The 72,089-nt window shown below is 43.1% G+C and overlaps 1 pseudogene; it reads right to left on the bottom strand.

Moving 5' to 3' along the window:
• Window positions 1-31,498: 31,498 nt before the first annotated feature.
• LOC133388630 (5-hydroxytryptamine receptor 4-like) lies at window positions 31,499-61,826 on the bottom strand (annotated as a pseudogene).
• Window positions 61,827-72,089: the final 10,263 nt, after the last annotated feature.

Here is a 72,089-nt window from a genome sequence, read left to right as displayed (position 1 = left end):
ACTCCTCCCCCCTCCTGTCCCTGCAGCCTGTGCTTGTGTTGCACCGAGTATCCAGCTAGGCAAAGCTGGGTCAGATCAACTCCTCTCAGCTCACCCACCCAGGTCTCAATAATGCACACCAAATCTGCACCTTCATCCACAATCAAATCATGGATGAGAGTGGTCTTATTGTGAACCAATCTGGCGTTAAACAACACACAGGCCAGTGGGCACAGCAGGTGAGCAACGAGGAACCCATCCATGAGAGGAATGGCAGCAAGGAACAAGGCGCAGATAGCCTTCACCTCGTCTTCTGTGGTAATTCACCACATCCCCATGGCTATATTCCCCTCTACCCGTGATCACTGAAATTGGAGTGGCATCACCCATGTTCCTCCATACTAAGACTCCTCCTAAACACCTAATATGGACCCAACACGAGCCCACCAACAAAACCTGTCGAAGCCAATTATTCCAGTAGGCCTCTGTGAGAATTGGGAACAGTCACACCCATTCAAACTTTTTCACACAGGGCCCATCTACTCCCCCTCCTGTTTCACACCCAGGGAAGGCCAGCCTTCTGCCAGTTACAGACTCTCACTCTGAAGGCATCTGGCGACTTTCTCCTATCGTTCAGTTCATTGCACAGGCTCTCACCCAATGGCAGCTGGGCTTTTATGCCTCCTGCCCCAGCCAGCAGCTGATGCAAGAGGCTACAAGATTGACTGCAGCCTCTCTCTGGAACCAGGGTCAGGCAGGGGGTCCCAGTCCTTGCAGCAGGGACTTCAGCTGTCTCGAGGGACAGCAACCCAAAGGAGCGAGCGGCAAGCACCCAGGTGCTCAGATACTCACCCCCAGGGCAGGTTTTCTTCAGTCCCCTAGAGCTGCAGTTATGGATCTATAACTGTTTATTCTGTAGTATTATTGCTCACTGTCCTATTTGCATTATTGTTCATTGTTCTTGTTTTATATATGACTTTTTAATACAAGTGTATTTTCATATTTGTAGGTCTTATTGCTGATTGGCTTTGATACATAGGGACCCTTTCTGCATACTGTACTGTATGCTTGCATAGGGAAACTTGTACTTCCTGCTCCTTTTCTGTAGCAGCTTCCCCTTTATGAAACCTACGCTATGGAATGCTCTCTCCAGGGAGACCTGCCAGGGGCCCACTTTGTCCTTGTTTCAACATCAGCCCAAGGTGTTTTTGTTTTCCCAGGCATTTGGGCAGCAATGAGTAGATGTTTTCATTCTATGTTTTTAATACATTTACGTCTTTTCATTATTGTATTTTATTCTTGTCATAAATCGCTTCATGGTTTGCTTGTGTTGTGGGAAGCAATACATGCATTCAATAAGGCTAAACCTAATCCCCAACAGTGAATTATTTTATGTATGAATTTATAAAGCATTTTTATCCTGCTTTGTAGCTGAAGAGGCTCCCAGAGCAGCTTACAAAAATCAACTGACCAACAGTCCCTGACCTCAGGATTACAATATAAAAGAAATGATACACATGGAAAATGGGAAGGAGGAAAAAAAGCAAGCTTTTGCACAGCACTTTGCAGATAAAGTCGCTCAGATTCGCTCCGACTTGGACGCTAAAATTGATACAGTCTCAGGGGATGTAACTTTGGCTCCTGCTTGTCCAATAATAACGGATTTCCTTTCAATTTGTACAGCCCGAGGATGTGGACAAGATCCTTGGAGAGGCGAGAGCCACCACATGTCTGCTGGATCCTTGCCCTTCCTGGCTCATCAAAAGTGCCAGAGGGGGACTGGCCAAGTGGGTGAGGGGAGTAGTTAATGCCTCTTTACAACAAGGCAGAATTCCATCGTGCCTAAAAGAGGCAGTTGTACGGCCTTTGTTGAAAAAGCCCTCCCTGGATCCCTCCATAATGGGAAATTATCGGCCAGTCTCCAACATTCCATTTTTGGGCAAGGTAATAGAGCGTGTGGTGGCCGCCCAGCTCCAGAGATTCTTGGATGAAACGGATTATCTGGATCCATTTCAGTCTGGTTTTAGGCCTGGTTACGGGACAGAGACAGCTTTGGTCGCCTTGGTGGATGACCTTCGCAGAGAGCTGGACAGGGGGAGTGTGTCCCTGTTAGTTCTACTGGACCTCTCAGCAGCTTTCAATACCATCGACCATGGTATCCTTCTGGACCACCTTGCTGGGATGGGACTTGGGGGCACCGTGTTACGATGGCTCCATTCCTTTCTGGAGGGACGAACTCAGAAGGTGGTGCTCGGGGACTCCTGTTCAACCCCTTGGCCATTGACCTATGGGGTCCCTCAGGGTTCAGTTTTGTCCCCCATGTTATTTAACATCTATATGAAACCGCTGGGAGAGGTTGTCCAGGGGTTTGGGGTTCGGTGCCATCAGTATGCGGATGACACCCAACTCTATTTCTCCTTTCCACCTAAAGCCAAGGATGCTGTCCTGGTCCTGAACCAGTGCCTGGCATCAGTGATGGACTGGATGAGGGCAAACAAATTGAAACTAAATCCAGACAAGACGGAGGTGCTCCTGGTCAGTTGAAGGGCAGATCAGGGAATAGGGATTCAGCCTGTGCTCGATGGGGTTACACTCCCCCTGAAGACACAGGTTCACAGTTTGGGTGTACTCCTGGACTCTGCTCTGAACTTGGAGGCCCAGGTCTTGGCCGTGGCCAGGAGTGCCTTTGCCCATTTAAGACTAGTGCGCCAGCTGCGCCCGTTCCTGGAAATGCCTGATTTGACTATGGTGATGCATGCCTTAGTTACATCCCATTTAGACTACTGTAATGCGCTCTACGTGGGGCTGCATTTGAAGACTGTTCGGAAACTTAAACTGGTACAAAGAGCTGCAGCCAGAGTATTAACAGGGGCTGGTTACAGGGAACATACAACTCCCTTGTTACAACAGCTCCACTGGCTGCCACTTTGTTTCCGGTCACAATTCAAAGTGCTGGTTTTGACATTTAAAGCCCTATACGGCCCAGGTCCAGGCTATCTGTCAGACCGTATCTCCCTATACGAGCCTGCCCAGGCCCTGAGATCTTCAGGAGAGGCCCTTCTCTCAGTCCCAACACCCTCACAAGTGCGATTGGTCGGGACGCAAGATAGGGCCTTCTCGGTGGCTGCTCCTAAGTTCTGGAACTCCCTTCCTAGGGAGGCACGAATGGCCCCCTTCTTGCCATCCTTCCATCGGCAAGTAAAGACTTTTTTATTCCGACAGGCTTTTGGGATAGAAGGTGTTTAGGATTGGGCTTTACAAGGCTTGTTTTAATGTTTGATATTATTATCTGTATTATTTTAAATTGTTTTTAGATTTTTAAGTGCCTTTTATGGTTTTTAGGTTGTGCATAGTTTAATTGCATTTTAATTGTATATTTTTCTATGTTTTTAACTACACATAGTTTTATTTGTAAGCCGCCCTGAGTTCCAGTTTGGAAAAAGGGCGGGGTAAAAATAAAGTTTCAATTCAATTCAATTCAAGCTCTGCCACCAGTTCTTAAAGTTACAGTTCTTATAATGATCAGCTGTGATGGAAACAGTTCAGTTTGTCTGACAGAATGGGTGCCACTAGGTGACAGTTGAGGGAGAGCCAACAGCAGCTGGTCTCAGCAGGTGCAATGAAATAGCCCAGCTTCTCTCCTCTCCTCTGTTCTGCAGCCTGATGGAATAGCTACCGCTAAGTAACATTTTAGGGCTCTTTAAAACAGAGGTGGCCAAACTTTTCAGGCCTGAGGTCCACATTATCACTTTCCAACCTCTGTGGGGAGCACATTCCGGTGATAGACATGGCCACTCGGTCCACTGCTGGTGTGCGCATACACTCACTGCAAACACTTCACATACACACAGGAGTACACATACACATGTGTACCCCCAGATCTGGTGAGCTGGTGGAGGGAAGTGATCTCAATTCCAATCATAGTGCTGGGGTGGGCAGAGAGGTTTCAACCCATACCAGCATCACAATCAGGATGAACATTATTACACACACACACCGCCCGGCTCACCAGATGAATCATCTAGAGAGGGTGTGGGGAGGGAGCAATCTCAGTTCCAGTGCTGGCGCTGGGGTGGGAGGAGAGGCTGAAAACCTTTCCATCCACCCCGTTATTGAGGCAACTATGTGGAAGCGCTCATCACTAAGAAAGTGACAAGAAGGGAGGGTCTCAGGTGTTTGGAGACCCCACAACCTGCTAAGCAACTAGGAAGAAAAGTGGGGAACAGCAGGAAAAATGATTTTTTAAAAAAAGAACAACTTAGGGTGGGGGCTTTGGGAGCCACCAAGAAACTTGGGGAGGCATGAGTTACTTACTCACACTTTGAAGGATATAACCAGCACTTTGAATTGTGCCAGGAAATGTATCAATCCAATCATGTCACACTGTATGGGTGAACTACTTTGCCTGCTGTCACAAAGCCATACTTAGGGATGCTACTACCTTGCAATCCAGACAGCAGACATAGCCTTTCAAATCTCCCATGAAAACTGGTGACAAAGGAACTGTTCCTCCTCCTCCTGCCTATTCCCTCTGCAGTCCTGTCATCTATCAGTTCCCTTACCTGCAGAGAAGCCACCTTTAGACATTTAAGTCAGCTTGTGCTAGTGCATCAAACATTCTGTGGCATCTGCTGGAGCTGCTGAAGAATCAAACTTAAAGCATCTATGTTGGCCTTAAAAGTGATTTTCAAAATTAACTCTGACTTGAGAACTATGACCCCCATGAAAACTTCCTGTACTTTTCCTGAGATTTCATTCAAAGCAAGGCAATGTTTTAGAAAATAAAGCATATTTTAAGTGTCACAACCTTCATTAAAATATACCTGTGGTTTCGTGTAGTTTGATCATCGCCTCATTTCATTTCATCCCATCTATTCTTTCCAATTGAAAACGTAACAAGTGGAAACTTTTGTGAAACAGCTAGGAAATAGCCTAGTTACCAAAGCACTGCTCTACTTTCTGAAAAGCACTGGGCACCACACTACCTGTTGTTACTTCTGCTGTGTACACTCCTCTGTCAGCTACCCACTTGGTGGGGGTTTTTTTTACAGAAAAGTTTCCTTCCAGATTGCATATATTCTTTCCTAGCACAGCCATACCTTTGTGGTTTTAAAAAGAAAGTCCCCCAAAGAACACTCTATGTCATGTTAGACATAAAGGTTTAAGTTTACGACACCCTACTTGTCAAATTCTGAGTTTGAATTGACCCTTTTGACTTGTTACTGTTTGATGTTCAGAAGTGATTCTCTGCCACTTTTCCTGTGTGGGGCAGTTAATTTTGAGAGTTAGACAGAGATCAATAGTCATAGCTTGAAATTGACAGCTTTGGAGGAAAAAATATGTTGTGTGGCAGTAACACAGACATGATAGTGCTTCAGTTAAGAAAATGGTGTACTCTTTCATTATTGTTTTTCAATGACAGTATCCAGAGTGTTATTTCATTCCCCGAGCGAGAGTCTGACAGTCTCTTGCAATATCTTATCTATCAGAGCGTTTTCATTCCTATCCTTTCATGCTTGACTTCTCGAGTGGAACTTTATTTACAAGGCCCGTGGAATTAGAAAGGATGGCTTATGCTATCAGCTCTGGTCACTAAGAAATAAGACCCATCACTTCAAAAACTCAACTGCTTCTCCAGGCACCAGAAGTTGAAAGCTTTGGGCCCAACTAGACATTTGATGGAGAGTGGAGACCCAGAACCCACGTCTGCAAAATGATAGGAGGACTCTGTTTGAAGTGGAGAAATGGCATTTGTGAATTTTTGTGTGGGTTTCCTTTAACTCTTCTCCCATCATTTTTAATCTACAACATGCACACACAAATAACCTTTGGCTGCTATAGGTTTCTGAATGTGTGTATGCAGCATTGCAGAAAAAAGTTGGGGGCAATGCAGGGGGAAAGCATCAGGGGACAGCTCCCACACACAATTTCTCCCCTTTAAACCATGCCCTCCCAGCAGTTTGGGAAAGAGCCAAGATTGCATTCCTGGGTTCCCACTGAAGATACAGCATGGCTCTTAGCTACCTCAGGGCCTACTCTCACCAATCTATTAATTGCCTATTATTTCATACTAGGTACTGCACCCAACATACACTATAGAAAGTGGAAGTGGGAAAGCTTAGGTCTAAAATCTATATGACCTCAATTTTCTACTCTTCTTGGGGAGTTTTGCCAAAGTTTTTGCAGGTTGCTCAACCTCTCTGCCTCCTCTATGGTCTACACTGCAGGATGGTACCTTTTGGAAACCGAACTGAAGTCAGTTTCAAGTAAACAATCTGAGAAGGCAGGGTGGGCAAAGATGAGAGAGTAAGATAGAAGACAGAAGTAAGGGTCAAGGATGAGAGAGAAAGAGAGAAGGAAGCGATTGAGTCTGAACTGCAATGCACACAGGAAGGTGTGCTGTGCTTTACTGCATAGGCTAGATCTGCTGCCATGGCAGGAGGCAGAAGTGTCTAGTTAATATTGACTTATTTCTGTGTTTTCTACCCTACTCATTAGAACACGTTCAGAGCAGTTGACAAAATTAGTGGCAGAGAGGCAGAGTAAGTCAGTGCCCAATCACAAAGAGGAAGGGGGGACAATGTCCTTGTAGACAAATTCATGTAGGATAGGTGTAGCAAAAGCATTAGCTTCCTGGAAGCAGCTGCTAGTGCTGGACTAGATGGAGCGCTGGTTCAATACAATTATCTTGGCTAGTGATATTGGGACCTTTGTGTTTTTTTAAGGGAGAAGATTATGCAGGACTGGTCTTCTCTGCAGATATGGGAATGCTATACTGACATTCAAGTGAGCTCAAGAATCTAACATGAGGAACAAACTCCAGCTTAGCTTGTAAAGGGTCCCTGGTTTGAGAGTTTGTGCCACCTGCTAATATGTACAATAGTGTTCTTGTTGTTTTTATTGTTTAGATTTCTTCCCTTCACCACATGGTCCCAAGGCAGTTACAACACAATTTTAAAAAATATATTAAAAAACAGTTTAAAACAAATTAAAGTCACTAGAATAGGGTGGGTCCTAAAATACCTCTCTCTCAAGTGTCAAAGGCCAGGGTAAAGAGGTATGTCTTCCACATATGATGAAAACTACATAATGAGGGTGCCAGGCACACCACTGTGAGGAAGGCATTCCACAGTGTAGATGCCCTCTCTAGGGCATCCCCAAACTTCTGAGGATGATGAAACTACCAAGAGGGCCCTCCCTCTGTCAGTTTTAACATCCAAGAGGGTCTGTAGGGAAGGAGGTGGTCTTTCAGATATTTGGATGGATCACATGAAGAAAAATCAAGCTAAGTTGGAGTACAAGCTTTTAATTCTGACATGCCTTTCCAGCTGGATGATTAGGTCTCTGCCATGGGCGTCTCCTTGGTATTGTTCTTTTTCTGCTGCTCTTTTCTGTGTTCTTTTAAACTGTGCTTTAGTTATTTTTATTGCATTTGTATATCACTTTGAGACTTGTGTGGAAAGTGAAATGATGATGATGATGATGATGTATGTGATCATGGAAACAGGCTCTGCAGATCACACTGACCTGTAGCTTGGTCACTGCCCTCTACCTCGTCCTTTGCTGCAGCCATTCTGTTTTCCAATCTATTCTCAAAGGCCAAATCAATATCAAGAGTAAAGATATCCATGCAGGACACTCTTTGATGTTACTTTACTACCTTTTTAAAAAAAGAAACTCCTGGCAGCAAAATCAAACCTTAATCTGTCACAAAAGTAGCTAGCTGGGTGACAAATGCTCATTGAATAAGCTGTGCTGTAGATTGACTTGCCACTTATGGGGATGTGCTCAGGAGATGTTGTAAAATTTGCTATTAATAGCACATTATTTTAGTAAGGAAAGTGACATACTGTTAACTGTAACAATTATAATGATATGGTGGTGATGGTTCACTTGCGTAATGTTCGTTTGCTGCCTGCAATGGTTTCTTTGAAAGTCTGATTATTCACTCAAAATCTCACGTATCGACATATACAGCCTATTTCTCGAGTACCTTTAAGGAGAGCTAGATTTAACACAGACTGTTTTCACACGAGACACAAACTGCAATTGCAAGCACAATTACAAAAGAGTAACTCAGTTTGCTCTATGTTCTTCATAGAGTAAACATGCTTTGAATTGCACTGAACAATGCATCTTTGAAGAATATAGGAAGCTGCCTTATACTGAGTTGGACCATTGGTCCATCGAGCTCCCAGCAGCAGATAGTGGGGTGGGGTTGCAGCACACACCTGACCTCCCAAAAGCTGAGTCAGTGCTGCTTACCGGGAGGAAGAGTGGGAGGGCCAAGGTGGCAGGGAGGTCAGCACTGCGTAAACACATTGGCAGACTCAATATGGCATTTGCAGCAAGTGAGCAGCTTGCTCTAACGAAAGCTGGAGGTCGACTGAGGCCTTACGACTCAGTCCATATTACTGCTCCTAAATTCCATTCCTCCTGTCTCAAGAAATGTGGCCTCTTAAAAGGACAGCAATGACTTTTTTAAATTCTACATTAGACTGGTGAAATGAAGATTTTTGTGTGAAAACACTGTGAGCTCAGTTCTGGTACCAAAAAACAAAATGTTGGGCTGAGTTGCAGTCAGAAGTGCCCTACTCCTTAATTCTATTTTGCACTTGGCTCCAGCTGGTGAGCTTTGAGGTTCTATGAAAAAACAAAGTAGGTACTACTGCAAGTTTGACATCTACCCACCCCGACCTAGAGTATGCCAACATTTTGACATGAGGTCTTCTGCACGTTTGATAGCTGTGTAGAAGAAGGACTCTAAAGAGGGATAGCTTGTCAGGTCTGCAGGTGTTTGAAAAAGCTGTATGTGCGAAAATGGCCTAATGCAACATAGTTTTGGGGGGCTGTGCCTTGGAAACTATGTTCCTTGCACAAAGAAAGTAAGCATCACAACGTGGGACCCAGAGGAGCATTTTTTTTAAAAAAAAAATCGAAATGATTGTTGGTGGGGATCTTGTGGGACTGCAGAAACCCTCTTGGGGGCAGATATGGCCCAACTGCCATGAGTTAGCTCATCCTGACTTACACCTAGGGCTTGTCCAAGATATTTTGCTGTCCCAGGAGACGGATGAGATGGTGCCCTCCCTGCTTTCCATGTAAAGAAGCCAACCAGATAGGCAGCTGAATCTTACTTCAATACAGGCAGCAAGATTGTATCATCCACTGCACCTGAGAGCAGCAGGCTTCTTTTGAGGGCACAGGGTAAACCATTTGGGACACACAACTGTGCTCTCCAGCTAAAGGGTTCAACCAGGAGACTCAGGCAAAATAGCTGGGGGGATGCGGCCACTGTTGACCCCCCATGTTGGTCACCTGAGATGGTCACCTCATTCTGCCTAATGTAGGGCTGACCTTGCCTACACCAACCTGAAGGCAGAACCATGTGTCTGTCTCTCTCTGTGTGTAGATCACTTCAAGATATATTTCCCTAACTACGACCTTAAGGAGTCTAGTAGCAACACACTCAGAGAATCCTGTGGGCCCTGGAGAATATTCTTATTTCAAAGCTGTATCATACCTAAACCTCAGAGAACAAAATACCTACATCTGTCACTCCCCTAACTAACTTGGATCAGAGTATTGATCAGCCCAGTATATGTTTCAAGGAGAGGATGAGGTGGACAGACTAATCCATTACTTGCAACCATTTTTCAGTGGAAAGCAATAGTGCTAATGATACAGATTTCCAATAGCTGATTTATATTATTTAGAAGCAAATAAAAGCTTATGGCATTGTACCCGCATCATTTAAAGGCAATGTGATTTGGGCCGACAGGCCCCAATTCAGATCATTTCAAGCATAGTTCAACTTATTTTTTTAAGAAAAATCTATCAAAAAATGTACCAGCAAAACCTGCAGTAAACATACCTACTAGGGATCAATCCAAGACCTGAATTAGCTAGTGACATTGCTAGTCAGTAAGCCAGTCCCTACAGTGATCTTTTTCCATCCAGTTTAGATGGCAAGCTTTAAATTTTGAGTTTACAGATGAATTTTCTCACTTCCATATCTTTCTTTGCCATTGCCCAAATCTTATTTGGAGGCCCATTTGTGTCTGTGTTGTTGTTTTAATGTTTCAATGTTGAGGCCAAAAGACAGAAGCAGAGGATTGGGGAGAGAGAAAATGGGGAGAATAAGGAGAGAAACCTAGGAAGGAGGGGAGAGAATGCTTACACAGAAATCTGCTTCTCAGAAAATATTTATTTAGCTAAAAGCCTAATTTTTTTACACAAAACATTTTGCCAAGATGCAGAGAAAAAACAGTCCTGTGTAAGTCCCATTGACTGCTATGGAACATAGCAGGATAACTATCTATACAATAGAGGTCAGGTTTTTTGGAGGGCTGGTGAAAGAACATGAAGAAGAGGACATGGAGACAGATGTATCTAGCTTCCATAATCAGAAATTATAAATTAATGTTCAAGGTAGGCAATAGCGGACATAAGAAAGCTGAACAAGTTTGTTTTTTCTTGGCTTGATGCATTTTTAAAAAATTCTTATTTTTATTAACACTTATACATCTTGCAAACAATTAAAAACAAACTTAAAATATAAAAGAATCCAAAATTAAGAAATCTTTGCATTAATAAGGAACACAAAACAATACAAGCACATTCAGTCATACAATTTCAGAATTGTACTCACAGAGTGCTTATCAATGGTTCCTTCTCAAACTGGGGGAACAAGCAGGATACCACAGGGCTCGGTCCTGGGCCCAGTGCTCTTCAACATTCTTAGTAACTTGGATAAGGAGGTGCAGGGAATGCTTATCAAATTTGCAGATGAGTACAGATTGGAGGGATAGCTAATATCCAAGTGATCTTGATCGGCTGGACCACTGGGTTGAAAACAACAGAATGACATTTGACAGGGATTAGTGCAAAGTTCTACACCTAGGAAAAAGAAACCAAATGCACTGTTCTAAGATGGGGGATACTTGGCTCAGCAATACTACATGCAAGAAGCCTGAGGGGAGATAGCACTCTTGTTGTCACACAGAGGAGGGCCAGGATCTCTTCTCGATCATCTCAGAGTGCAAGACACAGCATAATGCGCTCAAGTTACAGGAAGCCAAATTTTGGCTGAACATCAGGGAAAACTTCTTAACTATTAGAGGGGGATGACAATGGAACCAGTTACATAGGGAGGTGGTGGGCTCTCCAACACTGGAGACGTTCAAGAGGCAAGCTACCTGTCGGATATGTTGTTACTTGGATTACTGCATTGAGCAGGGGGTTAGACTCGATGGCTTTATAAGCCCCTTCCAACTGTATGATTCTATAATTCTCTGTTTCTATGAATAAATCAAAGAAAAATACTAAAATAACATACAATAAATTAATAAACCAAAAATGGTGGCAGGAAATCTGAGAAGCTTATAAAGTAAAATGAAGAATACTTGGAAATTCATTTTAAGTTAGACAACATTCATTCATTGCAAAGTGTAACGTGAAATGCAAGTGAGTGAAATTCAAACCTAATATAAAATTGAGATCTATAGGAATTTGGAAGAAGGAAGGACAGTCATGCTCCATTTCCTCAGAAGGCTGGGATCAGTGAAAGGAGGCTGTACATATTTGGCAGCATCCAAAACAGTTCCTCCACATTAAGCTCAGGAAATCATTTAAGTCAGGGATAGGGAACCTCCAGCAGTGTATGTCAATAGCTCATCTAGGTCTCTCTCTCTCTCCCTCCATCTTGGTGATTACGTTTGTATGTGGGCGCTGTCACCTCACCCACTTGGGGGTCTGCCCCCACCCACTGCTGAAATGCAGCCTCAGAGGCTTCCCATTAGTGTAGTTCGGCCCTTGGGCTGAAAAAGGTTCCTTACCCATGATTTAAGTTATACACTGGCTGTACATTACCCACATCCAGTGGAAACATGGGAACTTACCCACGTCCATACCATACATTTAAAGCTCATGGCTTCCTCCAAAAAATCCTAGAAACTGAAGTTTACCCCAGTAGAGCTATACTCAGAGCTGCCCCTAGGCACCGGGAAGTGGGGCAGCTGCCCCGGACCCTGCACCTTGGGGGGCCCCCACACTTGGCGATGAGAAGCTGGGCTGCGGCAGGGTTTTTTCTCTTCAGCCATGCAGTCTCACCAGCCGCTTCCCGCTCTTGGGGAATCTCCCACTCTTCGGCTGCGTGCCTGAGCGGTTTTTCCCCTCTCCGCTCATCAGTTGTGAAGCGGGTGTGCGTGAGGCACTTAGCTAGCTAATTTTAGGCAGGAGGTTTGAATCCCCTGCCTGAGTGGCTTCCTTGTGCTGCCTGCCGCCCGCTCATCAGCTGTGCAGCGCATTTACAGGCATCGCTTGCCGGCTTATTCTGGGCGGGACGTTTGAAAGAGAAAGAATGTGGGGGGGCAGCTATGCTTTTGCCCTGGGCCCCACACATGCTAAGGACAGGCCTGGCTATACTTCCCAGCACCCTTAATAAACAATCTTTCCCAGGATTCTTTGGGGAATGCCATGTTCTTTAAATTTTTGATGTGGAAAGTTGTCAGCATCATTTGCCTGGCACAGTGTCCTTTCCATCCATCTTTCTTGGTTTCACTACTTTAATAATGCATACTAGTTCAGTTATACAAGTGTGGAGGTGCCCAAATTATTTGTTTCCCCTTTCAAAGGATTGGGAGGGAGGAGGTCAGCCTTTAATTTCATGATGGGATTGGCAGATATTCAGGAACAGCAAGAATAGTCATGTGTTCCTTCAAAGCATGGCACAAAGTCGAGAGGGTGACATCACTTCACCCCCAAGTCCTCTAGAACTTGAGGAAGAATAGATTTTGTTCCATGCATGAAAGGCCCTCAGAAGTGGGACTTTCAGAAAAGCAGCAAGCTGTTTCTTCTTCCAGGTGTCTGCAAATCCCAACATGAACTGAATGGCTGACCGTTCCCCTGACCATCTGTGCATGCTGGAGGACTTGTGGGGAGGGGGCTGTTTCTTGCCTGTGCAGCATGAAGTGCAAGACACAGCCCCCCTCCATATTCCCCATTATTTGGGGGAAAGTCAAGGGAGAAGAGCTGTCTCCCATGTCATGCTGAGGTTGGGCAGGTGGTCACTTCTGATGTGCATGAACATTACATAACTCTAAATGTTTACATTCTTTTACATTGGCTGGTCAATTGTCAGGAGATGCAGAGAGCCTCCAAAATATGCTTCAAGGCTTTCCCCATCCCTACAACTGTGCATAGCCCCCTCCCTGCATCTAAAATACATATTGAGAAAGTGGCAGAAAATAAGAATTCCTAATTTCTGAATTTAAATGGATGGGCCTTGCTGGTACAAATGGGTTTACCCCATGATACAAGTGGGGGGTGGTGGAGGGGGGAAGACTTTAAGTGATGGTAGTGGATTTTCCCCATTTTCACTTCAATGTGGTATACCAGCTTGCAGTGGCTGCCAAGGATCCCTTGACTGAAGGATCCATTAATTAAGAACCCCCTCATTTGGTGTTTAAATGATAAACCATAATAGCTGCAGTGCAGCTGTTATAAGCCACCAAGAAAATTATACCCAGCTGAAAGACCCCATAATTAGGTATTTATATAACAGATTGAAAGGACTTTGAGAGATCACAGATTTTCTAACATCTATACTTTTTAAAAGCAACATGACAAAGCCATGAAATAACAGAGCCATGAAAGCAAAGGCAGCCTGAGTCAGTGTGGAAAACCATGACATTTTTGAAGAGAAAAATTGTTACTATTTTGCCCTATTGACATTCATATGGGGCAGATCCACACCATATATTTAAAGTACACCCAATGCACATTTAAATCACATGTCTTCCCCAATGAATCCTGGGAACTGTGCTTTTTGCCTCACAGCTACAGATTCCCAGCAACATTAAAAAAAACTACAGTTCCCATGATTCTTTCAAGGACGTCATGTGTTTTAAATGTGTGTTGGATGTGGATCAATATGCCCAAACAGGTAGTAGGGAATCAAAGGACTTACAGAAAGGGAGTATAGACAGACAAGCTTTTACCTCTCTAGATGTTGGCCCAAGATGCTGTAATCATAAATACAATTGAATCTGATCTACCAAGAGAGATCTATGCGCATAAACACACATAGATGAGTGTTGCTTCTGAATACGGCTTCTGGATGTATATCTTAATTGTAATTCTCATCCACGCCCTATTGAACTGACAGGAGGAAGTTTTTATTTGAAGAGGAATGCACATCTACATCTTGGGTCAGTGTTTGCTATGCTTAATTAGTTTTCAATAACTATAACAGGAAAACAAGTCAGTAATGTCTGAGGGAAGCTGTGGGGAGAGGTTGTCTGGAAATTGGGGAAGCAGGGCCATCAGTATGCTATTGATACCCAACCCTATCTCACCTTTCTGTCAGATTTCAGAGGTAGCGGAGGTCTTGAACCAATACCTAAGGACAGCAATGGACAGGATATGGGCTAACAAACAGGGACTTCCAGACAAGACAAGTGAGCTTTTGCTCACTGGAAATGCTGATCTGGGATTGAGAATACAGCCTACCTTGAATGGTGTAGTAGCACTCCCCTTGAAGGATCAGGTTCATAGCTTGGGAGTACTCCAAGACCTGGCTTTGCTCCTGGATGGTCAGGTAGTGGCTATGGCCAGGAGTTCCTGTTGCACAGTTTCTGCTGATGTGCTAGTTGTGCCCTTTCCTGGAAAAGGTAGTTCTTGCCACTGTCACATATGTCATGGTCACATCCCAGTTAGACCATGGCAATGTGCGCTACCTTTAAAAGAGCTCAGAAACTGCTGCTAGTGTAAAATGCTGTGGCCAGATGGTGATGGGCATTGCTACTCTCATCTTATTGAATCCTTAATTGGCTTCAGGTTTGCTTTCAAGCCCAATTCAAAGTGCTGGTCATCATCTTTAAAACTCTCAGCAGTTTCAGACAGGAATGTTTATCATCATCATCATCATCAAATCCTGTTCCTTTGTTCAATCACCTTCACAAGTAAGATTGTTGGGAATACAGGACAGGGTCTTCTTGGTTTCAGCACCGAGGCTATGGACATCCCGCTCCTGGGAGGCTTGCTTGGCCCTTTTCTTATTCACTTTTCAATGTCTAGTGAAAACTATCCTTTTTTGACTTGCTTTCAGTAGTGGTTACGTTGTTCCCCTGACTGACCTGTTCCATTGCTAATTGTGGTCTTTTTGTGTGCTATTTGAAAGGATTTCTTTAACATATAGTTTAAAGATTATTACTGTTTGTTGTAATTGTATTATTTTGGAGGGAGGGAAAGCTGACATTAAATTAATTAAATTAAACAATATATACATAAATGAATGAATGAATAATGGCCATGTGATTGCCTTATTATTCTACATAGAAATTTCATCTCTGATAGAGAATGCCAAAACATGCCTATCTGCCAATGCAAGTTAGGGGGGTTGGTCCCTTTCCTTGTACTGCCCCCTCCTCGTTAAGAATGTATTAATTTATAAATAAACAGACGATATAAACAGGAATTTATAAGAACAGAAACCAAAAACACTCTGACTCAAAACAATATTGCTCACACATACATAACAGGGCCATGGCTAGAAATCCCCTGCTGTAGTATTCTTGTTAGCTATGCATATTGTGGGTCTGGGCAGTGCCTGGATTGGAGAACCATGTATGCTGCTTTGAAGAAAGGTGGGATATAAAAAGTATGAAATGACATCTATTGGTTCTCTGTTCCAGCTTCTTATGGCTGCTATTGAAAGAGATCCAGGCCCAGCACTAGCAGTATTATTAGAATCATAGAATCATTGAATCTTAGTGTTGGAAGGGGCCTAGAAGGCCATTGAGTCCAACCCCCTGCTCAGTGCAGGAATCCAAATTAAAGCATACCTTAAAGATGGATGTCCAGCTGCCTCTTGAATGCCTCCAGTGTCGGAGAGCCCACCACCTCCCTAGGTAATTGGTTCCATTGTAGTACAGCTTTAACAGTCAGGACGTTTTTCCTGATGTTCAATTGAAATCTTGCTTTCTACAACTTGAGCCCATTATTCTGTGTCCTGCACTCTGGGATGATCGAGAAGAGATCCTGGCCCTTCTCTGTGTGGCAACCTTTCAAAACTTGCAGAGTGCTATTATATCTCCCCTTAGTCTTCTCTTCTCAAGGCTAAACATGCCCAGTTCTTTCAATCTCTCCTCATAGTGCTTTGTTTCTGGTCCCCTGATCATCCTTGTTGCCCTCCTCTGACCCTTCTCACATGTAGTATTGCTGAGCCAAGTATCCCCCATCTTATAACTGTGCATTTGGTTTCTTTTTTCTAGGTAAAGAACTTTGCACTTATCCCTGCTAAATTTCATTCTGTTGTTTTCAGCCCAATGCTTCAGCCTATCAAGATCCCTTTGAATTTTGTTTCTGTCTTCCAAGGTATTAACTATCCCTCCCAATTTTGTATCAACTGCATATTTGATAGGCATTCCCAGCAGCTTCTCATCCAAGTCATTAAATATGTTGAAGAGCACTGGGGCCAGGACCGAGCTCTGCGGTACCCCACTTGTTATCTCCCCCCAGTTTGAGAAGGAACCATTAATAAGCACTCTTTCAGTACAATTCTGTAGCCAGCTGTGGATCCACCTGATAGTTCCATCCAGCCCACATTTGGCTAGCTTGCTAATCAGAATATCATGGGCAGAGCTTGGAAAAGTTACTTTTTTGAACTACAACTCCCATCAGCCCCAGCCAGCATGGCCACTGGATTGGGCTGATGGGAGTTGTAGTTCAAAAAAGTAACTTTTCCAAGCTCTGATCATGGGTCACTTTGCTGAAGTCGAGATATATTATGTCCACAGCATTCCCACAGTCTATTATGTCCACAGCATTCCCACAGTCTATGAGGGAGGTTACCCAATTAAAAAATGAGATAAGATTGGTCTGACAGGATCTGTTCTTGTTAAATCCATGTTGGCCTCTAGTAATCACTTCATTGTTTTCAAGGTGCTTACAGGCTGATCACTTCATAATCTGCTCCAGAATTTTCCCAGTGATTGATGTCAGGTTGACTGATCTGTAGTTCCCAGGTTCCTTCTTTTTGTCCTTTTTGAAGATAGGGACAACATTAGCCATCCTCCAGTCATCCAGCACTTCACGCATCCTCCACCCACGGTTTCGCAAAGATTAATAGACAGTGGTTCTGAGAGTTCTTCAGCCAGTTCCTTTAATGGATGCAGTTTGTCAGGCCCTGCAGATTTCAACTCATTCAAAGTGATTAGGTATTCCTTGACTGTTTGTCTATCAATCTCAAGCTGCAATTCTGCCCCTTCACGTTTCCCAGGAGGCCATAGACTTCTTTTCCAAGAAGACTGAGCCAAAGTAGGAATTGAGCACTTCTGCCTTTTCTTTGTCATCTGTTATCATTTTGCCATCCTCATTGAGTAGCTGTAACACCATTTCTTTTCTCTGTCTCTGAAGAAAGTTTTTTTTGTTGCTTTTGGCATCTTTCGTTAACCTCAGTTCATTCACAGCTTTAGCCTTCCTGATGCCATCCCTGCAATTCCATGCTACTTGTCTGTACTCTTTCTTTGTGATCTGGCCTTCATTCCATTTCCTGTATGTGTCCTTTTTTGTTTTCAGGACATCTCTAAGCTTTCTGTAAAGCCACATTGGCTTCTTCTGCTGTCTTCCCTCTTTTTTCCTTGATGGAATTGTTAGTCATTGTGCCTTTAGAATTTCCGTTTTTAGAAACTCCCACACATCTTGGACTCCTTTTCTCATTAGGGTCACTTGCCATGGAACCTTACTTACCATTGTTCTGTGTTTATTAAAATCAGCTTTTTTGAAGTCCAGGGTATGTATGTGGCTACTCTCAGCTTTTGCTTCCTTTAAAATCAAGAACTCAAGTATAGCGTTGACACTTTTCCCCAGAGTTCCTGTAACTGCCACTTCATGCACCAAGTCATCTCTATTGGTTAGAATCAAGTCAAGGATAGCTGATCCTCTAGTTGCTTCCTCCACCTTCTGTAGGAGAAAGTTATTTCCAGCACAACTCATGAATTTCTTGGAAGGACCCTGTTTGGCAGAATTTGTCTCCCAACAGATATTGAGTAATTGAAGTCCCCTATTACTACTACATCACGCCACCTCGAAACGTTGGTAATTTGCTTTTCAAAAGTTTCATCCTTGTCTTCTCCTTGTCTGGGTGGTCGGTAGTAGACTCCAAGCACCATGTTCCTGTTTTTACTTGCCCCATTTATTTTAATCCAGGTGCTCTCAGTGAAGCTACCAAGCTCATCCTCCTGCATTTCTGTGCTGGGCAAAATATTTTTAACATATAACATAACTCTGCCTCCCTTCCTATTCCTTCTGTTCTTTTTGAACAAGTTATATCCTCCAATTGCAGTGTTCCAGTCATGGGAGTCATCCCACCAAGTATCAGTTATACCTGTCAAGTCGTATTTACACTCCCATATTAAGAGTTCAAGTTTGTCCTGTTTGTTTCCCGTACTTTGGGCATTAGTATACAGACATCGAAGACCATGAGATTTACAGTCTGGCTTCCTTCCTACATTTTTATGAAGACTATTACTGGGCTCCATTAGAGCAGTTCCCTCAGTTCCTCTAACTGTGCACAACCCTTTGTTAGTTGTTACTGCCAAGTTTACATCTCTCTCCCTCTTAGGATTCAATTTAAAACTCTCCTGGTGAAATTCTCCACGCTATGGCCAAACACATTCATCCCAGTCCTTGTGAGCTGCAACCCATCACTTGCCAGCACTCTATCTTCCAGGAAGCGTAGCCCATGGTCCCAGAATCCAAATCTCTCATGTTCGCACCACCTTTGTAGTCAGTCATTCAGTATTTTTCTTTCCATTTCTACTCTTCTAAGTACCGGAAGGAGAAAACTATCTGGGCCCCAAAGTCCTCGAGTTTCCTTCCCAGAGTTTCAAAGTCTGACGTGATTTCTCTGTAGCTCTGCTTGGCAGTATTATTAGTTCCCACATGGATGAGAATAAAGGGATCCCTATTAGTGGACTTTTTGAGTGATGGCAACCCTTCCATCACATCTCTAATCCATCCTCCAGGGAGACAGCATATCTGGCGAGTTCATGGTTCTTCTCGGCATACTTGGCTTTCGATCCCACGCAGTTGGGAGTCTCCCATTACTACTCTTCTTCTTGTCATAGGGCATGGTTTTATTGCCCCTGAGCTTCAGTCTCTTGCTTGCTGTCGTGTGGGGTCTCCTATAATCCTTCTCCTACAGACTGCCCTGTAGTCTCATCTTCAAGTGCCTGGAAACAGTTCCATAGTTCCACCGGTGAAGAGTGTCTTCCAGCTCCTTTACTCCTGTTACCCCTTTCCACAGAGTTTCCTCCACTTCATTGTTGCTCTCCACAACAGTCTCCCCTTCTACTTCAACTTGCTGTTGTTCTTCCACCTCTTGTACTTCTCTTTGCTGTTGTTTTCCAGCGTTCTATCTAAGAACTCTTCGTCTTCTCTTATACTCTTCAGTGTGGCCATCCGCCATTCCAGGCCTCTCACTTTTTCTTCCAACAGCATCACCAGTTTGCACTTGTTGCATGTGTACACCAGGCAAGAAAACAAACATTGCACACACCGTGCAGATCACCACCACTGGAGTGCCCTTCTCGTCCATAGTCTCTACTGCCTTTTGTTTCTTTCTTTCTACTTGTATTGGAATGACCTGTATTTGGTCCTGTCCTCCTTCAGGGTAAATAGGAGAGTCCCACTGGTATGTGGTGCACCATACAAGATTTTTTTTTTAATCTCATCTGGACTAGCTGGCACAGCTCCCTCTGCTCTGCTTTTTTAGGAGTCAGGAAATATAATTACTTGACCATCTAGGTCCAGTCCAGATAAAGAATGAAAATGCACACACAAGACAAGATCATCATCAACAACAAAAAAGCAACAATAGGAGGACAAATGAGAAACAGCAGAACACACAGGGCAGGAGACTCAAGAACAAGGCTTCAGAAGTTCATACATACATATGAGCAGATAAATTATAGTCATGCATGGATGTAGACGTCATGTCATCAATGGTGCTGTAAAAAAAATGTTCAAGGGAAGTGTTGCAGCCAGGAGCCTTCAAATGTTTCAAAAACATCCTTTGTCTTATAAGGACCGAACTTGACGTTATGTGGGATCATGTGGCCAACTCATGACTCCTCCATGCACTTCCTCAGTAATGTCTAGTAAAAGAAGTGTGTCATGTGATATTGTTATATTCACCTCACCCCCACCCCACAAGCAACAGCCAATGAGTTGGACAGCATGAGCAGGGAAATGCTGAATGTGATGGTGCCATGTAATATGTTTCTTTTATTAAACATTGCCAGGGAGATGACGGCTAGCCACCAGTGGCAGCCACACATCCATTATAATAGCTAGTTAGGCCTGAAAACTGCAGTCTGATAGTTTCCTGGGAGTAGATCCATTTAATGCAATGGGACTTGCTAAACAGACATGCATAGAATTGAACTGTAAAACATTCATTGGAGGCTAGAGTACTCTGCTTTGAGGGGAGCATGAATTTTCCAAGCTGGATGAATCATCCATTTGGCTATCAGTTCTTCATGCCTGGATCCAGATAACCTGTGGCTTAGTAGGAACCTACATGAACAGAATATAGAAAACAAAGAAGAGAAAAAACAGATACTACACTGAAAACCTGGTCAGTCCAAGATCTGTTGATTTCACATTTCAGGCCTCGCGATATCTTTCTGTGTTTAAGCATTTTGCCGAGGGGTGGGTGGGAACTGAATGCACGCATTAACTCTAACTTGGCTCAGATTTTTATTTGAGCTTTCCTTTTCCTTTTCTCCTACCCCGCCCCCCCTTTCCCTTCCAGCTCATGCTTTGGAGTAGTTTTCATTCGTATGCAGATTGCACAGAGGAGTTGCTTCTTGTCACTGTGCCTAAAGGTACTTGGACATCAAGGGTGGGGCAGTGAGTAGGAAGGAGCCCCTCAGGGGGCTTTCAACCTTTGTAGAAAATAATGATGTATGAGACAGGGATTCTTTTGGAACCCAAAGAGTACATGACAGATAGAATAATATGGGGGCCAAACAGTGTCTTCACAATTGAGACAGATGGTCTCATCTCATCTCACAGTGATTGTGAGCAGCCCAAGCTAAGATGAGCTTTCTTATGAAGAATGTCATTTGGTGGCAGGTAATGTCTGTCGAACACGATGTCCCTCGGTGGTAGCTTTCCATCCAAGAGGCAAGATCTTGACAGGAGCCAAGGCAGCCTTTGTGGAGGCCTTAATAGCAGCATCCCAGAATCCTTTTTGGCATTGAAATGCACACTTGTCAGGAATGGCCACTTTATACCAGTTTGCATTTGGACCTCAAGTGGCTAGCTGGGCAGGGTCTAAGGAACCCTCAGTGACACAACATCATCAGCTTTATACCAGTATCAGCTTTCCCAGGACTTCATTCGTTCACCTTCTCCCTGCCCCCATTTTCTCTATTTTTCCCATGATAAGAAAACTGGCACAGCTCTGTACGGGAAGGTGAAGTGCCGGAACCAAAGAGAAGTGACCACAACAACAGTGATGATAGAAGTGTATGTATCAACAGGCTGCAAAGAGACAACGGACAGCAAAGGTGCATGTGCAGATACTTGCCCCGGAAAGGCCCTTTAATGCATACTCAGACTACTTCCAACAGAAAGGTTTCCTCCCACATATTTTAATTTGGGGCTTTGGTTTGTTCTGTTCTGCCAAAGGGATGAACTTGAAATATCAAGTAGAAATTTCAAATGAGCATATGATAAAAGTTGGATTTCTGATTCAGAATGATAGCTATTGTAGGGTGAAAGAGCAAGGATTGTGCAATTTGTTGTGATCAAGCAAGCCAAACTGAGTTTGGTCCACCAGGAGTTCAACAAAGAGTGTTATCTGTAGCACAAATGGTACAAAAGATGAATTCCTTAAAGACAGGATTTTTTGGGGGGGGGACATTATAGGACAAAGAACTCAGGTAATGTGTTGTCATTATTAATCACAATATGATTTTCCCATTGGAGAGTGGCGGGAAGGTAACAAAGGGATCTCTGGCCAATAGGAACTCACAGCCAGGTGACTTAAGTGTCCTCTGTGGGGAAAGGTAAAGACTTGTCTCTGGAAATGTAAATTTAGAATGGGTCTAATTACTGGGGGAAGGGGCTTGTGTGCCCATTGTAACTTTTCCTGGAAATTCATGCCTGAAGAAGGGTATCATTGAGACGGATACTTGCATTAGATATGGCCACAGTTTCAGGGACTAATTAAGCTTGTACTTACCTGATCCATCATGCATATTGGTTAAGAAAGGGAAATTCCCTTGTACATCAGCTACTATGGAAAGCATCTTTGGCGGGAAGCACTGGGGCTTCCCCTGACATTTAGCTTGAACTACTCTGGCTTCCTCTGATTCCTTGCACTGGCACTGCTTCATTACTCAGAGCAAAGCCAACATAAACCATAGTCTCCAGGCACATGCAGAGTTGCAGAAGAACTGAGCTTCTCAATAACACAGGCGACATCTTTTTTGTGAAAGTTACCCAGAATTCCGTGCCGCTTTACTGAACCTCAGACTTGTGGCCTATAATGTGGCCTTCAACCAGTCTTATAACCAGGTTTCTGAGGGCCCTCGGGCACAGGGTATCAGGTATCAGCTGAATCTATCAAATCTACACTTTCTGAAACAGAATGAGAACCAAAACACAGCCAACCTTTGAAACTCGCATTTATTCGAATTTTGCAATGTAGTTCGCCAACCAAAAAAAAAAATACATATGTTAGGGGAAGTGTGTAAAATGAATATATGAGTAACAATAACATACAAAAATGCATTATATGGTGAGAACTACTTGCAAAATGTACATTGGTCAAAACTGCCTACAAAAATGTGTTTATTAGGAGAAATTTGCACTAAAATGCTGGAGAATTTTCATGAGGATTTTTTATTAAAAAAAATGGCAAATTGCTGCAGAAATGTGGAAAACTGAATTTAAGATTTGAAAAATAAGAAACTGAAAACCAAAACTGACAGATCTTTCCATTCCTACCTAGTTCATCCTGTTTTTTATGTCAGAGAACCCCAGAACTGGATCTGATGCCCTTCGTCCCTCCCCTGCTCCACTGCTTAGCAGTGAAATGAAGATGGAATTCTTTAAGTCAGAATATCTGGAGGAAGTGCCTATGAACGTGGGAGTTCCTAAGGCCAGGGATAAGAAAACTGCACTTCTGAGAAGAGGAAAAACAAAGCAGCTGCATTAACTCCTTCTTTGGGGTCGTATATTTTAATCATAACAACCAAAGATCTATACTTCCTTTCTAAAAATGAGGAAATGACACAAGGCTTTGAATTGTTGAGTTTCAACAGCAACTCACTGAATGAACAGTGTTGAAACTGCCTTACAGTACTTTCATTGTGTCATATCTTTATATCCAAAGCTTTGGGAACTGTTTGTTATAAAGAAAGACCAACATCAATCATTCAGTGTTGAATTGCCAGCCAGATGGGTAAGGGGGAAAACTTATTCATTTATGGTGCAAGCCTAGGCATGTCTACTTGGAAGTAAGTCTCACTGAGTACAGTGGGACTTGCTCTCAGGTAAAGTGCATTCAGGATTGTAGCTTTAGGGTGCATACACTCGCTTGTAGCAAATCGATGTAGTTTTTCTTCAATACAGAATTGTTCATGCTCGTCGTCAACATGTTGCTTTCAATATAGATTGATTCTACATCCACAAGGGTGGGTGTGGTTACTTGATACATGTTTGAAAGCCCTCCCCTTGATTAGGTTATCCACGCCTTTTCGTCCCTGCATATGCTCCCAGGTGAATGAAGAAGGAAGTGGTTATTGCAATCTTGGTATATGCCCACCTAGAACATCATTGGGCAGATGTAGATACACCCCCCATTGCCAGGACCGCCTACCTCAGTTTTCAAATGGACACACTGTGGGGTAAGGCAGAATCAATCTGCAAGGGGCTTTTATTTTCAGAATGAAACCATTTTTCTCAAGAAGTACTTTTCAGGGGCACAAAATATGCAGTAGAGATAGATTGTGTGTGGTGGACTACATAGAAAAAGCAAGTACTCAGTCTCCATTGGTTCTAGAATAAAATGTCATGTGTATGCTATCTTAGCCAATTATTAAAACAAGATACTAAAACACGAATCGTGTTTCTGCAATTCTATTTCAGTGATTCTGGTCTTCATAGGCTGGACCACACATGCAGTTTATCGCTTCATGACTGACTATCAGGTGGCAACTGGCAGGTGTGGATGAGGGATCATAGATCACACAACACAAAATACGCTTAGCATCTCAAATACACTGGTTTTCAGTGGAGTCAGTTGACATTCAGCTGTGCCCCTCATCGGCAACAAAAGCTATGCATGAATGTGTGAATTGACTCCATGTGTTTCTTGTTCGTAGTTTTCACCTTCTGTTTCTAACAGAGTTCCTGGACCTGTAATAGCTGTGTAGTAGGAAGAATTCAAGAGGTGCGGCTCCATTATCCCTGCATGTCTGTCCTGGGACCAAACTTCAAAGCACTGTCCACTAAAATATCAGCTTCAGTTGACTGAAAGAGCCCGCAAGAAGCCAAAGTGTCAAAAACGTTCATCATTTCTGGCAACTTTCATTGTCCAAAGAAGAGTGGTATATATTTTTAATGTTTATTATTGTTCAGTTTTCTAATGATGTGGTTTAAAATGACAGATACAACATGTATTACAAATTCAACAAAGAGAGGAAATACAAAACAAGAATAATAAAGTGAAGAAGGAAAAAGGAGAAAGACAAGATGGGAATGTAGTTTTCCAGTTTTAACACGGAAAACTCTGAATACTGGAGTGGAGATCTCTTAAAACCTAGCCATAACATAGGATATGCTAGGGTTGCCAGGTTCAATCCCTGAGACTGATCTTGTATCTTTAGGAGAAGAGAAAGTCAGCCAAGTGCAGGTGTTCTTGCATCCCTGTAATGGGAAAAACCACAAGGTGGAATTCTCCCTCCCCCCTGCACAACTTTTAAAGATACAGAAGACCTCTTGGTTGCCAGGCCCAGCCTCCAAAAGGTCTTTTAATAATAATAATAATAATAAACTTTATTTCTACCCCGCCCTTTTTCCAATAGGACTCAGAGCAGCTTACAACTAAAAACAACATCATTAAAACATACAGAGTATATATTATTAAAAAAGAATTAAACTGTAAGGGAAAATTAAAAACTATAAGATAAAAGTTAAAACAGCGAACAATTTAAAATAATAAAATCATATAATATGATCACCAAGACATCTGAACAATAGTCATCTGAACAATAAACTAAGCCAAACATTTCATATTAACAAATATACAATAAAATTATGGATACACTGTTTTACGGTGGCTCCGTTCCTATCTCTCAGACAGGCGCCAGCGGGTAGCATTGGGGGATTTTATTTTATTTATTTATTTGTTTCATTTATAGACCGCCCATAGCGAGTGGCTCTCTGGGCAGTTTCCAAAAGGTTAAAATACAAAATATCAACAATAAAATCAGACAACAAACAATAAACACAAGCAGCAACTAAAGAAAAAAATCAAAAATAAAAAATTTAAATTATAACATAAAGGCTTAAAATGCCTGGGAGCATAGCCAGGTCTTAACCTGGCGCCGAAAAGATAGAAGCGTAGGCACCAGGCGTACTTCTTCGGGGAGGCTGTTCCACAGTTCGGGGGCCACTACAGAAAAGGCCCTAGATCGAGTAACTGTCCTCCGGGCTTCTCGATGGGTTGGTACCCGGAGGAGGGCCTTAGATGCTGAGCGAAGTGACCGGGTAGGTTCATAGCGGGAGAGGCGTTCCACAAGATATTGCAGTCCCACGCCGTGTAAGGCTTTATAGGTCAAAACCAGCACCTTGAATCTGGCTCGGAAACAAATAGGTAGCCAGTGCAAACAGGCCAGAACAGGTGTTATATGTGCTGACCGGCTGGTCCTCGTCAGCAGTCTGGCTGCTGCGTTTTGCACTAGCTGAAGCTTCCGAACTGTCTTCAAGGGCAGCCCTACGTAGAGCGCATTACAGTAATCCAGCCTAGAAGTTACCAGAGCATGACCCTTGGCCTCTCACTTGTGGAGTGCCACAGGGTTCTATCCTCTCCCCCATGCTATTCAACATCTATGTAAAGCCGCTGGGGGCCATCATCAGGAGATTTGGGCTGCAGTGCCACCAATATGCGGATGACACTCAGCTCTATCTCTCGTTTAAATCCTCACCAGAGTTGGCTGTGGATACCATGTCAAAGTGCCTGGACTCCGTAAGTGAATGGATGGGAAGGAATAGGCTGAAGCTAAACCCCGACAAGACCGAAGTGTTGCTAGTGGACGACAAGGGAAGATTGGGAGATATAGACCTGGTGTTCAATGGGGTCAGTTTGCCCCTGAAAGACCAGGTCCGCAGCCTTGGGGTCATTCTTGACTCCCAGCTGTCTATGGAGGCTCAGATTTCGGCTGTGAGCCGGGCAGCTTGGTATCAATTACATCTGATACAAAGGCTACAACCCTACCTTCCAGCCCATCTGCTCCCACGGGTGATACATGCTGTGGTCTCCTCTCGCTTAGACTACTGCAATGCGCTCTACATGGGGCTACCCTTGAAAACGGTCCGGAAATTACAACTGATACAGAATGCGGCAGCTCGGTTGCTCAAGAAAAGCCGTCGCCGTGATCATATTACTCCAGTGTTAATAGATCTACACTGGCTACCAGTTATTTACCGGGCCCAATTCAAGGTGTTGGTGTTGACCTTTAAAGCCCTATACGGTTTCGGCCCAGTTTATCTGAAGGAGCGCCTCCAGCACCACCAATTATGCCGCCTGACGAGATCAGCCACACAAGACCTTCTCTCGGTTCCACCAACTAAAACAGCGAGACTGGTGCGGACCAGAGAGAGGGCATTTTCGATTGTGGCCCCCACCCTCTGGAATTCCCTTCCTTTCGATCTTCGCCATGCCCCCTCCCTAATAGGTTTCCACCGGGCCTTGAAAACCTGGCTATTCAGGCAGGCCTATGGGATCTCTGGGGCGGGTTAGTTATTAATGTTGTTATTAATTGGTAGTGTGGTGCTTAGATGAATGATGGTTTTATTGATTGTATATTGTATTTTATTGTATTATTGTACGTCGCCTAGAGTGGCCGTTAATTCGGCCAGATAGGCGACTCATAAATAAAATTTTATTATTATTATTATTATAAGGTGTGACAATAAGAATACTAGAGCACAACCCAGATTAACAGCAAACAATGCTAACTCTTGATCCCAGCAGCAGCCCCTTAACAATATCCCACTCTGATAGTCTCTAAACATCCCAAGCAAGCAGAAGCAGCTTTTGGAAATGGAGACAGTCAAGGTCCCACCTTTGGTTCCTTTCCTTCTTAAAAAAAGCTCTGTAGTATTTTCTTTGTTTACTGTCTTCTCTTTGGTTTTCACCCTCAGTTATGAGATGGAGCAGATTTATGATTGATCACATGTAAAACTGAGATGGAACAGAAACAGACTGATCCATCCATCCCTAATCTGGCCACACTTCATTACTTTTACCGCAGTGAACATTCAGTGGAGCCTGGACCATTAGAGCAAATGGGGCACTGGCTCACCAACCTGTCTTTGTACTGTCCTAGCCATTCCAGGGGGGTGGCCCTGGCTATCAGCTTCCTCCTCTTGTTCCATGTTGTCCTTGTTGAACTCAGCAGGCAGGAGGGGGATGGGGAGAAAACTAGAATTAGTTGGTTCTGGGGGTTTTTATACACTAGAATTGGATCAGAAAGGGTTCTCTCTCTCTCTCTCTCTCTCTCTCATTGAGAATTACCCCTTTAAACATTTATATGAAATGTTTTGTCCTTGGAAAATCAAAACTCTTCCCCATCTCCACACGGAGTCATACTGAAAAAAAACCTTAAGAAAAATTGTCATATTGAAAAATGGGTAATGAAATAAATATATAAGTCAAAACTATACATATATTACATATCTAAAAGTGAACATAATTAAAATTAGATGAAAACCATTAACAACTCCCTGCCCCTTGTTTTTGTTTCATTTTGTAGTTGTGTGAAACCATTTCTTACATTTCTTTTATCAGTGCCGCCTCTCTCAGTTTCAGACCAAACATATGCTGGCAAAGTTTTCAGTTTCTGGATGCAAATCTAAACAGATCTGGGACTGAACTTCTTAAGCTTCTTGGACCCAAGAATCTGGAAAGAAGAGAGCAATCTGGTAGTTGTTAGGCACACACAGCAATCTCCTCTACCAGCACCTTCCCTCTTCTTTCTTCAGTCCCCCCCTTAATCTAAATGTTTGTTTTTGGGGGGGGGGTATTTTCTTCAGAGACAGTAAATCTGGATTAAATGGGGAAATAATATGGGACAGCATTTTGATGAGGACAGCATTGTGGGGGCACTAAGCAAAAATTGCTTGCATGAACAACACAGAGTCCACAATAAAGTGTGTTGAGGAACTACCCATACTGTCTGCAACACATGTCAAAGAGTCAGACTTTTTGACATGCTATAGCTATGCTGAAGTGGAACCCTAATCAGGACAGGACATGAGATCTGGGGTGGCACCAGAAAGAAATTGGGGGGTCACAGAAGGGGCAAAGTATATTTCCAGGTAGGTGAGCTGTGTCCCACATGTTAAGATTTCTGAAAGCAAAATAATGGTATATGTCACACTGAAACTGCCATCCTAAACATATTTTTTTCTGAAACAAGTCATATATTCATTTAGATAATTTTATATTAATTTACAAAACTATTTATATACTGCTATTCATAAACAATTAAAGTAGTTTACAACCATCATATACACATGTATACTCACAGTAAAACCATGTAAAAAAATTAAAATTTGAAATCTTTAACAGACTACTGCAGAAAGATATCTTCTCAATTATCTCATCCTCAGCCACAAGGAAAAGGGAACAGAGAACACGGTAGAAGAAAAGCATTGCAAAATCAGCTTTTTAATGCCTGTTTCCTTTTGGCCTTTTCCAATTTCTGAGCAACTTCAAATTAGCTGCTTAAGATTGTATTTTGGATCCCTCAGAGAGGTTTCTGGTCCTGTCAAGACATTTGTTTGAGGGAGAAAATTACCCTAAATATTTTGGGTATCACTCCCTCCACACACAAAATATAAAGTGTGTGGAATAGATCAGAGCTTGGAATATTACTTTTAAAAAGTAATAAATTACAGTTACAATTGCATGGCCCAGAAAAGTAGTAATTACTGTTACAATCACAACTGCTCTGAAAGTATCTGATTATTTTACTTTTTTCAAAAGTAATCACTACAACTACATTTCAGTTACTTTTTTAAAAAAATGCCTACAAGGTGCTGGCCTTGGCTGCTGCACATCTAAGTAGCTAAAACAACATTAAAAAATAAACACACACATACAGAGGTAGCAGAACAATTCTTTTTATCCATAAGATAGCAATGGTGGTCTCTCCGCTGGTAAGGGAGGTGGGAAAGGAGGTAGAGGCCACTACTCAGATCTTAGCACGTCAAACCAACTGCCACCACCTTCCACTCAGCCAGCAAGCATAATCTCTCTCACTTAACCACCTCCCAGACCCTGCCCTGTCACCAACTAAGGGACACTCACCCAAGCAAACATTTTCCTGAGATGCAAAAAAGTTAAAATACTGCAAATGCAGCACAGTAGCCAGAGAGGGTGGTGAAGGCCACTTTGTGTGCCAAATGGAAACACAGTATTCACACACACACACAAACACACACATCATCTTTCACTTCCACAGTTCTTTATGTCCATTCTGCTGCTGCCTCCTTCTCCTCCTTTATCCATGTTCTTGCCCTCCAGCTCCTTCTTCCCTCCACTCCATTCTTCACCACCACCATCCATTTTTTTAAACAATTGTTTTCTCTACTCCTACCCACCCACAGAGCATGAGGAAAGAGCGACACTGCACAGAAGCCTAGTTTGAGGCACATGATTTTCATCCACAAATCAGAGGAGCAGAAGATTTCCCTTGCTCCCTCCCCCACCAAGTAATGCCCCAAAGTAATGCTGGAAACATTACAATTACTCAACAACAGTAATGAAATTACTCCTAGTTCTATTACTATCAAAATGTAAAGGAATTACCCACTTGTTCCTCAAAAAACTAATTACTTCCAAGTTCTGGAATAGATTTTAATGTTTTATTACTGATTATGTCTATCTAGTCTTATTACTGATCTTAGTAAGCAACTCTAGAAACTTTTTTAGGCTGAAGAATGGAGTAAAGATGGTTTATGTTTCTGTCAGGCCAGGATGAAGCATGCACTGTAACAATGGGTGTTGCTGGATTACAGCTCTCCTTTATTTTATTTGTGTAACTTATATACCACTTAATGTAACAAAATCTCTAAGTGGGTCACACAAATGACAATAATAAAACCAGAAGCGAAAAGTAAAATATACATCAAAATGCAATAAAAATCCAATAAAATATTTTATTTACACTTATTTAACAAAATTTATATCCTGCTTCAATATCAAGACCTCTAAGTGGTTTTCAAAAAAGTGAAGCAAATTAAGGGCTAAGGAAAGCCTAACTAAACAAGTTTTCTGGAAAGCAAAGCCCACCACAGTGGGTGTCGCTTGGATTGCATGAGGATGGATGTTCCTTAGGGTTGGTGCTATTCCAAAGAAGGCCCTCTTTTGTGATATCACAAGATGGCAATTCATCTGATTATCAACCTATGTTAGACCTGCTTTGTTTACAGTCTAGTTTATTTTAACAAGTCTGCTTACTATTTAGCACTCATGATACACAAAGATACCGCCCTTTTCAGGTTTGCTTGGGGGTTTTTTAATGAAGCTTTTTGCAACTTTAGCACAACCTTGGCATACATTGGATGCCCTTAATGACATACCATGAGTCTGTGCGAGCCATGATCACTTATAAAGTATGAGGTTTTTCACAAGGCAACTGTTAGAACTGAGGGCTGTACTAATGTTCTTACAGAAGTAGCTGCCTTAGCACATGTGCTCATCCATTTATAGTATTTATTTATTTATTTATTATTTGATTTATATCCCACCCTTCCTCCCAGTAGGAGCCCAGGGCTGCAAACAAAAGCACTAAAAACAATTTAAAACCTCAAAGAAAACAGACTTTAATATATATTAAAACAAAACATAGTTTAAAACATTTAAAAAGGTTTAAAAATATATTTTAAAAAAGATGTACAAATATCTATTTCTTTAAAAAAGAAGGTTTAAAAACATATTAAAAGCAATTCTAACACAGATGCAGACTGGGATAAGGTCTCAACTTAAAAGTCTTGTTGAAAGAGGAAGGTCTTCAGTAGGCGCCAAAGAGATAACACAGATGGCGCCTGTCTAATATTTAACGGGAGGGAATTCCAAAGCATAGGTGCCACTACACTAAGGTTTGCTTCCTATGTTGTGTGGAATGGACCTCCTGATAAGATGGCATCTGCAGGAGGCCCTCACCTGCAGAGTGCAGTGGTTGACTGGGTATATAAGGGATAAGTCAGTCTTTCAGAAGGGTGCCCAGCATAAGCAGAAACACCTCGTGATTATACAGAGGGTCTTGGCTGCTTTAGTTTGTCTCCATATGATGTGTGCTGTGCTGATCAAGGTGGTGTGGCCTCCCATCTGTTGGTCTGTTGGTGCCCCTGCATACTGTAGATTTCATATCTGGTGAGCATGCTCCCTGGTTGTATGGTACATCCGGTAGTAGGCTAGCACCATTAGCAGAAATGGAATGTAGAAGGCAACCACGGAACAAGTGATAGCATAGGGCTTGTTGACTACAAATATGCAGTGAGCTGAATGGGGCACATTGCTGAACTGCCTTTTCTCTATGAAGTCCATGATGCCTTCCATTATAGAGAGAAAAGAAATAAACTTTGGGATTACCCAGCAGCCATCCAGCATTAGAGCAATGTGCAGTGGTGCCATCTTATTCCTATTAACAGTGTAGTACCTGTCTAGTGAGATACAGCAGAGATGGAGAATTGATGCTGCAGTGAGGAGGACATCTAGAGATTTGCGGACCAAGCAGAAACCCTTCCATAAATCCATTGAACTTGAACCATCTCAATGGCTCCAAATGGCATCACCCACAGAATGGATACCAGCAAGTCAGCAAAGGCAAGAGAGACTATGAAATAATTAGTCTTGATTTTCCTGAGTTGCCAGTCCATGCATACAGCCACCATCACCAGAAAAATTTCCAGGATAGCCATAAGAATAACTGCAGAAATAAAGGTGAGCAGTGCAATCTTCTCTGCCACGCCAATCCCTCAGTAGAGCTCACATCCTTCACAGGCAACAGACATGGAAAACTGGGAGTTCAGCATCCACTGGTGGTCCATTGCAGGGAGAGCACCCTAGACGCCCACAGCCCAGCTAATCCTGCTTACCTGGTTGGCTGCCTCTGTTCTGTTGTGGCTCGTTGCGTTGTACCTTCAGGGAGAAGATGTAAATAGGTCATCCGGGCACGGCTGGAAAGGGGCATGCTGATGAGAGTTGGAGTTTAACAACATCTGGTGAACCACAGATTCTTCCTACCCCAACGTATTACATACGTCAGTAATTGACAACTTTCAAGGCTGGCAAACAGGAAAACGGTATGATTAAAGGGAAATGTTCTAGGATTGATGATGTTTTTTATTGGCCTTGCTGCTGTGCCTTTAGTACCACCATGCCTGCATGCTACACAGTTATTAGGCAGACTGTAAGGCATAGGAACATAGAACCTGCCCTATATTGAGTCAGAATATTGATGCATCTAGCTCAGCATTGTCCACATTGACTGGAAGTGGCTCTCCAGAGTTTCAGGCAGGAGGACATTGCCAGCCCTACCTGGAGATGCTGAGGACCTGGGACTTTCTGCATGCAAATCACATGCTCCACCACTGAGCTATGGGCCTTCCCTAAATGCTTATCCTACCATTTGTCTTCATGCCAGAAAAAGCTGTGGTTCAAGCTACTGGCAAAGGCACAAGATAAAAGCAGGATCCAGCAAATACAAAACTAAATTACCCCACAAAGCCTAGAAAACGCTATGGACAAATGATGCAATTAATGCCACAATCATTTAGCTTGAATCTAGGCAAAAGCAGGCCCCTCTAAGCCTATTCAAATCAGTGGCCTTACGCACGCCTAATTCTGCAAAGGATCAGGCTGATCACCTTTTAAAACGTTGCTGGGATCATGAGAACATTAGTCATATAGAAAGCCATATGCATATTTAAATGATGGTGTTTCAGTTCACAATGTGATAGATCATACAGGCATGATGTATAGAACTGGGAGGGCACCGTTCACAGAAATTCAGCCAGATGGAACTCTGCTTTGGACATATTTTAGAGTTACAAATACAAGTATATATACCAGTGCCAAACAGAAATCTTCTGGGGGAGATGGTCAAACCAAAATTTTAGAAAGCACATGCAACACACTACTAGTATGGGCTATGGCACAGGAACAAGGGTTAAAAATAATTCCGGTGATTATTGAGAGCAGACGCAATGTGTTCTTACCTCCTATAAGTCCATTAGCTAGTTCAAAACCTCTAGCTAGAGTTGCCAACTACCCCAGCTCCTGTGCTTTTACTGCTGTATTTCTGCTTTGCAGAAAGAAATGGAATGAAAAACTTTCCCCATTGCTTCCTCTTCTTGGTTTCAAATTTCCATCTGTTACCAGGGAAGGTTTCTTCTACCTCACCCTTCTGGCTAGAGCTTTGGTCAATACTGTGACCCTTTCTCACCTTCTCCTCTTTAGCTTTCCCTTTCACACAACCGAGGGGCCCTCCAAACATCTTTTTTTACTGTGCATTCATGATGATTTGTGCTCATGATGGTGCCAGGGTGGTTGTATGATGCCACTTTCAATACTGTTTGCACCTGCAAAAGTTTTGGGGCTGACATACTGCTTCATTTCCAATCAGTGCATGTCCTGTAACATCCTGCTGAAATCATGGGCTTGTTTACACGGCAAGAAAATCTGCATCTGGTCCAAAATGGAGATCCTTTAAATTTGGACCGTTTACTCAACGTTTTAACAAAAGCGCGTGCATTGTGCTGCTTTTGCTTTTAACACCGGGTTTAATCGATGCGGTTAAAAACAGGATTTACCTTGAAAAAACGCATCCACTTCAGTGCATGTAAACGTTTCTCTGGTCACTTGTTATACCACCAATGTTTTGTTGTGCTGTAGTGGAAGAGTGCCTTTCCAGACAATGATAAGGCAATAACACTGGGGAAGCATTGCAGAACGAGTCATAAAGCAGAATGATGTGTGGAGGATCCAGTAGAAATCCACCACTAATGCACTAGTATTGTTTCAATGACATGTTGAAAAATATACCCCCAAACAGTCTGCCCCCCACCCAAGACCTCTCCCCTCTGTCCAGAACTCTGCTGCCCAAATCATTCATTCCTTTCATCATTCAGCTCATGTGACACCCATCCTCAAACCTCTGCACTGACTTTCCAACCTTTACACATCCAGCACAAATTTGCCTTTTCCTTTAAATCTCCCCACAGCCTTGTTCCATCCTATGTTTCTGCTCTTATTTGCTGTTACATCCCAGCATGTGGCCTTTGCTCCACAAACAGTATCATCCTTAGTGGCTCACAGAGGTCTTGGGAGTCAAATGACTCCAGGTACTCCCAGATGAGTGCTTATTGAAGGATTGGTGCTCCTCATCCATGCAAGTTTTTTTTATATCATTGAGATAAAAATCCCAGCCCATATCCCCGCCTCATTTAATCCAGGGAAAATACAATTTAAAAAGCTGTTGCCACCAACCTATTTGCCATATTAAGCCCCTGTCTGAAAACACCTTTAGTCCATTTTTCCATATTCCTAGAACTCCCTCCTGGTATATGTACCTGGCCAGGCCTGACATCAGCACAGGGCGTTATCATTGGTCAGCTGTTGACAGCCTGACACTTGCCCTGAGCCCCTGCCATTTTAAATTTCTTCTACATCAGGGCACTGTGGGAAATTTAAAATAACAGTTCCAAGCCACCAGTGCTGCCGCCACTGCCAGGTAAGTGGCCCACCATCTTTGCAAAAGGCAATCTTGAAAAGAAATTAATTCAATGTTAAGAATTTACAGATGGAGCAGAGCAAGTGCACCAACTTGATGATCTGATGATGCTTGAAGAATCACTAGAAAGTTAAAATCAGTTTGTTGGTTGCAGTTTTGTGCTGTATATCTTAAAACTAATAAAAATTTAAAATAATATTTTAAAAAGAATCACTAGAAAGTATCAGTTTGCTCACACTTCTCCCTACAATGAGTAAATCAGAAACCGGTTAACCTCTTGAGTTTCAAAACTACATGACACATGTTCATCAAACCAGTGAAAGACATGCCTTAGATTAAAATTTGAACGTTTGAATGTTATTTACAGGCAGAGCAAAGTTCAATGTTCAGGAACAGTGAAAAATATCCTCCTTTGATCAGAGTTCTTGCATTGCTCTTTCTTGGCTATTATTCAACCTGTTTCTTTGAAATGTGGACAGCTGCAGCATTGACTTTCTGCCAGGGGGATCCTTTGTACTAATTCACACTGATGGAAGTAATCAGAGATATATTTATAAGGAACTGAAAAGTTGTGCTTTATTATGGCAGAATGCTAGACGTGGTCCTGCCTTAAACAGCTAACAGTGCGATCCTAGATGTGTCTCCTTCTCAGTAGTAAATCCCATTAGATTAAATGGAACTTACACCCAGGTAAGAAGATAGAGGAATGTGCACAAGACTGTAAGCTTAAAGCATACATGTAAGTGTGCATATGACTGCAGCCTAAATAGCCACTCTCACATCTGTCTAGCATTTTCTGAACCCCATGTAGGTACACTCTTTGCTTTCCCAGACCACGCTCTGTATTTCCCAAGACCACAAGCCATGTAGAAACCACATGCATTTTAGGCCTGCATTGCAAAGACAGGAACCAGGCCTGGCACAATGCTCCCCTGCTTCTGTGTGACTTTGAAAGGTTCAGGCAACCATCTGTCTGGATCTGGACAAGTGCAAATCGCCTTGAAATAAGGACTTTCAAGGACTCCCAACACTTCTATGAGTCCCATTGAAGGCAGTGTATCAGTAGCTAGGATTGATGCCACCGCAGCTCAAGAAAACTAAACAGTTTGCCTTTTGTGTGTCTGGGGTTTTCTACTACAAGGAAGCATTGGGAAAGAAAGTACAAATATTTGGTTTCACAATTCAAGCATTGTTTCAGATCACAGAAGTTAGCTGTACATTGTGAGTCAATGGCATGCAAACTATGAGAAATCTAGGCATCTATTTTTAAATATGCAGAAGGTCCCCGGGTCACTTCTCTTCTGCTTCTGTTGCTAGCCTTCTATAAAAGGCCTAAGCAAACAAGTGGGTTAGTTTTAGGACAGGCCCTGTATTAAATAGGACTGTTTGACCAGGTCACAACCGCTTTTTCTTGCACCTCACTATCCTAACATGTCTCTCCAACAAGAGCTTAATATGCTTATAGTTTAACTTTGATTACATTTATTTGTCCCATACTTATATTTTAAGGGAGCAGCACCCTCTTCTGGCAAACTGAAAGAATGCCAGGCAGTCCTGATCTGAATATGTGGACTGTGCCCAACACTCTATGCATTTCCTGTGTTAGTGGTTCAGTGTGTTCATACCAAGGAAGGAAGTTCCTGCCTGCAAAAAGTGATTCCATTGCTGAGTAAGAATTAATAAAACATTGCTTTATTTATTTATTTATTTATTTATAAGGGCTCTCAAAGTGGTTTATGTAAAAACAATAATAAATAAAGCAGCCCCTACCGGTAAGTTAAAAGACATGGCACAGAAGGAAAGGGGGGCGGGGAGGGAAGACGAAAACAAACTCAGACACCAGTCCTTAAAATTACAAAGTTCCAGCTTGGAGAAACTATTCAGGGCGAGGAAGAATGAAATGGAGCTGGTCTCTCAGTTAGCACGACCAATGGAGTGGCCCTACAGCTTCTTTTCCTCTGCTGTAGCCTGATGGAATGGCTGCTATTAGATGACAGTTGATGGAGGGAGGAAACCATTTAATAAGCTGATCTCTCAGCAGAGCTGGATCCTAGTTTTTGGCTCTCCCTGTGCTACAGCCAGGTGCAGACTGTATTTCAACTGAAACAGTTCCACTTTGTTTGCTTTTTACAATTCTGGTCCATCTGGCTGAAAGCATCTGAACTTCAGCAGAATGATTTTCCCTGAATGGGTCAAAAAGGAAAAGTGCATCTGAGCATGCAAAGAGTGCCTTTCCCTTCCAATACAAAACAGTTTTTTATTTAAAAGGTAGTGAATTGCCCCATTGGGAAAGATATGCTGTGTTGTGGCTCATTCAGACACGCAAGACACCATTTGATATTGCAGCCATCAGCATGCATGTGTGAATTCACTTTTAGGACTTAATTGGAAGCCATCTCAGCAAACACACATTCCCAAAGTCTTTTCTGCAGAGATAATACGAGGAGAAAGGAGGACATTTGCAGGGGAGGATCATCAGACAAGAGGCTGGGGTGTTTAAAAACTCCTATACCTTTTCATTCTCCCCTACAAACACAGACACAAACCTCTGCCCTCCCCTGCACAATTTCCGCATAGGCAGGCTAACTTCCACTTTGGGAGCCTGGTCATTTGTGTGTGTCAATCAAAAACTGACTGGCTCAGAGCGGGGGTGGCATTTGCAGGGGAGAACTGGCAGTTAGGAGAAGGGCCATCCCAGTTCCCCCTGCAAGTGCCCTCTCTGCCCCTATATTAGTGACACAAAGGAAATGCAGGGTTAGGAACAAAACTGCAGCCATGCAGAAGAGCAGCCATTGTAGCAAAGCATGACCTTCACGTCAAACCTCTCTTGGTGGTGAAATAAGCCTTCTCTAATTTGTGAGGATGCTTTAACTTGGATTCCTGCGCTGAGGAGGGGGTTGGACCCGATGGCCTTATAGGCCCAACTCTATGATTCTATGATTTCCATGAGTAAGGCTGAGGGAGTATATCAAGGGAGAGGATGCTCCATTGGCAATATCTCTTCTTTTTCTTTCCTCCTTTGCATCACCCACACATCAGCTTACTGTTGCCAATGAGTCCCTTGTGCTCCTTTGGAAGCAGCTTTGCCTTGAACTATGAGGACATCTCCCATAGCCGTGAAGATCCTCACCACAGCGTTCTCTTCACCTGGCTGAAGGTATGCTCTTGGTACAGTTTTAAATTCAGCAATCGTTGGGAAATGGGAGGGGGGAGAGAGGGGAGAACCCCAAAGGAGATAGAAAGAAAGTGGAATTCTTCATGCCACTCGTTGCTAAGATCTCCCGTCACACCCGTTGCTGGAGAGTGCTTGAGCAAGCGTATCTGAAGCATATGAGCAAGATGGTGTGACAAAGGGATTGTTATTTATGTTTTCCTTTTTATTGATTTGGACCAGTCAGTTTGCAGCAAGGAAAAAAAGGAGAGCAAGCTGCAAGGAGAGCCCAATCATAATGTATGGCAGGGGTTAGCCAATATGGTACCGCCCCCAGATGTTGTTGGATGACAACTCCCACCACCCTCACCATGGGCTATTCTGTCTGGGGCTGGTGGAAGCTAGAGTCCAACAACCTCTGGAGGACAGCACCACATTAGCTACCCCTGATGTATCTAAAATTTGAAAGGATCAAGGTTAGCATAAGAGCATAAGAACAGCCTGCTGGATCAGGCCAGTGGCCCATCTAGTCCAGCATCCTGTTCTCACACCGGCCAGCCACATGTCCATGGGAAGCCTGCAAGCAGGACCTGAGTGCAACAAGGAACAGGTTCGTAGTCTGGGGGTTCTTTTCGATCCTTCCTTGTCACTGGAGGCTCAGGTAGCCTCGGTGGCTCGGAATGCGTTCTACCACCTTCGGTTGGTAGCCCAACTACGCCCCTATCTGGGCAGTGACAACCTCGCCTCAGTTGTTTATGCTCTGGTGACCTCTAGATTGGACTACTGTAATGCACTCTACATGGGGCTGCCCTTGAAGACGGTTCGGAAGCTGCAGCTAGTGCAAAACGCAGCAGGCAGACTGTTGACGAGGACCAATCGGTCCTCACATATTATTTATTATTTATTATTATTTATTTATTAAATTTATATCCCGCCTTATGGCCAAAAGGCCCTCAAGGCGGCTTACAAAAACACGAATATAACACATCATAAAGCATAAATACAATAATGCAATTCTGTTACACCTGTTCTGGCCCGTTTGCACTGGTTGCCGATCTGTTTCTGGGCTAGATTCAAGGTGCTGGTATTGACCTATAAAGCCTTACACGGTGCGGGTCCGCAATACCTGATGGAACGCCTCTCCCGCTACGAACCTACCCGTGCACTTCGTTCGACATCTAAGGCCCTCCTCCGAGTACCGACTCATCAAGAAGCTCAGAGGATAGTGACAAGATCCAGGGCCTTTTCGGTGGTGGCCCCCAAATTGTGGAACAGTCTCCCCGAGGAGGTACGCCTGGCGCCTACGTTGTTATTCTTTCGGCGCCAGGCTAAAACCGTTCTATACTCCCAGGCATTTTAATTCATGTTAAAGTATTTTAATGTTTTAATGGTTTAGTGATCTTAATATTACATTATTGTTATTATGTATCTGTATTTTTATATTTTGTGATTTTTGTTGATTTATTGTATTATCTTATGTTGTACACCGCCCAGGAAGCCGTTGGTTATGGGCGGTTTATAAATGAAATTAAACTAAACTAACTAAAGGTTGATGGATCAAGGTTAAAGTCAGATATCTGACAGTGCAGTCCTATGTTCATCTGCTCAGTGGGACTTACTTCTCTGAGTTCAATGGGACCTATTCCCAGGTAATCGTGTATAGGATTGCAGCCTAAATCCCCACAAAGTGATGGCCTTTGCTGCTTAGGATGCATAGATTAGGAATCCACACAAGAAATAGATTAATGAAATAGTTAAATGCTCCTGTGAACCCCAAGACCTCAACCCAAAGGAGGCTGCTCTTCATGGTTTCTGGCTCGGACTTGGCCTTTTTTGCAGTACAGAATTCTGCTGCATCTAGACAGTGTGACTGAATGATAATCACTCCAGATGCAGACACACCCAGCAGAATTATTGCCCTTAGAGAAGGTGCCTGTTGTGTGTCTGTACGAATCACTGGTCAGCGCCTGCCTCCCAGTCAGAGGCCCATTCAGAGCAGTGGCTCACACACAAAAAACCAGGAGATAGGGCTTTCCTGTAGATGGGTAATTCTGACACAGATTCTGAAAGGAAACCTTCAAGGTGGTAAGCCTGCCTCCAGCTTTAATTCAGGGGGGAACAAAGTTGATCCCAGCTTTCAGAAGTTTGGAAAACACTGCCAGAGATGGACTTGTGAACACTTGAAGGGTTTGTATGCTTTTTTCTTCTTTATCTGAAGGGCTTTTAATCTAACTTCACATAGAGAAGGATATTAATATATTGAGCAGCTTCTTCTCAAGCAAGAGTCTCCTGTGGCTCTGCATCTTATATATATATAAATATATTGTTTCCTGTCTGATGAGGTTCAGAGTGACTTGTGGTCCCTGAGGTTTCTTGTGGATTGTGGCCATCTGCTTTTATTAGACTTTTACAAGAATATTGTGTACTTAGATGGAACTCCAGAAAATACTATATAGTCTTCTAGAAGCAATCTTTTTTCTTTGGGTTACTGTTACCTTGGCTGGATTTTTCCTGCTAAAGTTTTATGAGCACAATCAATGTAAGCAAAATTAAAACAAAACCCTGAATGTGTTAAGTTTTCAGCAAGAATTGTGTGTTCCTTAGAAAAAGAAACACTATCAATAGAGTTTTGACTAGGCTTTTAAAACTGAATGGAAAGGTTTGCCTACACAAGATCTTTGGCCCCAGTACCTTTAGTTTGCATGCACACAGGTATCATGCACTAGTGGCTCTAGAGGGGGATGCATATCCCTATCCACATGTTCAGATAGTTCTGATGCCTACAGCAAGTTCAGTGAAAGCCATAGGAACATCACAATGTAGATCTGCATCTTCATCTGGATGTCCAATTGTGTTTTCATCAGTTGTGTTTGTGGATCTCAGTCTAACAAGGAATCCACATATCAAAGCCTTCTTTAGTGCATGCTTCTCCTTGTTATAATGGAGCAATCATTCCCTCTATTTCTAATGTTCAGACTGTGAATGCCACGTTTACGAAATCAAAACAGCAACTCCTGCACACAAGAGGGAGGTATCAGCAGACTAGGGAATTCCAAAGTTGGCTGAAGTACCACACATCTTTCAGGAAAAAAAAATCTGAATTGGGAGGAACCAAAAAAACAGCCCAGTGAGGACTGGGCATGCTCAGTGGTCACAGAATGCTATTTGAACTGTAAGGGGGGGGGGAAATGGAATGGAGCAACTGGAATCCTGAACATTAGCACTCCATGCGGTAACATTTTGTCGCAGGTTCCATTTGTTCTCCTTTTAATGGCAATGGTAAGTCTGCAGTTGTATATACTGTGCGTGCATGTATGATGTGTATATTCCATTTTGTACCTCCTGGCCTTGTAACTGACCTACATGTATTCAATGGGCCTTGTAGTCAGTCCTTATGTGCATGAGTATGGATGTAGGCTTGTCCATATGATTGTCTATCCATCAGTATGAAAAGACACATTCCATTGTCTTTCAGGCTTCCACCTCCCACACATTAATTTCCTTTGAGTTTGCTCAACAAAAATAAAATGTTCAACAACAAAATGCTCTTGCATATTGAACTTAAGAGCATGAGATACTGTGATTCAGCATCCATCTCTTTAAGGCTTACGGTAAATTGGATTTCTGCAAGATAATGAAGCTGATAGTCATTGTTTTGATTGTCAGTTCGTTTCCCCTCTGTTAGATACGTTATGGAGATGATGGTTTACAAATAAATGAAATATGAATGAAAGGTATATACACCTATGTTGAGCAATGTTGCTAAGTCATTTCCCGAGGTAGGAAGGGGTTAAAGATGACTACTCTAATTGTGGAGGCCACACAGCTGCGGCTTATCAGTTGGCTGGGCATAAAGCCTGCAAGCCCAGAACAGGATGTGTGGGGGGTGATGTGAGAGAAGCTATGTACGTTGGTGTGTCTTGGATAAAGGGTGTTATTGCAAACAGTTCTGGGTCATGATTTCTTTGCTGAAGAGCGTTGTTACTCCGCACTGTGCCCTGTGCAACAAGAGCAGCTGGCTAGTTGGTTCAGGGCATATGAGCACAACAAGGGTTATGGGCCCAGCTTACAACAAGCTCTGAAAACACCACGTGTTCCAGAGAAAGCAGAAAACAAAGAAAACCAGGTCTGAGTTACCTATAGTTGACAAGGAGGCAAGATGGCAACGTCTGGAAGCTCATCTATACCCTTGGAGAAGTTGAACAGCACCAACTATGCTTACTGGTGAGTAAAGGCAGAAATGCTTCTCATAAAGGAGGGAGTATGGCACACAGTGTCTGGAGACAGTCCCTCGAGACCCCCATCACCAGAATGGATAAGAGCAGAGGAAAAGGCAAGAGCTCTGCTCATATTATCTCTGGAAAACTCTCAGTTGATTTACGTGAGAGGGCTAACTACAGCAAGGGAAGTGTGGGCTGCCCTTAGATGGGCAAATACTAGGAATACAGCAGGCAGCAGAGTATTACTCGTGAGGAGGCTGTATCAAGCTCGTTATAAAGAGGGTGAAGCAATGCAAACACATATACAAAAAATGCTGAGTTTGTTTGCAGAGTTAGAGGACTTGGATGTGCACCATACGCCACAACAAAAGGTGTACATAATTCTCTCAACATTAAATGAGTCATGGGATGCAGTTATAAGTGCGATTGAAACCTTACCCGACCAAGAGCTGGATGTAAATTACTTAACAACAAAGCTACTGCAGGAAGCTGAGCGAAGACAAGAAAGAAGCAAGCAAGGCAGGAAAGAAAAACCGGACCAGACTGAGGGCGGTAGCAGAGTGTATGGACAGAGGTGGTGTCACAAATGCGATTCCCCATCCCATCTTTGCAGACAGTGCCGGGTGGGAAAGACAGAAGAAAAGAAACGCAGACAGGACACTGAACCATTTGAAGTGCATGTCGTAAGTGCCAGAAGGACACAAGAGAAAGAAGAAAACAGCACGTTGTGGGTCCTTGACTCAGGATCAACAGCCTTTCTCTCAAAAGATGCTGAACTGTTCCAAACTTTGACCCCAGCAAAGCAGCAACAAATCTTCCTGGCAGATGGAAGCAGCAGAGATGTTAAAGGGGTAGGAGCAGTGTATTTCACTTGTCTGAACACATTAGTCACTAATGTTCTGTATGTGCCAAATTTAGAAAGAAATATAATGTCAGTGATAAAATTAAATGGCATGGGGTACAATGTATGTTTTGCTAACAAAGAATGTGAAATCAGAAAGGGTAATATATGTGTAAAAGGAAAGGTGCAAAATACATTATTCATGATTGAAAATAAGGCAGAGAAAAGGGTTAATGTCATTGAAAACAGACCTCAACATGAGCAATCTATACACAATTACCATCAACGTTTTGGGCATATCAGTTTTGGAGCTTTAGTGAGAACACAAAAACACAGCGCAGACTTGCAATTTAAAAACTGTCCTGCATATATAAGCTGTGAGATACGTAATGAATGGAAAGCCACAGCGGCTCCAATAAACAAGGAAAGGAGACATAATACCCAAAGACCATTTCAATTACTACATATGGATTTAGCAGGGCCATTTAAACAGACAAAGGGACAAGCCAGGTTTTATTTCATCCTGGTGGATGACTTTACAAGGTACTCATTTGTTTATTTGTTGAAGAACAAGGCTGAGGTAGCTGGCACACTAAAACACCATATAGCATGGGTGGAGGCGAAATATAAAACACGGATAGCAGGAATTAGGTCAGACAGAGGGGGAGAGTTTCTGTCTCGACAACTGCACAGTTTTTTATTTGAAAAAGGAATTAAACAAGAACTCACGGCCCCGTTTTCCCCACACCAGAACGGAGTAGCCGAGAGGAGGAACAGGTATTTACAGGATACAGTGAGGGCTATGCTGGTGGACTCCCCATTTTCAAGAGAATTTTGAGGTGAATGTATTATATATGCAAATTATATTTTGAATCGTATGTATGCTAGTACTGTACAGTGCACTCCTTATGAAATGTTAAATAGGCAAAAGCCATATTTAAAACAAATCAAAAAATTTGGTTCAACGTGCTGGGTGCATGTGCCTAAAGAACAAAGAAATGGGAAACAGAGTCCCAAGGCAGTAAAGGGATTTTATCTGGGATATGAGGATACTTCCCATCGCATTTGGTTACCTAAGGAAAATCGTCTTATGGTAACAAAGAATGTTAAGGTACAGGATCATGATTGGAAGCACTGTAAAAACATCAGTACAATAGTTGGACTCAGGGAGCCACCAGAGATTGACGTAGCAATTCCCCCAGTATATGAGGAAAGGAATAATGAAATCCTATTAGACTGTTCAGAGGAAATTGAAGAAATAAGCACTCCAAGCTGCAAATATGAGGAGGTGCAGGACTCTGAACAGGAGACTTAGAGTAGTGAAGAAGAGCTAGAAGGCTGTAAACAGGAGGAGGTGCAGAACTCTGAACGTGAGACTCAGAGTAGTGAGGAAGAGCAAGAAAGCTGTGAACAGGAAACAACTCTTGAGGGTAGTGAGGAAGGTCAGTCAGAGGTAAGTCCTGAGCCAGAGCTAGTTGCAGAACCCCGAAGGTCACAAAGAACCAATCTGGGAAAGCCTCCAGAAAGATTTACTGTGGCACAAGTAGTAGCACAGGAAGCCAAAAACCCAGCACACCCCCAAGAAAGGGAAGACAAGTGGACAGCAGAGGACTTCCAGGAGTGGTATGCTATGCTAGATGGGGGAAGAGAATGGAGGGAGCGAGTAGACGCAATATATTGGTATGATGACTCCAACATATAACATGATGTAAAATGTTGAAAGCATGTAACAAAAAAAAAATGCAAGTTATGTACTGAGAAACATGTGAAACTATGTGAACGTATGGGACTTGTGTAAAAGAGTAAAAGAGTAAATATAACATGTATATACAATTGTTACTGCAACATGGGTCTCCTACCACGGAGAATGGGTGGGGGATGTTGAGCAATGTTGCTAAGTCATTCCCCGAGGTAGGAAGGGGTTAAAGATGACTACTCTAATTGTGGAGGCCACACAGCTGTGGCTTATCAGTTGGCTGGGCATAAAGCCTGCAAGCCCAGAACAGGATGTGTGGGGGGTGATAGGAGAGAAGCTATGTACGTTGGTGTGTCTTGGATAAAGGGTGTTATTGCAAACAGTTCTGGGTCATGATTTCTTTGCTGAAGAGCATTGTTACTCCGCACTGTGCCCTGTGCAACAAGAGCAGCTGGCTAGTTGGTTCAGGGCATATGAGCACAACAACCTACACTATACTATTGCCAAAGAGCAAAGATTCATTGATATAGTTACATTGTTTGTTTGTTTGTTTGTTCAGTTTAATTTTTAAAAATTCTTGCCGTTCTCCATCAAAAGTTTCCAGGGCAGTGTAGAAAAGTGTGAATATAATTAACAAGGTACAATATGGATAGAGCAGGCTTCAACTGTCTGATGCCTTCCAGATATTTTGGACTACTATGTCCATCAGTCCCAGCCAGCTTGGCCACGCTGGCTGAGGCTGATGTGAATTGTACTCCAAATCATATGGAGGGCACCTGGTTAGGGAAGGCTAGGTGAGAGTATAGCTCCAACTAGGAAAAGCAACTGGAAGTAAAATGTGACAGACATTCACATTTTGTTTTATGTAAACATACCCAAAAGTGTTTAAATGCACGGTACAGTTTTTCATGCTATACAGGTGCAGACTATCAGAAATAAAATGGTCACTGCCTGAAATAGTGGGACTTATTTTCTAGTGAGTCAGAAACAAAAATTGGGCTGGTTCAGACCTCCATTCCCAACTTGCTAAATCATAGTTTAGGAAGCTAGAAATGAGCATCAGGTTCTAGTTCTCCTCCTTCTCCCCCTCCCTTCATTGGCATACTAAACCTGATTAACTTAAACGGCAATTCCCCATTACATTTGAAACTGGGAACTATGGTTTAATGACCATTTCCTAACCAGGATCTTAAAACATGACTTGTGTTGGCCCACCTTTAAAGATAAGGAATTGTGGTTAAGAAAGAACATCTGGCTAGGCCTCTTAAGAGACTCACAGGAACAGCCCAGTCCTGTGCTTCTTGACTTGGAAGCAGGGATGGAAGTGTCAGCCCATTTTGGTCTATTTGTTTCTCATTTTTCCAGTCTTAAATTTAGTTCTGCAGCAGTTAGCACTTATTGTTGTTGTTGTTCAAAAAAAAATCATAAATGACTTTAGCATTTTAGTGCAAATTTATCCTAACACAGATATTTTTCTATGATATTTTGACTTACATCTTTTTGCAAGCAATTTCTCTTCATGCAATGCATTTTTGTATGTTAGTTTAACTGATGTATTCATTTGCATTCATTCTTTTGCCTAATATATGCATTTTTGTAAACGTTTTTCAGCTGGAGAACTATCACAAAACTTGGAGAGGTGCAAATTTCAAAGGATGGCTGATTTCATATTGTTTTGGAAAGTATGGATTTGATAGATCTGGCCTCAAATGTGAAATGAATCAAATTTCTCCCCTATCTGTATTTGGAATTATGACCCATTGAATTCAGTGGGACTCATTCCTACATACATACACATTTTATTCTCTTAAATGATGAGAAGCAGGTATAATCGCTGCTGCTAAAAATGAGAGTTCAAGAAAAGCTTTTTTCCCCTTCACTCCAAAGAAGGGTGGTTATGATATACTTCAGTGTCCCTGGTTTTGATTATCAATATCAGCCATTTAAGGCTGCCTCCAGATTGTCAGTGTTTTCTGGGCAGGATTCAAGTGCACGCTGAAAGTGTCGGTTCCCTCAATCAGCGGATTAAAGTGCTACATCATCCTGGTGCAACCATTCCAACTTAAAAATAAAAGCCAGACTTTGGGCAGTTAGGAAAGTGATAGGGAAATGCACTGAAAAGTGTGGGATGAATGTTTAACAGGAAGACGTATAAGCACCGTGTAAACAAATCAGGATGAATGCTCATTGTCGTATAACCTTTCCACAAACAAATCAGAACAAATGCTCAATAAAGACCAGGCATCGTCTAACCTCTGTGTGAGCTTTGTGCAAGCAAATCGGGTTGAATGCTCAATCAACAGGTCATCTGGAAGGGCCCTCAATTTGCTGACCAAGAGGAGCTGCCTCTAGGTGAAAAAGAAAGCAGCAAAAAAGGCTTCTCCCATTGGCCGCTTGCACACTATTCTTCAAAATGAGAGCCCCGGCCAATCCTTGCTTGCAGTGGTATTTGGATCAAAGTTTCCCAGGTCTGAGAGTGTGACCTTGCGCATTCAGCTAGTGGTGTGGGAGCCACCTCCTTCCCATGCCACAGGGAAAACATATTGCTCCTCTCCATGTTAATGTCATCCCTCTGGGATTTTGAGTGAAGGTGGCATGAGGTGCAGGGATCTTGTCCCATGTGGCCCAAGGTTCCTTACATTACGCTGGCAGTGCAGGAAGAAGCAACGTCACAGTGACTCCCGCATCACTGGCTTAATGGAAGAAACCACTAGAGGCTTTCATGTCATCTTTTGGATTTCAGGCTGTTAGTTGGAACTGAAAGGTGGATTCATAAGGAAGCAAACTCTCAGTATTGGTTCACCTTATTTATTTATTTATTACATTTATTTACCGCCCCACAGCGAAACCTTAGTGGAAAGAGCACATGGGGATGGACCCCTGTACATACGCAGAGTGGCGGAATGTACGCTGTTGTGTCAACATGAGAGATGGACTGACATTCAAAAAGCTATGGACTGACACGCATGCTTGGACAAAAGCAAACTCCGATGCCCTCACGTGGGAGATTTGGATGCTCAAGCAATGCAGGGCCATGTCCAAAACCTGATGAAAGGAGCACTCAGAGTTTGGAGGACAAAAAGCCCTCTGCTAGGACTGAAGGGTGTGGGAGGGAGAGGTCGCTAAACAGGAACAGTTCTGTGAGTTAAAAAACATATTCTTTTTTTCCTCTCTTTTTTTTTTTAAAAAAAGAGCAAATAGTGTTTCTCCCACGTATCTGCAAACAGCTTACAGGGAGCGAAGCTGTTCTGCTGTGTAGTAGGCTAGGTCCCATTGTCAGATGAACAGGGGTGGCCGAGGTGCCACTGTAAGGTAGATAAGGATACACTGCATTGCTCAGGCATGAAGGCATCCTCAAATAAAATTCTGTACCCAATACACAAAATGTTGCTGTAACATATCAAATGTTCTGGACACAGTCTATTGGGAATTATGCATGGAACAGAATCCAGTGGAAAAGCTTTCCCTGGCCTCTCTTGCTTTGGGCTGCAGGTGGAAAGTGATATTTGGCTGCTCCCCCATGCAGGGCTTTTTAAAATGGGCAGTCACAGAACGAACATTTGGGCCATTCAAAAATTTGAGGCATGCAAAGGTTAGATTTTGTTAGGTGATGTAGAAAGTAACTGATGTGAAAAGTAAATTAAGAAGTCCAGGCTCCCCTAGAGCCTCAGACCCTGATCAAGCACATCCATTTCTTCTCCCCCATGCCAAAGACACCCCACACACACTCCACTGCAACTCTCTCCACAGAGTATCTGCCATTGTTTCTAATATGAAGGGTTAGTATGAAGAATGTCTGTGAACTAAAGGGTGTGAGCTGAGATCTGCAGGCCTATTGTATTGTGCTTGTGCTCCCCCCCTTCTTAAGTTTTTAAATATCCCCCACTCCAAACACTCCTTTGTTGGAGTTCATGATGCTGCTTATGTGCAGCTTGACTGCAACACTTCTGCATTAGTGCTGTCAAATTCCCTGTTCTGAGGATTTTGTCCCACTCTTTGTAGGTTTCTAAATGTTATAGAATGTGATTCTAAGCATGATAGAATGTATGCACACACAAGGAAAATGCACAGATGTTTTGTAGCAGCAATTGTTATCCCACACTTTCCAATGTATTTTCCATCACTTTCCTTATTGCAAAAAGTCTGATTTGGAGGGGCGGGGAGAGGGTTTGTTGTGCAAAAGCATCCTATCAACTTTAATCATGCAACCTGAACTTGCCAGTATGTGATTGACTACCACCCAAAATTACAAAGAGCTTGGAAGTGCCCACAATGTGTGTGTAATACAGTCCCACATAACAAAGACAGCAATTTGCACACAAAAGTAGGGAGGGATAGAGTCCTATGTTAAAAACACCCTAAATTTACCAAGATCCCCTTGCACTATATTATATAGTGTGCATACATGCATAAGTACTAGTTTACACTTTGAAATTTCAATCTTTTCTCAATATAGTGTTATCCATCCACTCCATCAAGGATGAGGCGCTTTCTGTAACTAGTACCAAGTGAACAGGATACAAAGAAAGGCTCAAACTATTTTTCATTCATCATAACTCAATTCTTGCACCTATCTTTCTGAAATTTTGCAGGCAACTTACATAGGAACACCTTTATGATGTATGTCATGTTCATACAGATTGCTATGAAACAATAGGGGAAAGTGAATCCATTTCTTAAAGACTGTACATTTTAAAGGTTCCCCTTGCAAAGAAACAAACCAAAAAACCTAACACCTACACTTATCTGCCTGTTAGACATAGTCCCCTCAAAAGGGCCTGCCATGCCTGCAAATTATACCCAATTCTGCTAAGACATAAAAAAAGTCATAGATGTCAATTTTTTCCTTCCAAAACCCAAGTTTTAAAGGTGCAAAACTCCCTCTATCTATTTTCCCTAAATGTTATAGGCTTCATTCCAAGAGAAGGGGCTACTATGCCTGCAAAGTTCATAACGGTTACAAAAAATAAAAGGTATATCCATTCATTGATTTCCCCATTATAGTCAACATGTCATACAAGCCTTTAGGTTTTCTGAAGTGAAGCTTTACTTTGGATCCAGACTAAAGCAAGAGGACAGTCTATTTTTATTTATTTGTTTGTTTATTTATTTATTTATTATTTAATTTATATCCCGCCCTTCCTCCCAGTAGGAGCCCAGGGCAGCAACTAAAGGACTGAATGGAAATGACCACCTATCCAAAATGATTTCCAAAGAGATTTTTTTTCCTGTGCACATGTCTAGTACTGTCCAGAACAATTATACCACTTGCAAGCATTATTAATTCAGCTTCAGCAATTTCCAGCAAAGTTGCATAAACATGCTGTGGGCTTGGTTCAAAGCCCTATGTGAAGTGACATAGGAAAGCATTGCACTGTAGGTGATATGAGGTAACAAGAGAGTTCTCTTTGGCTGTTGCATCTGTGACAACCCATTTGCACATACAAATTGTCATTGTATTAAGGATGGGGGAGAAATTTGATTAAGTTTGCACGGAAAGCCAAATCTATCAAATCCACACTTTCTGATGCAATATGAGAACTGAAACACAGCCATCCATCGAAATTTGCACTTATCCAAATTATGTGATGCACTTCTCCAACCAAACAATGTTTACACAAATGCATATATTGAGGGAAAGTATGCATAAAAATGGATATATTTGTGAAAATAAAACACATTATATTAGGAGAAATTGCTTGCAAAAATGTGTACATTAGTCAAAACTGCATACAAAAATGTGTTTGTTCAGAGAAATTGGCACTGAAAATTTTCCATGAGGATTTGTTTCTAAAAAATCACAAATTGCTGCAGAAATGTGTGCTGAATTTAACACTGGGGAAAATGAGAACGCAAGAGAGCCCAAATGGACAGATCTTTCCATCTCTACATTTTATACTGCAGTCTTCAAATGAATGAATATCCACATGTGAGCTAGCAGCTATATTTTTTAACTCAAAGTCCAAACCCCAAGGAGGGGGAATCTGTGGCCCTCCAGATGTTATTAGACTACAACTCCCATCATCCCTGACCATTGGCCATGCTAGCTGGGGCTAATGGAATTTGGAGTCCAACAACATCTGGTGGGCCGCAGGCTCCCATCTCTGCATAGTCAGACTTTGAACATACTGTGAGCATCAATTATCATGATAAGTAGATGGATGCTAGAGATTGCTATGCTTTTGCATCAACATGCCCAGATTTATTTATTTATTTGCAAGCAGCCGTGTTTTAAATGTGTTGGTAATGTAATACTATATGCTCTGCTTCACTGGTGAATGTCATGGCTTCAGTTATATTGTGGTAATATTCATTGTTGAGAAACATGCAATATTGTACTGACCACAGTCTCCCAAATTCTGTTGAATGTATTTAAGTATTTAGAGGCATCTGTTGTTCTAAATTTCCCTTGTAATCTCACCAAAAAGCTCTGCTTGCTTATCTGTGCATTCTGGAACCATCACTGGCAAGAGCTAAGCATTACTTACTCTGCCCATTAACATGCAGATGAGGGGGGATTTTGGAGGAGTACTATATATAATAACTATTTTTCTCCAGTATCATTTTGTCTCTTCTATTTGCCGGTCAAAATGCCCCTCACCCTTAAAACGTTGTGCTTTAATCCCAGTTCTTTTACATTTCCACAGTTCTATATGACTTCCTTTAGAGTTAATTTGGCCTTAATTATTCTTTTGAAACAGCCAAATGCAAATGTAAATGTGAAAGGATTTGCAGAGCCTCTTCTTTCTTAGAATATTCTGGTGAGTACATTCTGTATTCTTGGAGAAGTAACTGTAATTTTATGCCACTCTCAACTAATTTGGATTTTCAATTATTTAAACCCCCTGGAGCAAAAAACTTTCAAGTTCCATAATAAGAGAAACTACATTACCCAATATTATTTCCTTTTTCTCTTTCTGTTTTTTCAGTAGAATTTATATCCTCCAACCCAGAAGTGACCATAACAAGGGATGTTTTTAAAGTGTATGGTACATTTTTTTTTCTGGCAAGGAAAGAGCTTTACAATGCTGAGATTGTCCAATTGCTTTTCTGGTCTGAGTCAGGGGATAGTTAGCCTCATTATGATCCTTACATGAAGCATATCTTGTTGTACAAAGCAGAACATGAATAAAATATACCTTGTATGCTATTAGGTGTATTGTGCTTAAAAATAAAACCCGGAGGATGTTTCACTTCCTCCAAATTCTATTCCATTAACATTTTTTCACGTTTCTTTGTCCCCAAAAAATAATACTGAGATTTCTTTTCTCATTTGAAGTCTTCTCAGTGCCTATTATAATTGGCCTGTCAGCAAAAGGTTGCTTCACCCCAACCTCCAAGTGGATTGTGACCATCTGCCCCACCCTCAAGTGCAACCAGCTCCCCCCCATCCACAAACTGAAGTCATGTTTAAACTGGGCCTACACTCTACAGTCTCAATCTATGGACTCAAAATTCATCTTCCATCCATGATTTTCAGTAGAATGTGTCTCACAAGTCAGAAAGAGATGCACATCTTTATGCACAATGCACAAGGCAAGTCTAGGGCCACGTCAGACAGGCACAATTCTGCTCCCCTACAACAGACTCATACTTGGAAGTGTATTGCAGTACTGCAGGTATTGCTGAGATGCAGAATACTCAGCTTCTTGTCTTTATTTTTGCCTCTGAACCCACCTAAGTCAACTGATGCAAATGGGTCAGGATGACTGTACAACAGGGGTGGAAACAAGATCTGCCCAACAGGCTAGATCCTGAGCTCCTCTGCCACTTGCAGGACATTTTGACAGGCGGGTAGGGCTGCCCACTTGTCAGTCACCTGACATCACCAAGACAGCAAGATGACCCAACTTCAAAGGACAGAATCAGGAGCACACTCTTAAATGCGCTCCCTCTTCTTTCCTTTCTCAAGCTGAGCGGCAAAAGTAGATCTGTGCCAAAAGCAAGGACCAGCTGCACTAGGGAGCTCCCAGTCAGCACTGACAGCAAGTCTTGCTTGCCAAAATAAATAAATAAAAATCAGGAGCTTGCTTGAAGACTTCCAATTCTTCCTTTGCAGCATCAGCTTTACCTGCCCCTCATATGGCATCAGGTGTGAGGCAGGTCAGTGTGGTTTGGAAGAAACTACATTGTGGGCCAAAGCCTCCCTGTCATTGCTATACAAGGACCACCAGACTGCTAAGTGGGTGGGTGTTGTCCAGAGGATATAACTCCAGTACTGTCCATCTCCATGTGCTGCCTTTTTGTTTTTGGACCCAATTCAGAACGCTGGCTTTGATGTTTAAAGCCTGAAATCAAGGATGGGGAACCTTTTTTTTCCATTGAGGGCTGCATTGTGCAACCTGAATTTGCTTGACAATTCGTGATGGCTTGGCTGGAGCTGCTTCTGTGCCTAGTGGCCATGTGACTGAAGCTACCTTGGACACTTTGAATAGACCATAGTTCATGGGCTTTCAGAAACCAGGGACAGTATTCAATTAAATTTTTGCACATTTTGTGCTACAGATAGCACTAGCGCAACCCTACACATGCCCCATGCCATCCCTAAATCTGCTTCGGAGGGTTGGGGACCCCAAAAACAGGTTTAGGGGTTTGGGGGCAGGAGAGAGGGAGATCTTACTGTTGGGCAAGGAGAAATCCTCACACTAATGGAACAATCACCCTCAGGGCTACATTTATTTATTTATTTATTTGATTGATTGATATCCCACCCTTTCTCCCAGTAGGAGCCCAGGGCGGCATTGAATGCAAACTAAGGTATCTCAGGCTGCAGTCCTCTGCATGCTCATATTGCCTTTTAGACAGATTCAGTACTGCCTTATATTCCTGTACATTCTGAAATCAAGTTGATCCTGTTTCTTCATAATAAACCAAATTCTTCTCTGTTTCACTAAAGTCCCTCTGGATTTAAACCAACAACACCTAAAGTGATTGGTAAACAAATATTTTGGTTTTAGAATTGGCTTTAGGAACCCTCAGAATACCGAAAGAAAACATATTACACATTATTCATTATACATGCCATTTTAACAAGGTTTTGTTTTGTTTTAATATTTGCCAGGGAATCATCTGAGAGTGCAGATTTAGGAGGGTGGTACCAAAACTCTCAAACCTCCCTAGGCTTGCTGCAAATGTCCTGTTTTAGTGTTGTGCGGTGAGGGAAATACTATACCATGGGGATACTTTTAGAGCAGCCTTTCCCAACCAGTGTGCCTCCAGATGTTGTTGGACCACAACTCCCATCTTTCCTGACCATTGGCAATGCTGGCTGAGGTTGTAGTCCAACAACATCTGGAGGCACACTGGTTGGGAAAAGCTGTTTTAGAGTAAGAGGACCAATAACTTTTTTAAAAAATAACCTTTTGGCTTTATAAATACATATTTGCTCTAACGAAACAAACTGATGTTAGCCTTCTCTCACTGAGGACTGTGAAACAGGCTGACCTACCGTTGGCTCCCATACTTCACTGTGAAAGGGGTCACATGTGTAATTATTTGCAGCTGTTTTCGTTCTTTCCACTCTCAGTGTAAGCACTGGCAATTAGTGTGCAAACTGACTAGACTTTGGGCTAAGCTAGACAGCTTCCTAGGAAAGACATCTGGAGTTTGTAAATGTCTTGATTTTCTTTTCTTTCCCCACCCTACCCTAAGTTTAAGCCTTTTCTTCAGAGCAGAAAAATATCGGGGGGGGGAGGAGGTATTGACATCCTCAGGATTTTTTTCTGGGCTATGTGTGTGTGTGGGGTGAAGTAAGACTACATTTAAATAAATAAATATTCACTAATAGGCAAAAAAACCCTTGTGGTTTAAGAATGTACCTACAGCCAACAGATATTTCTATCAAATTTTAAAAAGCAGGGAAATTGGGCAGCTATAGTGAATGCACTGGGGGACCAGGAGACCTGACCTCCTCTCTGACATTTATTTATTTATTTATTTATTTATACCCCGCCTTTCAGCCAAAGGCCCTCAAGACAGCTTACAAAGAAAAATAAACACAAGTATAAAAATACATCAACGAAAGCAATACAATTTACAAAAATTAAACTAAATAACAAATAACATTATGAAAAAAAAATGTCCAGAAAAGAAACTCAGAATAAATTACATACATCCACCACTGCCCTGCTTTGGGACTGAGATGTGTACGGGTTTCCCCGGGCATGACATCTTCAGCCGGGCAGGAGAAATAGGAACAGAGGCAAACATAGCGCCCCATCCAGGTTCTTTGACACCAGGAACACGGAGCAAAGGACGGAGAGTCCTCAGGCTAGGGCAGGGCATGCCCATCTTCTCACGTGGGGAAGTACTGCCCTACAAATTTGTCAAAATGCAAACACAATTTGGGTTGGTCTTTCACAGTCCAATCCACTTGCTGTGTAGCTTGGAAGAATTTGGTAACATGCCTCTGAGCATATGGTGAGTGGGGGCAACACCTGCCATCTCCAAAGATGGAGAATTATATTTTTGTATGTTTGCTTGTGTTCTTACTTTGCTTCTTTCCTGTTTTACTAATGTTTCTACAGATAATCTAATCTAGAACATTTTATTTCCCTCATTATTCATCCTAGAAATCTGTGTCAAATTTATTTTTATTAATTTCAAAGCCTTTTTACCAAATTCTTCCAAGCTACACAGCAAGTGGAATGGACCATGAAAGACCAACCCAAATTGTGGTTGCATTTTGACAAATTTCTGGGGCAGTACAATATGTCAGAGAGGAGGTCAGGTCTCCTGCTCCCCTGGTGCATTCACTATAGCTGCACAATTTCCCAGCTTTTTAAAGTTTGATAGAAATATCTGTGGGCTATAGGTATGTTCTTAAACCGCAAGGTTTTTTGCCTATTAGTGAATTTCTCTGCTTTTCTCTGCTTTTTAATCTGGGAGGTAAGAAATGGGATCCTGTGCAAGTTTGCTGAGAATGGATTGATCATTTGCTTATTGAGTTCAGTGGGATTTACTCCCCTGCAATCATGCTTAGGGTAGGTGAGACTGACCACAGGGGATGGGGAGGGGAGGAGGGGGAGGAGGAGAACAGTGGGGAGGAAGGGCAGAAAGGGCAGAGGGGAGGAGGGAGATGGAGCAGGCAGGAGGGGGTGGGGAGGGGAGGAGGAGGACAGGTTTGATCATTTGCATGTTTATTGCATTCAGTTGGATTTACTCCTGTGCAATCATGCTTAGGATAGGTAAAACTGACTGAGGGGGAGGGAGGAAGGGTTGGAGTGGACAGGGGAGCAGGAAGAAGGAAGAGGAGAGGGGAGGAGGAAGGGAGAGGAGAGGAGAGGGGATGGAGGGGAAAGGCAGGTCTGATCATTAGCATGCTTATTGAGTTCAATTGGATTTACTCCTATGCAATCATGGTTAGGATGGGTAAAACTGACCATGGGAAGGAGGAGGGGGAAGGGGAAGGGGAAGGAATGGATTGGAGGGGGGAAAGGAAGAAGGAGGGGAGGGCAGGTTTGATCATTTGTATGCTTATAGAGCTCAGTGGTATTTACTCCCATGCAATCATGCTTAAGATAGGTAAAACAGACCATGGGGAGCAGTAAGAGGAGGGGGAGGAGGGGGAAGGGGAAGGAGGGGATTGGAAGGGGATGGGGTGCAGAGGAAGGGGCAAAGGAAGGGGGAGGGAAGGGGCAAGAGGGAGGGGATAGGAGGGAGGAGAAGGGAGGGTGGGTTTGATCATTTGCATACTTTTTGAGTTCAATAGGATTTATTTCTGTGCAATCATGTTTGAAAATGGAAATGGACTGCCTTCAAGTCAATCCTGACTTATGGTGAGCCTATGAATAGGGTTTTCATGGTAAACCGTATTCAGGGGTGGTTTTACCATTGCCTTCCTCTGAGAGGCAGTGACTGGCCCAAGGTCACCCAGTGAGCATCATGGCTGTGTGGGGATTCGAACCCTGGTCTCCCAGGTCGTAGTCCAACACTGACCTGGGAAAGGGGAAGGATTGGTAGGAGGAGAGGGAGGGGAGGAGATTGGGTGGGTGGGCACAGGGCAGAGGGGAAGCCCCTTTCCTTTCCAAAAGGAAAGCATAATGAACGGTATCATTGCTTTTCAGCGTTTCCCCCACCTTTTTATTCTACAGCAGGCACATGTAGCCTCCCACCCAAATTTAAACAAAAACTGTCCCTGGCCACATCCAGACCAGGCCTTTATTTCACTTTGGATAGTCATGGCTTCTCTCAAACAATCCTGGGAAGTGTAGTTAGTGAAGGGTGCTGAGAGTTGCCAGGAGACTCCCTGTTCCCCCCACAGACCTTCATTCAAAGTGGTTGACTGTTAAACCACTCTGGCCACTGGAGCTCTGTCAGTGGAATAGAAGTCTCCTCTCATTACCCTTCACAAACGACACTTCCCAGGATTCTTTGGGGGAAGCCATGACTGTCTCAAGTGAAATCAAAGTCTGATGTGGGTGTGGCCCCCTGATTAGCCAAGCCAAGCAGCTGTGAGTCTGGCTTTTAGAACACTGACAGCTGGTTCTTACTGAGCATGCCCGACACTATCATTCAGTTCAATGCAAAATTTCTTAAATTAATTAAAAATCAGCCAGGCATTTTTTTAACTTTTAAACTGCAGAAGATGAAGGTCAGAGTATGGGGCAAGGTCAGTATCAGGATTACAGGTACTCTGTGAACATGGCTGATTTTTAATGAATTTCAACAGATTATGAGAACTCTTGTCAGAAAAACGGCCAAAAGGGGTCTGGTTTTTCTCTCTCTCTTTGTACACTTTGAACTCTTGATTCTTTCTGACTGTTTTGTTTATTGCCATGAAAATTGAGAGGGTTGTTAAGCAAGTGTTTCTGAGTTCAGGATTATAAATTTTGTAAGATTTTGTTTTGAAATTTGCTTATGGGAAGCATGGGGGTTATTTTCAATTTAACTTTGCGGAATGTGAAAAATCCATGCTGGCTATAGTATACAGCCACTCTTGTGGATGTATAATACATAACTAGCATCAGAGAACAGGCCCACCATTTCTGATAGATCTGATGACAGTCTGAGCAGTGGTGAGAAAATTGTATTCCGGGTCAATGTTGGTTCTCATCGTGTAGACCTGCTGTCCATCAGTGGAATCCAGATATTACAAGAGCTCCATTGGCTACTGGTATGTTTCTGAGCACAATTCAAGGTGCTGGTTATGACCTATAAAGCCCTATACGGCTCGTGTCCAGGCAATCTGAAGGACTGTATCTTCCCATATGAGAGTGTTTGAGCTCTGAGATCTTTGGGGGAGGCCCTTCTCTCAGCCCGCCACCCTCACAGATAAGTCTAGTAGGAACATGGGAGAGGGCCTTCTCAGTGGCTGCCCCAAGGCTCTGGGACTCCCTTCTTAGGGAAGCTAGACTGGGTCACTCCTTGCAGTCCTTCCTCTGGCAGGTGAAAACGTTCCTAGTCCGACGGGTTTTTGGGAACTGCAAGGGCTTTCAATAGTGTGCTGTTCTACTTATCTTTATCTTTGGGTTATTAATGGATATGTTTTAAATGGTTTTAATTCTATAGATAGTTTAATTACATTTTAACAATAACTTTTTGTATGTTTTTATCTGTATTTGTTTTAATTTTTGTAAGCCTCCTTGTGTCCCAGTTCTGAGGAAAAAGTGGGATATAAATAAATGAATAAATCCTCCATGGCGCAGAGTGGTAAGCGGCGGTAACGCAGCCAAAAGTTCTGCTCACGGCCGTAGTTCGATTCCAACGGAAGGAGGAAGTCGAATCTCCGGTAAAAGGGGTCAAGGTCCACTCAGCCTTCCATCCATCCGTGGTCGGTAAAATGAGTACCCGGGGAACTGGCAATCCCACCCCATATATACGGTCTGCCTAGTAAACGTTGCAAGACGTCACCCTAAGAGTCGGAAACAACTCGCACTACAAGTGCGGGGACACCTTTACATTTTTAAAGAGGATAAATCAAAGGGTAAAACAGATTGAGGGCAGGAGCAAGGCAGGGCAAGAGGAGGAAGAAAGATTGGAGCCATCCCAAACACCCTTCTACCCCACCCACGCAATTTGATTAGCCTTTAACTAGTATTATATAATTATGAGAGAGAGAGAGAGAACTACTGACTTACACAAACTCTGATTTTCCTTCATTATCAGTATCATTTCTCCTTCATACTTGAGTAAGAATATTATGCAGCTGGGCCTACTGCTTATTCCAAGATTTACTGAAGTAGTGGGCTCTGTGTATCTCCACTTCCTGATGACGAGCACATGTTCTGAGTTTGGTTCAACAGGCTGAGTCATCCAGGGAATGTGTCTGGTGATTATTTTAGGTTCTTCTTAAAGACATAGAATGTGTGTCTGGCAAAAAAAAAAAATCACTAAGATCATAAATAGAATCTGATCTTGGAGATGCCTACTGCTGGTTTTACATTGTATTTAACGTACAAATCTCCAACAGAACTTGCTGGCTTGACATGCCATCTGTTCTAACATGCTGAATTGTGTTCTTGGGGGGACCTCTAAGAGATATGCCAATGTGCCAACTCTTATATGAATTGCTGATAGAATAAAATCAGCATGAGATGAATTTACCACATCTGTTTTTACATGATAAACATTTAATTTGTATGCTCCCTTGTGGTGAAAGATGGGGTTTACTGTATAAGAATTTGTCCTAATGTGATGAGTACTAAAGCTCATTGTGTATACTTACAGTTGTGTATAATTTATGTCATCCAATGCAAAAAAAGGATGTCCTATCCAGAACGTAGGGAAAACTACAACTGACTAGCGCACATGATTCAGAAACCACAAATCAGCAATTTTAACTTTTAAAAGTGGAGCAACCAGCTGCAAAACATTTCAACAGTGAAAACCGCAGCCTGTTAGACTTACCTATAACATCTATAGAGATGCCAAAAGATCCAACAACATTACCTAAGAGAGAGAGAACGTCTGGACATACATCCTGGACACATTTGCGCCACATGGCCTCAACCTGCAGAACAGTACCATCATAGCTTAGCTTCTGCGAATGAAGCCCCTCTGAACATTCCATCCTCAAAGCTCTATAACTGCCAGCTTGGTAACAGCATCAATACATCTGTAAAGATGAAGGTGGAAGCTGAAATGTTTTGCTAGAAAAATAAAAACCTCTGTTTTGTTAATCATAATTGCAGCAGACACACACACACGCATGGGGTCCCACCCCTGCTCACTTTACTCACCAACACTGCCTTCCATCACTGAAGCTCCCCCCTTCCCCTCTGAGTCTCTGAAGCTCCCCCCATGGGTCACCCTTCATCCAACAATTGCCAATGCCCCTTCCCCCCAATGGTCTTCAATGTCCCACATGGGTCACCAAAGCCCACCTCCACCCCTAATATACACACACACTCTGGCACTCCCAAACACACATGGACATACATACACACAGGACTCTGTCTCTGTCTCTCTCTCTCTCACACACACACACACTTGCCCCCTCTTGCCACCCACCCCTCCCCCCTCACTGTTGCCCTCCCCTTCACCACTGCCACCCCCCCAGGCACTGGCACACAAATCTTTATTTGCTTATGGCCATAGGCCGTTGCAACATAAAACAATAAAACGGTACAGTAAAACATTTGTTCTAAAAGTACATTTAAGATGGATAGGTAGTTCAACAATTTATTTACACTGCGAGGTAACATATCTTTCTCTAATCTTTCTGGTGGCAAGAGCGAAGTTTGCCACCGCAGTAGTGATTTGGTTATTACTATCCGACAAAAGAGCGATTATCAGTTCATTTGAGGAAAGACCACTGGCGTAACATGGGAGGGGAAGCAAACATTTTTCTCTAGGATGGGTATAAAGAGGGCACAGTAACATATAATGGACTAGGTCCTCGGGGACCTTACAGCCAAAAATACAAAAGCGATTTGCAAATGGGACTCCCTTGTATCGACCTTCCAGGACAGCAGTAGGCATGGCTTGGAACCTCAGCTCCGTAAAAGCTTTACGTAAAGGTGCACGGGTCAAGGTAGTAAAGTAATGTGGGGAAACATGATTGAGTTTTATTTGGGGGAACCACCGAGAATAAGTGGCTGACACAATTGAGGCTCTATCCTGATATGCATCTTGGTCAAAGATCCAGTTTTGAAGATCGGAGGATGTAAAGCTTAAAAATCTAGCTAAAGTGAGATCATAAAGTGCTAGTAACTCCATATTTTTTCTCTCCCAGTCATGCGTTCCCTGGGAATCGTTCCAGCAAAGTTTTATAAGGGAGAAGTCATCCAAAGATCTGGATCTTTTCCAAAATCTTAGGAGAGCCAGATCAGTCCTGGCAGCCATGGACGGAAGGCCCAATTCTGCCCTTAAATGGGCTGAAGGGGTGTTCCTGGGAAGATCCAAAATTTGCTTCATGAGTTGATTTTGGAGGGCTTCAAGCCGATTTTTCATCGACTGTCCCCAAAGCTCTATGCCATATAAGATTTTTGGGAGCAATTTAGCTGTATAGATTTTTAACATTGGGCCTAAAAGTTGACCGCCACGAGAATAAAAAAATTTCTTCAATTGGCCATTTGATCTTAATGTTGTCAGCTTAGTCATTTCAAATTGCGGGGTCCAAGAAAGATTATTGTTAATACAGATACCTAGATATTTAAAGGTATTAACTTGTTCTAATTGATGACCGTTCAGGGACTGGCACTCCCTGCATCAACTCACTTGCCTTGGTTGTCAGGCCACTGCTGCTGCCATTGCTGGCCTCCTTACCACCCAGGCCCAGACTGAAACCACAGTCCTGCCAGCCGCTGTAGGCCTCCACTGCTACTGCAGCCTCTACATTCAAGGCCTGCATGGCCACTGTGTGCCTCTGCCATGGCCACTGCAGGTTCGTTCTGCAGCTGCCGCAGGCCTTCAGTGCTGTAAGACAGCCCACCCACATGGCCTGCATGGCCGCCATGGGCCTCTTCCTCCTCCACTGCTATGGGCCTCTGCCACCACCTCTGGATAGCCTGCCTGCACAGCCTGCATATATTATTATTTATTTATTATTTGATTTATATCCCGCCCTTCCTCCCGGCAGGAGCCCAGGGCGGCATGGCATCTGCGAACCTTCACTATCATTGGATAGCCCACCCACTCACCTAGCCATGCCCCTGCCATCATGCCATGTGATGTCATGACAATGCGATGGCATGACAGCATATATATATATATATATATATCCCACCAAGATTTCACATTTCCGATTTATTTATTTGATTTCAATGTGAACTTTGCTGACAAAATCGAACATTTACGGAGCTCGATCCTGTATGCCGTGGATGCAGTGAGTGAATCAGAGTTGGCCAGTTGCAAGCCAGTCAAGTGGGATCGGTTTCGGCCTCTCCCTTCTGAAGATGTGGACAAGGTGCTCTCGACTGTGAAGCCTACCACCTGTCTAAATGATCCTTGTCCATCGTGGCTCCTGGTGAGCTGCAAAGAGAAACTGGGCAAGGGGATCAAGGCGGTGGTCAATGCATCCTTGAAGGAGGGTGTAATGCCATTAGCCCTCAAGGAGGCAATTGTAAAGCCCATCTTAAAGAAGCCCTCCTTGGATCCCCAGGTTTTGAATAACTTTCGCCCAATTTCGAATTTACCATTCTTGGGCAAGGTCATTGAGCGAGTGGTGGCTAATCAGTTGTCGACACACTTGGATCCATACCAATCGGGTTTCAGGACCGGACATGGAACTGAAACAGCCTTGGTCGCTCTGGTGGATGATATGAGGAGGGCATTAGATAGGGGAGAATTCACCTTTCTTGTCCTCCTCGATCTTTCAGCGGCTTTTGATACTGTCGACCACAGTATCCTTTTACATCGCCTGGAGGGATTGGGAATAGGAGGCACTGTATTACGGTGGTTCCATTCCTTTCTCTCCGATAGGCATCAACAGGTAGCATTGGGGGAGGAGGTTTCAGACCCTTGGCCTCTCAATTGTGGTGTGCCACAGGGCTCTATCCTCTCTCCCATGCTATTTAATATCTATATGAAGCCGCTGGGGACAATCATTAGGAGATTTGGGCTGCAGTGTCACCAATATGCGGATGACACTCAGCTCTATCTCTCATTTAAATCTTCACCAGAGTTGGCTGTGGAGACCATGTCCAAGTGCCTGGAATCCGTGAGTGGATGGATGGGAAGGAACAGGTTGAAGTTGAATCCTGATAAGACTGAGGTGCTGCTTGTGGGAGACAAGGGAAGGTTGGGAGATGTTGACCTGATGTTCAATGGGGTAAAATTGCCCCTAAAGGACCAGGTCCGCAGCCTTGGGGTTGTTCTTGATTCCAGGCTGTCCATGGAGGCTCAGATTTCGGCAGTGAGCCGGGCAGCCTGGTATCAATTACACCTCATTTGTAGGCTGCAACCCTACCTCCCTGTTCATCAGCTCCCACTGGTGGTACATGCCCTGGTCACCTCTCGTTTAGACTACTGCAATGCGCTCTACGTGGGGTTACCCTTGAAAACGGTCCGGAAATTACAACTTATACAAAATGCTGCGGCTCAACTACTTACAAATTGTTGCCGCCAGGAACACATCTCTCCAGTGTTATTTGATCTACACTGGCTTCCAGTTATTTTCCGGGCTCAATTCAAGGTGTTGGTACTAACCTTTAAATCCCTACACGGTTTCGGACCAGTTTACCTGATGGAGCGCCTCCAGCGTCACCAATTATGCCACCCGACAAGATCAGCCACTCAGGGCCTTCTCTCAATCTGTCAGGCCCAGGATGAGACTCAGGAACCAGACCAGGGGTTGTAAGTAATTCAGATTTTATTAGAGTAATGTCCAAACAAAGACTGCGTCTTCTCATGAAGCAGTACAGAAATACAGGTCCTGCGGCATTGAGAGAAAGTTGACAGAGCAAGGGGCTGCTTTCCCGCCGGTTCTTTAAGAAGGGGCCAAACGGGCGCGCAACCTTTTGCTCCTCCTTAACTGCCCCTCAGGCACTACCCGCCTTCCCCCCTTCTCTCTTGTCTTTTCAAGTGCCTTCGTGTGCGCGGCGAAGGGGGAAGCATCGGCCCCTCCTCTTCTGAAGGTTCTGATTCCAGTATGGGGGATGGGGGGGCTGATGGTAAACTGACTCACGGCTTTTCTGCCTTGGGCAGCCCTCCCTCTTCCCCCTTCTGTTCTGAGCTTCGGAGAAGGGGAGGCGTGGGAATGTCTAGGGAAGATTCTGAAACTCCAAAGCTCTCAGGCTCTCCGTTGCTAAGCAACCCTATCTCTGGCATTTCCTCTGCTTTGTCTTCGCTCCACTCAGGCGAAGTTGCTCCCCCTCCTCCCTGCCATCCGTCTGAATCCTCTTCTTCCAACCCCCCGGGACCCCAACTCTGCCTCCCGACACAGTCCCACCAACTAAAACAGCTAGGTTGGTGGGGACTAGAGAGAGGGCATTTTCAGTGGCGGCCCCCACTCTCTGGAACTCCGTCCCGTACGATCTTCGACATGCCCCTTCCCTGAATGTATTCTGCAAAGCCTTGAAGACCTGGCTTTTCAGACAGGCCTTTGGGACTTCCGGGGAGGGTTAATTTTCAGGACTAACTGCCTATTACTCTGAACTGTTATCATTCCTATTTATAGTTTCCTTGTTATATTGTATTTTATGTGTATTTTATTGTGCTGCATTTACTGCAACTGATTTGTACGTCGCCTAGAGTGGCCGTTGGCCAGATAGGCGACACATAAATTAAATTATTATTATTATTATTATAACTTCCAACTTGTAGTTTTACTTCAACATTTGGGTGCTTTATGCTGGTTGGCATCTCTTGGCTGTGATACCTTATCTGGATATCTTAGGTAGTATTAATTCACTCACTTACTACTTGAACTCTTTCTCCAATCGTCCTGGAGTTCTTTCTATGACAAGAACAGGCCACCTACTATGTCACATAATCCCCCCTTAAAGCCTTCCCTGTTCCTTCTCTCATTACAACAAATTCTGTAACTGGGATTACTTGGCCTGGGCCAATCATTAGCCTGTCAGACCAATCTTATCTCTATGGCTGCCCAGACATAAAGAAAGATTTTACCTTACCATGATTGGTTTAGACTTCCTTACATTTGGGCTGCAGGCCATCTAATAAGCACCCCTTCCAGCCTTCCAAGGATACATTTTACAGCCAGCTTAAGTCTCAAATTAGCATCTATTTTGTTTCATACACAACTGTATAAAATATTTACTTCATCATGGCCAGGGAGAGGTTCCATAATGTCACAATTATATGTTGAGATTCAGTGTCATCTTACACTCTAATAAACCATTTATTCTTTTTATGAAAACTTTAAACAAAATACCAAGAATTCTGGTGGGCAATGTGGCAGGGTCAGGGCAGGGGCCAATGGTACACTCAGGAACTGAGGTAGAGGAGCCTTGCTTTGTGGAGATAAATTGCCCCCATTGCCCCATTTCTGGGCAGCCCCGCAGCTTTGCAGTGTTAGCAACTTGTATGGCTTGTACAGGGCTACAAAACATAGCAGTGTAACAGATCCTGCTATTTCCAGGCTTTTCACCAGCAATGCCTATGTCTAGAGTGAGCTACTTCTTATTTGCTGCTCTGCTTTCAATGCACTCCTGCTCCAGTTCTAGGATCCCAATGCAGTCTGTCATGGAGTACGGGTGGCTCTCAAAGGAGAACTCTCATGGAGTTGTACACCTCATGGGGTTGTAGGCTTATATTCTTCATTATGTTCAGCACACAAACAAAATGGCTCCTGCTGCAAGCTCTCCTCCCTGAGCATCAACCCTCCCTCCTCATCTATCACAGGTTTTACTTTTACTTTTGTTTTGTTTTATAGCAGTTTCTATCTTTTGGTAAGCATTGTTTCCCAAAACATAGGCTACCTATTATTTGTATGTTTTAAAATAATGTAAAGTTATCAATAAAGAATGTATCAAGCTGACCTCATATGGCTTTATTTTATTATTATTTATATAGTGCTTACAGTATTTGAAGTGCTAAGTACTCAAAGTAAAGCTGTGTTCCACTGATTTTTACCTAGCGCAAATGACATCACATGGAAATTGAGAAAGAAACATAACATAAGAGCACAAGAACATAAGAAGAGCCTGCTGGATCAGGTTAGTGGTCCATCTAGTCCAACACCCTGTTCCCACAGTGGCCAACCAGTTGCTCATGGGAAGCTGCAAACAGGACCTGAGTGCAAGAACACCCTCCCTTCCTGTGGTTTCCAGCTATTGGAGTTCAGAAGCATACTGCCTCCAATTATGAAGGAAGAAGCCATCATGGCTAGTAGCCATTGGTAGACTTATCCTCCATGAACTTGTCTAATCCTGTTTTAAATCCATCAAAGTTGGTGGCCATCGCTGCCTCTTGTGAGAGCAAATTCTACAGTTTAACTATGTGCTGTGTGAAGAAGGACTTTCTTTTGTCTGTCCTGAATCTTCTAGCATTCAGCTTCATTGGATACCCATGACTTCTAGTGTTATGAGAGAGGGAGAAATGGTTTTATCCATTTTCTCTATCCCATGCATAATTTTATACACTCGCCTTTTCTCTAAACCCCAAAGCCCCAAATGTGCAACCTTTCATCATAGGGGAGTTGCTCCATCCCCTTGATCATTTTGGTTGCCCTTTTCTGAATCTTTTCCAGCTCTACAATATCCTTTTTGAAGTGAGGTGACCAGAACTGTACACAGTACTCAAAATGCAGTCGTACCATAAATTTATATAATGGCATTATGATATTGGCAATTTTATTTTCATTACCTTTCCTAATGATCCCAGTATGGAATTTGCCTTTTTCACAGCTGCTGCACACTGGGTTGGTCAGCATCTTCACTGAGCTATCCATTATGACCCTAAGGTCTTATTCCTGGTCAGTCAGCACCAGTTCAGATTCCGTGAGCATATATGTGAAATTAAGTTTTTTTTTGGTTCCAATATGCATAACTTCACATTTGTTTACCTTGAATTGCATTTGCCATTTTACTGTCCATTCACTCAGTTCGGAAAGGTCCTTTTGGAACTCTTTGCAATCCCTTGTTGTTTTAGCAATCCTGAACAATTTTGTGTCATTGGCAAACTTGGCCACCCCAATGCTCGCCCCTAACTCTAGATCATTTATGAACAAGTTAAAATGCACAGGTTCCAATACCAATCCTTGGGGGACTCCACTTTCTAATAATAAATAATAATAAAATAATAAAATTTTATTTATCAGACGCCCATCTGTCCGACCAAACGGACACTCTGGGCGACGTACAATATAAAATACAATCTCAACATATACATAATCATCATAATATTAATATCATAACATCTCATCTAACAGACCATCCTACGCTAATACAGTATAAAATATGGCCCACCCCAGAGATCCCATAGGCCTGCCTAAAGAGCCAGGTCTTCAAGGCTCGGCGAAAAGTCAACAGGGAGGGGGCATGCTGAAGGTCAAAGTGAAGTAAGTTCCAGAGGGTGGGGGCCACAATCGAAAAAGCCCTCTCCCTGGTCCGCACCAACCTAGCTGTCTTCGTCGGTGGGACCGAGAGAAGGTCCTGTGAGGCTGATCTTGTTTGGCGGCATATTTTGTGATACTGGAGGCGTTCCTTCAGATAAACTGGGCCGGAACCGTATAGGGTTTTAAAGGTTAAAACCAACACCTTGAATTGGGCCCGGTATACAACTGGCAACCAGTGTAATTCAATCAACACTGGGGTGATATGATCGTGGCGGCGGGTCTGCTTTATTAAGCGCACCGCCGCATTTTGTACCAGCTAGAATTTCCGGACCGTCTTCAAGGGTAACCCCATGTAGAGCGCATTACAGTAGTCTAATCGAGAGGAGATCAGGGCATGTATCACATGTGGGAGCAGATGTATGGGAAGATAGGGTCGCAGTCTCTGTACCAGATGAAGCTGGTACCAGGCTGCCCGGCTCACTGCAGAAACCTGAGCCTCCATAGACAGCTGGGAGTCCAAGATGACCCCGAGACTGCGGACCTGGTCCTTCAGGGGCAAACTCACCCCATTAAGTATCAGGTCAAAATCACCCAACCTTCTCTTGTCCCCCACCAGTAACACCTCGGTCTTATCGGGGTTCAGTTTCAGCCTGTTTTCTCCCATCCATTCACTTACGGACTCCAGGCACTTGGACAAGGTATCCACAGCCAACTCTGGTGAGGATTTAAATGAGAGATAGAGCTGCGTGTCATCCGCATATTGATGGCACTGCAGCCCAAAACTCCTGATGATGGCTCCCAGCGGTTTCATATAAATGTTAAATAGCATGGGGGAGAGGATAGAACCCTGTGGCACACCACAGTTGAGGGGCCAAGGGTCTGAAACCTCGTCCCCCAACACTACCCGTTGATATCTACCAGAGAAATAGGAACGGAACCACTGTAAAACAGTGCCTCCTATTCCCAATCCCTCTAGGCGATTCAACAGGATACCGTGGTCGACGGTATCGAAAGCCGCTGAGAGGTCCAGGAGGATGAGGAAGGTATGTTCTCCCCTATCCAACGCCCTCCTCATATCATCCACCAGAGCGACCAAGGCTGTTTCAGTTCCGTGTCCAGTCCTGAAGCCCGACTGGAAAGGATCTAAATAATCTGCTTCCTCCAAGTGTGTCTGTAGCTGCTTTACCTCCCTCTACATCCCTCCTTTGGGAGAACTGTTCATTTATTCCTATTCTCTCCTAGCCAACATACTTTAAAGCTAACTGAAGGAATATCATTTTTGTAGTTAGTACCAAAACCACCTGTAGAACCTTGAAAAAAAGGTTACAGCCATTTGCTTTTTGAACGTACTACAGACAGTACATAAAAAAACACAGCCATTTTGCTCAGCTGGGCAGCCCCCTCTGCTTAACTTGGCACCCTCCTCAGCTCTGTGCCCCGGGCAACTGCCCAGCTTGCCCACCCCTAAGACCCACCCATGATGCAGGTTTTCTTTGGGAGATTTCAAAGGAAAAGAGGCTAACAAGGGAGAAAAGAGTGAAAGTGGTTGAGAGAGCAGACCATCTTTCAATTACGGATGCATTCATATAAAACATTAACTAAATGAAACTGAAAAAAGGTGGGGAAGCATGGAATCAGCACTAAATTTATTATACAAAGAATGAGATGATTAGGAATATAGGAAACTGCCTTATACTGACTCAGAACATTGATCCATCTGGCTCAGTATTGTTGACGCTGACTGGCAGCAACTCTGCAGGGCTTCAGATGAGGAGCATTCCCAGTCTATTCCTGGAGACGCTGGGGACTGAATCTGGGACCTTCTGCATGCAAGGCAGATGCTTACTGAGCAACATCCCTTCCACCACAGGTGTGGCCCTTTGGGGAACCTTTTCTTTCGATTTTTTTTTAACTGTTGGGAAGCCGTGTCTCCTGCCTTGTACAACACTTGCTTGACATCCCTTCCCCACCAACCCGGCAAGGGCCTGCAAAGGACAACTTCCCAAACCTGTTTTCTTTTCTTCTTGCTTACTGTTTTCTTCTGATTGTTATTCAGAGTGTGCATTTGTGATTGAGAGAAAGCGGCCTGCCTTCTGGAATCCTTTGCTTACTTCAAGAAGGAGTGGGTGGGAGGATGCTGATTTAAGAAAACGGCTGAGCATCAAACCTTGCCTTGATTACAGTTTGCCTTGATTATATATTTTCCCTCCTAAAAGCAGGGCCTTAACATCCAGAGAATGATGCGACTGAAACTGATAGTCTAGTCACAAAAGGGGCTTTCCTGACTTCCTGTCTGTTTTTCCACAGAGTGTTTGTTTATATTAATGTCTGAACTGGTTTTTCAACACTGACCTTGGGATGTTTCTCTGACTTAAGGCTTCCTGATGCAAAGTCTCCTCCAAAGCGATGGAGGGGGTGGACAAGAAAAAGAGTTTGAGCTGGTTGTTTAAGTTATATTGGGAGACTAAACTGAGGGAGAAAGTTTTTTTTCACACGGGTGCCAAGGCAGATGTGGCATGCTGTACACAGTGGACTAGTCAGAGGCCGAGTTCCTTCTGGAAGACACCCTGAGCTTGCTGATTTTGTGGTTTGGAAAAGGCATTGGGGGCTGAGGGGAAAACAATGCTGAGAAGCTAAGTGAAGGCTGCTTAGATCAGGACTGCAAGCTACCAAATCCAATTATACTGATCATACCAAATCCTTTCAAAGCAGGGATAGGGAACTTGTGGCCCTGCAGATGTTGTTGGGCTTCAGTTATCATCAGCACCCCCCCCGCCAAGACGGCCAGTCATCAGGGATGATGGGAGTTGTCATCCAACAACATCTGGAGGGCCACAGGTTCCCTGGTTTAAAAGGTGAGGAAGGAGGAACAGAGATGAACATTCACATTTTTCTTGCTTTGCCCATTAAAGTAATTTGTGAAAGGATTTTAAATCATAGTTATTGTTGTAAATGTATTTGCATCTCTTAATTCAAGGGTAAATCTACATCTGTTCTTGACCTGGGGGAGGAGCTGGGGAGGATCTTGAGCTGGAAAATCAGGCACTCCCCGCCCTCCTCACCTTTACCTATACTCCTCTCCTCAAAACAGAAGCCTCTTGAAGTTGTCTTTTAATTTATTTTTTTTAAGTCATGGCTTTGTTGCATGCATTTTTCGTATAATATGTAGCGTGTCCATTTTGTAGAATGTTCCTTTCGATTCGGGAAAGATTTTACTTTTTGAACAATCAATGATTTGCCTGCATTCAGTCACCAAAATTGTTGCTGTTACCAACTATGTGTTCCAAAACAATACCTATGCTGTGTGGTCCAGTAATACTTTAATTGGTTAATCAGTTAACAGCAAGGTAGGTTAGTAAAAAATGAGGTCTAGGGAAGAGCATGAATTGGAGAATGCGAGCAGAGGAAGCACAGATGACCTTCAGTCTCATGGTGGACTAAGCATGGGCCTTCTAACCATTCCTGCTCTCTGAGGTTTATTGTTGCGAGGAAAAATTCCAGACAGAGTACTCAGCCATGGTGAAGTCTGTTGACCTGCTGTTGGATACAGGGAGAAACAGGCTTCAAGCCAAAACACCAGACTTCAGCAAGGCAAATACCAATGCTTTTACAGCCAACCTTCTCATTTCAAGGGACTAAAAATAATCTTGCTGCTGTTTTGCCCACTGCTTCCTAAAACTGCCAATAAGGATGGGGGAGAAATTCAATTCAGTTCACATTTTTAAGGGTCAGTTGACCTTGCTGACGCTTCTTAAAACAATATGCGAACCAAAACACAGCCATCTTTCAAAAGTCACACTTCTCTGAATTTTGCAGTGAAGTCCTCCAACCAAATAACATGCACAAACTTGCTTATACGATGCACTTTCATATGCACATATTAATGAAAATAACATACAGAGGTGCATTATATTAGGGGCAAAATATTTCAAAAATATGTATATTAGGCAATGCTGCATACAAAATTGTGTAGTATGGGAAATTCACACTAGAATGCTGACAGACTTTCTTTTTGTGTGTGTGACTGCGACATCCGGTGATGACTTAATCCTGAGAATGAGAAATCTGTACAGATAAAACTTTCATATCATGTCTGAAGTTTATTTATTTATTAGATTTATATCCCGCCCTTCCTCCCAGCAGGAGCCCAACTTGCAATCTTTTAAATGCAAAAGAAACCGTGTTGGTCCATAAGCGGGGGGGAAATCCAAAATCCACCATAGGGCAATACTTTTAGTAGGACCAAACAGGTTGTCACAAACAGTGTGAAAACATGTGCCTTTAAATCCACCTAATAAAGATATTGCCTGACTCTGGTTTTTGAAATAAGTTTAGATGAAGTCATTTCAAATGTTTAGTCATTAGTCAAGTAATGAGAAATCAAGTGATGTACATATACATGTGTGCACAAGAATTTAGGCCAGGAGTGGAACAACCTCTAGATGTTGCTGGACTACAGCTCCCAGCATCCCTGACTCTCTAGGTCATTGCACGGCTAGAGAGAGTCTTCTTGCATAGGTGACATGCAAGGAACGCAAGTATTGTCACTTGAATCCGTGAGATTTCTGTACATTTGCCCTAAGTTTCCATGGTAACCATTTTGGTAACACGCATAGGCACAAAGATTGTATCAAATAGTTTTAAACAAAAGACCATCTTATTTCTCCTCTTGATGCCATCCTTTTTTAAAAAAAAACAAAACCATTTATGGACAGAATTCAGAAGCTGAATTATATTTCTTTTTCTTCAGAGAGGAGCTCA

This window comes from Rhineura floridana, chromosome 7, assembly GCF_030035675.1.
Source record: "Rhineura floridana isolate rRhiFlo1 chromosome 7, rRhiFlo1.hap2, whole genome shotgun sequence".
Taxonomy (NCBI): Eukaryota; Metazoa; Chordata; class Lepidosauria; order Squamata; family Rhineuridae; genus Rhineura; species Rhineura floridana.
Note: the sequence above shows the minus strand (reverse complement) of the source record. Positions and strands in the feature narration are given on the sequence as shown.